The following is a 70,568-nucleotide window of genomic DNA, read 5'->3' as shown; positions in this document are numbered from 1 at the left end:
TTCCACAACAACAGCAAATGCACAAGCACTTAGTTAGAGACACAAGGAAGGGACATCCCAAAAAGTTTATTTTAAAGACCAGATGAAAATGGAAAGTCAGGAGTTCCCTTGATTAAGGAACAGTGGGTTAAGGATCTGGTGTTGTCACTGCTGTGGCTCAGGTTTGATCCCTGGACCGGAACTCCCACATGCCATGGGCATGACCAAAAAAAAAAACAACAAATGGAAAATCACAGTACCATACCCACCTTAGCTCATGTAAATGGATGCAAAACGCCACAGGAATTTTCTTTGTCCAATTTTGATATATTTCAAATACACAGAAAAATACAAGGTGTAACATAACAAAAGCCTTGCGTCTACTCCAAGGAATAGCAAATGTTAACGTTCTGCCACATTCATATCAGATTCGTGGAATAAACTTTACAAATTCGGCAAAGTCCCCTCTGCACCCCTTTTCCTTCCTCCAGCACTGACACGCCCCTCCTGAAATGGATGGATGTTCTTTTCATACATGTGGTCCTACTTTACTTCATATGAATTACTCATAAATTATACCTCACAAGGCTTTGAGTGCCTCTTAATTCACATAAGTATTGTCACACCGAACCTAGCATTCGGGAAATTGCATTTTGTTTTTCCACCTAACATTATGTTTCCAGGATCTACTCATGCTGATGGGGGGAGATCTAGTGCCCTCATTTTAGCTGATGAATAACCTTAAACTGTGCAGATAGACCACAGTTCATTCACTCACCTACTCTTGGGCATTCAAGTTTGTTTCCAATTTTTCACTGTCACAAATGATTCTGCAGTGAACAGATTTGAACTTATTCCTCTAGGGCACATCCCTAGAAATGGTGCTGCCACCTTTGAGAGCGTGCCTTCCCAGTGGTACTCGTGTTGCTGAATTGCTCAGTAGCTTGGCTGAACCTGTTCACACTTCCACAGGTGTGGATGTGATATGCCCTGGAATAGTCTTTATGCGGATGCTCTGGGAGTGAGTTCTTTTCCAAACGTAAGACCAGTTCTAAGGGATTTCCCTAGTTCATTCCTCATCTTTCTTTTCCTAACTCTCGTCTCCATTTAAGACTTTAAGTCTTTTTTTCTAAATTTATTTATTTATTTTTCCTGCTCTACAGCTTGGGGACCAAGTTGCACATACATGCATACATACTTTTTCCTCCCATTGTTGTGTTTCAATGTAAGTATCAAGACATAGTTCCCAAGACTACACAGCAGGATCTCATTGTAAATCCATCTCTTAAAGTCTTAAATTCTCCAGCCATTAAGTCTTCTCCCAATAGGGTGTTCCGGAATCTGAACCTAGTGGCCCAGAAGGAACGCCCAGTATGTGTGTTATAAGGTGGAGTGATGTGTGTGCAGGTTTGTACCAGAGCCAGCAGTAAGGACTGGAAAGGGCAAGACTTTGCACGCCGTCTTTTCAACAATCCAGCGAAACCAGGAGAGGGAGTTCCAGTTGTGGCTCAGTGGTAACGAACCCGACTAGTACCCATGAGGATGCAAGTTTGATCCTTGGCCCCATTCAGTGGGTTAAGGATCTGGTGTTCCCATGAGCCGTGGTGTGGGTCGCAGATGTGGCTCGGATCCCGAGTTGCTGTGGCTCTGGTGTAGGCCGGTGGCTACTGCTCTGATTAGACCCCTAGCCTGGGAACCTCCATATGCCGTGAGTGGGGCCCTAAAAAGCAAAAAATGAAACAAAACAAAACAAAAACCAAACCAAAACAAACGAACAGAACAGGAGGGAAGGGGGTACCTGCTGTGACCCAGAATCCCGCTCATGCTGTGGTCCTCTTCCTCCACCTCTTACGTAGTGTGGGTTAAGGGGAGAATTGTCGCAGGATATCACCTTACTGTCCCATCTTCCCTGTGCTCCTATCCCCACCCAACTCCAAATACTTCTCTAAGCCACTCAAGCCCACAGGAGTAGGAAAGGGGTGCGTTGTTTGGGGGAGGGGCAGTCCCACGTGCCCCATCTGGGGGAAAGGGCTGACTTTTTGGACCTGAGCCTAAGCGCTTTCTGTCCATGCCAAGGGCTGCCTCCTGCATCTGGGCCTGTGGGGTTAGAAGAGCTGCCAAAATCCTCAACTGGGCAATGACAGTGGACAGCCTAGATCTTGGCCACTGACTCTGCCTCAGCCCTAGGGTCATTCGGGACGTCTCTGGAGTTCCTTCCCCCCGCCAGGCCCTGGAGTAGACTTGAGAAAGGCATAAAGAGACCCCACAAGTCCCCTGTTTCAACCTAAAAGCCCTTCCAGGGGCAGGAACCCCAAGTGAGTGAAAAAGTACAATTCACCATTAAGCGGGAGTGTGGAGAACCCGATCCGAGGGCTGTTTCTGGATGGGACTTGCCCCCAACACTTGCAGTGCAGCCAACAGGAGTTGTTTGTTTGCAGGTGGTATTTGTCCTTTCTCAAAAGACGAAGCCTGAAACCCTTCGCCTCCTTGTTCCAGAAATCCATTTGACCCTAAACAGCCAGCCTTCCTTCCAGGATTGCCTGTAGCCCTGAGCAACAGGTGGCTTATTTCAGGCTGAAGGACAAGAGGCCTACTACCCCTGTGCCAAGGACGTCCCGCGGGGTCCTCACCTTTGAGCCCCGCCCACCAACCAATGAGGACTCACAGAGGTGACGTCACTACATCCTGTTTCCCAGCCCAGCCGGGAGCATGGGACCCGGTGGGGAAAAGAGCCAATGTAAATGACGGATGCCACGACCATGTTGGTAAAGACGTGGAAGGCAAATGAGTCAGCAGCAAGTTTAAGCAACGAACAATTGCACCACGGGGTGTTTCTCAAATTCTTGTCTACTTTTAGAAAGTATGCAATGCCATCCGGTTGAGCGTCTTGGTTCTGAAATAGCTACAGAAAATGTTAAAAATGCTGTGGGTGAAGATGTGCCCACGTGTATCGCTCTTCTAAAACAATAGTTAACAATGGCACAGCGTGTCCTCGGCACATCTTTTCATCTTGCTGTACCTTAGTTTCCTCACCCGGAACATGAGCAGAATGTGTGCACATTGTCTTGGGAGATTCCTTTCGGTCTGACGGTCCATGATATGGTATCATGCTCACAGTCTTAATACTTAGACTGGGTCTACACAGTGCCAAGACCACTAGCCAGTTCAGTGAGTGTGGACAAAATGTTCTCTCCAATCAATTCCTTGGCACCGTGTGGCTAAAACAGCCAGGTAATTGACACGATTTTTCATTTCACAAGGTGTTGGTCTGACATCATCTTGACCAGCAGTTCTTCCACGGTGGCATCCCGACACGCTGCATGTCTAGAGCAGGTGTGAGGTGTGTCATTGGCATTTACTATTAATGATGAACTATTGAGGTTCTCAAGTGATTGATGCATTTTTTTTTATTAGAACAGATTCAGTGTATCTCTATGATGAGACCTCTGTCACTTACTTGCATTCAGATATGCCTCCCTGTGTGGAAGAAGGGGTGGAGTTACAGCTGCCAGCCAGGGATTGCCTGTAGCCCTGAGCTACATGGTGGCTGCCCATGGAAGGGTGTCGTGTGTCATGCCTTTGAGTGTCGTCTGTCACCTGCAGCATGGCATTTGAGCTTGACTGGTGGAGACTCTTGATACATAGTCAGATATCAAGTCACTAGAGACCCAAGTCCCAGAACGATCTGATCCAGATGCGGATTGCTGCCAGCCTCCTATGATCCAGCTGCCACCCAATAAAGAAAGTATTGAAGAAAGCCCTAAAGGAAGGGCCTGTTCATCTCTCCAGTCTCTTAATCCAAAAAAGGGCATTATTTCACCATAATCTGTTCGTGGTTGGGGAAGGGGAGGGGGTGCAAAGTAATGGTTGTTGAGCATGCAGGTGCCAAGTCCTGTGCCGGACACTTGCGGCAGGTTTTAATGCGACTTTTAATGAGAACTTTTTGTTCTCTGCTGTCCAGTGGGTCAGCACGTCCTCCCCCTTGTGCTTTGGACTCTTCATGTGATATTCTGGCCAGTAAGTTGTGAATAGAAGGGACACGTGTCGCTTCAACGCCGGGCCATTGAATTGCCGGTTTTGGATCCTGCAGAACGCCTCTCCCTCTACCATGGGAACTGGCATCAGTCCCGTGGCTGTTCTGTCTGCAGCCTGGGTCCTTGGGGATGATGAGGCAGAGCCCCCAGCCAACTGTGATGCGTGTCAATAAGGCATCACATGCGAGGATAAAGTAAAACTTGGTTGGTAGAAGCCATTAAGATGAGAGTTGCTCATGACTGCAGCACAACCTAATTTTGTGCTGGCTGGTGCGGTGTTTTATATAACATGGCACGGCTTTAGAGTCAAAAAGACCCAGGCTGGACTCTTAACACTGACTGACCTTGAGCAAACCCATAACTTTTCTAGCTTCAATAAAATGGTAGTTGTGATTTCTATCTCATGATCTTATCCTGAGGTTTGGAAATAGTTTTGTTTTTGTTTTTTGGTTTTTTTTTTTTTGTCTTTTTGCCTTTTCTAGGGCCACTCTTGTGGCATATGGAGATTCCCAGGCTAGGGGTCTAATCGGAGCCATAGCCACTGGCCTACACCAGAGCCACAGCAATGCAGGATCCGAGCCGTGTCTGCCACCTACACCACAGCTCACGGCAATGCTGGATCCTTAACCCACTGAGCAAGGCCAGGGATCAAACGTGCAAACCTCATGGTTCCTAGTCAGGTTCATTAACCACTGCGCCATGACACGACGGGAACTCCTGGAAATAGTATTTATAAAATATCTAACCCAGGATTTGGCATATGTTCAACAGCAATTAATTTCATTTCTTCCCCCAAATAGGCCTATGCCTGAATAGAGATGGTGGGAGTATAAGAAAAAGGACAACTCATTATTGATGTTTCAGATGCCGTCATGTTATGGATGACACTGGCAGGGACCCCAAGGGTAAGTGGACATGTGACGTCATCTGTCCCTCCCCTCCCCTGAGCTCAGAGAAGCTCTAGAAAGGAGAGGAGGACCCAGGGGTACTGTTTACAATTCAGTCTTTCTATTGCCCCAGGAAAGGTAGGTTCCACTTACAGAAGTGATTATCCATACAGTCAGCATATAAAAGAAAAATAGGGCAGTAGAGGAGTTTCCACTGTGGCTCGGAGGGTTACAAATCTGACGACTATCCATGAGGATGCAGGTTAGGTCCCTGGTCCCGCTCTGTGGGTTAAGGATCCGGCATTGCCACAAGTTCGGTGTAAGTCACAGATGCGGCTTAGATCCCGTGTTACTATGGCTGTGGCTTAGGCCGGTAGCTGCAGCCCTGATTGGACCCCTAGCCTGAGAATGTCCATATGCCTCGGGTATAGCCCTAAAAAGCAAACAGTCTGGAGAGCAGAGTACAGAGGGAGGGAGAGGAGAGACCCTGCCTGGGGCAGGGGGATGGAGAGGCCCTTTGGCTCTTCCTTCTTCCCTCCCCACCAAGCCTGCCCCGACAGAGCCACAGAGGCACAGCCAGGGAAGGAGGTGGGGGGAACCATCCCTTCCTCCCCACTCGGGTTGCTCTGGAAGCTGTTAGATCGCAGGGCCAAAGCTTGCTGCAATTCTCATTATATTTAATTTGGTGGAGTGTGTTACCTCCAAGCCCAGTTGCTCCCAGATCTGTTTTCCTCTGAAATGCCACTTCATGACCATGAACTTGGAATTACAAACATTCAGTGGCTACCACGTGCTGGGGCTGCCCTTACGCCTGCCATCAATCTGGCCCTGAATTGCTCTTGGTGAACTTTTGACTTTTCCCAGGCAGAGCAAGGGCCCATGAGAACTCCCATGGCCAGTGGGGTGACATCTCCAGCAAACGGGTGATTCTTCTAAGTTGGGAAGGTTCAGCAGAAGCATGTATTAGATGGATGTGGGTCTGTGCTCAGGGGTTTACAGCATGATGAGACTGGAAATGATTGTGGAATTGGGTCCTAGAGGGGCCAGGCAACCTCACCTTGACCAAGATTTCAGATGGTACTTCTGATTAAAATCTACAAAACAGCAGCTTCTGGGGCCAGGAACAGAGAAAGCTGTGGTGTGCTGGAGCAGACTCACACTGGCTCCTATTGGCCAAGTGTGAACTACTCAGGAGCTTTGTGAGCTGCTTTTTATTTTTTTAAGTTTTTTTATGAAAACACTCTTTTTTTTTTCAGAGCCACACCCATGGCATATGGAAGTTCTCAGGCTAGGGGTCGAAACAGAGTTATACCTGCCAGCTTACCCCACAGTCATGGCAGTGCCAGATCCAAGCCTCACCTGCGACCTACACCACAGCTTACAGCAACACTGGATCCTTAAGCCACTGAGCGAAGCCAGGGATCAACCCTGCATCCTCATGGATACTAGTCAGATTTGTTTCTGCTGCACCACAACGGGAACTCCCTGAGCTGCTTTTTAAACCACTGATAGCGTGAAACCTGTTAGGGTGGGAATATTTACAGCATGGAAATTGGCACACTCTTCAAATCAGGGCACTTTTTTTTTTTTTTTTTTAAGGAGCCTGTTTACCAAGATATACATGGCTTCTTGCAAAGCCATTCTTTTTGCTGGAAAAACTCTTCCAGGGATAATGTCAGTTTCATATATGGGAAGAACATAGCCCTCTGGAACCCTAGACAGCCATGAGGACTCAAAAAAAAAAAGCAATGTTGATAGAAACGTTGACCAGGTAAGGGACTGGGGCTTCAGTCCCCGGAAATGGTAAAGGTAAACCCTTTAGCTGCAGTGAAAACTGTACATAAATGTTGGATTTTATAGAGCTGCGGGACTCTGTAGCAATATTCTATAAAAAGCCTTTATTGGATTCTCAGTGGGGCAGTGATCTCTCGGGGATGTGGTTTCCAGGGAGCAGTCTCTGGTCCCCAAGTCATGCAAAGAGGGGCTGACACCTGGCCTTCAGCTGACTGTGTCCCACACTGTGGGAGCTGCTGAAGGAGTGACCAAGAGCTTTGAATAATCTATGTTTAGTCTGCATTGCAGCCTCTCAAAATTCATATGTTAAAGCCCCAACCCCTAATGTGACTGTCTTTGGAGACTGGACCTTTAAGTAGGTTATTCAAGTTAAATAAGGTCATAAGAGCGAGGCCCTGAGCCAACAGAATGGGTGTCCTTATAGGAGGGAGAGACACCAGAATACAGGCACACAGAGAAGAGGCCACCTGAGGACACAGCCCGAAGGCGCCTGTCTGTAGTTCTTGCCAGACATCTACCCTGCCAGCACCTTGCTCTTAGACGTCCAGCCTCCAGAACTGTGAGAATATAAATTTCTGTATTTAACCCACCCAGGCCTTGGTACTTCTGTTTTGGCAACTCTCGCTGACTCATAGAATCTACAATGCTTGTCAATTTCTTGTTTTCTGCTTTTGTCCGTTTCTTGATCAATTCTGCAGAACGAGACACCGTCCCACAATTCTTCAGACCCTCTTAGCCCTGCCTGAGATTCTCAGTGGTCTCAGGCACCCAACTGTGAAGCCAGAGGGTAACACCGTGTGGAATGAGTCGGAACCATGGCAGGTGGCTGTATTAGGGAGACCGAGATTGAGTGTGGGGAGCGCTTGCCTCTGTCAGCCTCTAGCTGTGGGATCCTGGGCAAATCCTCATCCCTTCTGTGCCTCTGGGTCCCCATCTGTAAAATGGGAGCAAAAGTACTAACCTCCGCTCATAGGATTAAGATGCAGAGTAAACGGGGTAGAGTGAGGCTGAACACATAGCACGGTGCTCAGCAAGGATTCCTCCTAAAGCACAGGCAGCCAGGACACAGCCTGGGCGAGACATGCACCTGCTTGCCCTGGCACTGGGGGTGGAGGAGCCCAAGAGGGAAGGGTGAGGACGCTGAGAGAGCAAGGGTTTTGGCTCCTCAGGAGACCTGCCCTGTCAGGGAGTTAAGTCACCTCACCAGGACAGCAACTCTTTTTTTTTTTTGTCTTTTTGTCTTTTTGCCTTTTCTAGGGCTGTTCCTGTGGCATATGGAGGTTCCCAGGCTAGGGGTCTAATTGGAGCTGTATCCTCCGGCAACGCAGGAGCCGAGCCACGTCTGCAACCTACACCACAGCTCGTGGCAACGCCAGATCCTTAACCCACTGAGCAAGGCCAGGGATCGAACCTGCAACCTCATGGTCCCTAGTCAGATTCGTTAACCACTGAGCCACGACAGGAACTCCAGGACAGCAACTCTTGACACCAAGTCCAGTTAAATTCTTCTCTCTCCTGATTATTCCCAAACAGGATGAGACCTACCTCCGCTGGAGAACGTTGGGCATCTTAATAGATAAGATAATGAAGCGAAGCCTTCACAGCAAACACTCATTAAACTTTAACGATTTCTATCTACCCTCGTCCCACAAGCAGCTTCCACACATGCCTCTGCGCAGCTGTGGCCTCAGGACTCAGGCGCAGCGTAGACCCTGTTCATCGGAATGGCGCTGGATGACTTTATTGACCAACTCGGCTCAGCTGTTCTAAGGGGAAAAGCTCTGTTCGTACCAAAGGCTTCTCCAGGCCCTTCCCCAACACCTCTGATTAAACAGGCTGAGCTCCCCAGAGAACAATCCGCACCAGGATGCAGCGAAGCCCAGCAGTGGTCTTTCCTGATGCTCTGGTCCTCCTCGCCCTGCCCGCTGATGGATGACTCCGCTCCGTGACTTTACTGAACTCCAGTTCGCCCACCTCCCCACGCGCGTATCCTCGGCTGTGAGCAGGCGCACTTGTGACCTGGGAGAGAACCCAAACCAACACCGACCCTGACCCCTGATGGGAGTGTTAGACTTGCAGCAGAGTCAGATGGGAGCCGCAGGGCAAGACTCCCCTTACATGTGGTCTGAACCCAGGGGAGTTCACCTCGCTGAGTTAAACTCGATGCGCTGTGACTGCCGGGCCATGGTGCTTCGTATCTGACTCCCAAGGGACTCTCCCTCAAGTGACTGCAAGCTCCTTGGGCACTTTTCTATTTTGGCATCCCCTGGGATCATGCAGCACACAGAGGGATGCTCAGGCAGAAAGCACCTTGTGTCTCTGTGTCACCTTTTGGTTAAAAGGACTTTAAAAGTCATGTTCTGGGATGGCCTGCTTTGTACCTACCAGAGAGCAGGGTTTGCAGAGTCAGGCGACTTTAGGGGTCTGCTTACACTCTAACCTGATCAGGGACCTGGTTGCTAAGCGACCTTTCAATGGAGATTAGTGATAACAAACTCAGCAAAGAGCTGAGGCTTGAGAAAGGAATTCAGGTGATGAAAATTCTCCTGCTGATTCAGAAAAAGGCAGTCGCAAGTTTTGAACCTCCTGGAAACCTCACACCGCTGTCTAATTTTCTCTCTCTCTGCAAGGGAGCAGGGATGAGGCAAAGAAACCCAGAAAAAAAGTGAATTCTTCTTTTGAGAAGTTGTAAGGGGTCAGGAGGCGGTCCTTAATTAAATATCAGAGATCAAGCCTGGAGAAAATCAGCTGACCAGGACTCTCGGAAAATCTGACCAGATTTGGCCAACACCTGAGAAGGTTAAAAGATTCAGAGCCAACGAATTGCACTCAAGCTTAGGGAGGACCGAGATTAAGTAAATAAAGGGTGGAGTTCCCGTCGTGGCACAGTGGCTAGTGAATCCGACTAGGGACCATGAGGTTGCGGGTTCGATCCCTGGCCTTGCTCAGCGGGTTAGGGATCCGGCACTGCTGTGAGCTGTGGAGTAGGTTGCAGACACGGCTCGGATCCCGAATTGCTGTGGCTGTGGCGTAGGCCAGCGGCTACAGCTCCAATTCGACCCCTAATCTAGGAATCTTGCTGAGGGAAGTGGCCCTAGAAAAGGCAAAAACACAAGTAAAATAAAATAAATAAATGGTGACAGTACTAGCAATGAAGACACTGGTTTATGCTTAGTATTTGCATTTCTTTGGGTCTAACTCCAACTACAGATCCTTTTTTTTTTTTTTTGCTTTTTGCTTTTTGCTTTTTAGAGCCTCACTCTCAGTTCCCAGGCTAGGGGTTGAATCAGAGCTACAGCTGCCAGCCTGCGCCACAGCCACAGCAACTCTGGATCCTTAACGCACTGAGCAAGGCCAGGGATCAAACCTGCATCCTCACGGATACTAGTCAGATTCATTTCCGCTGTGCCACAGTGGGAACGCCCCAGATCCTATTTGTAATGAATACGCTTTATTCTTTGTTCTTGGTTATTTTAATAAAAAGCTCTGTTTTAATTTATTTCAAGTACACCTATGCCACTCGAAAAGCATGCTGCAGTTACTAATGCCTTTGGGCAACTAAGCAATTCAAACCCAGCTGACTCTTTGGTGTAGTTTGTTCTAAGCATGGGGAAGGAACCTCAAAGGGCAGAAATTCTCTCTAGGGTACTTGTGATGTGAATCTATAAAGTTCTTATAATTGTCATAATGCTTGATCAGTATTTATTCAACCTCCCCCCACCAAGGGACAAAATTTCACACCCTGCGATAGCCAACAGCCGGTGTCCTAAGGATGCGTGAATAACAGGGAATGGGAATCCCTGCATTTCCCTGGGGTGCTGCTCCCGTGCTTCAGGCAACAGTGGTTGTAAAGGTTCAGGCTGTTTGGCCCAAGGGAGGCCCAGAGCTTCGCCAGATCCTGCCTCTCTGACTCCATGTGTTTAGGTGAAAGCGATGAAAAGAACGTTCCCCCAAAAGCTCACACATACCAAATGCACTGGGAGTCCTGCCATAGCGAAGGCACAGGTATCCGTAAAATATAAAGTCAGAACCCTTGGACGTTCCAAGAGCCCGGGGGCGCTCCTTGGGCTTCTGAGATATCTCGGGGCACCTGCTTTGGCTCAGAGACGTAGAAAAGGAAACATGGGGATCCCAACAAAGAGATGGCAGAGTACCTTGTGGCAGAGATGCTTAGTTTCTCACCACAGGTCCAGCTTCCCCTCAGCCCCAGTCCTCTTATCAGTTAGTGATACTGGAAAGACGTTACCAGAATCCAGGTTCTTGTTCACGGAGCCGAAGAATGAATTTGGTGAACACACAGGCGGCAAGCCTGCAAAAGTCTTCATTACGGGAAGGCAGACGGCTCCCAGCACAGACACGGGGAGGGGCAGGAAGAGTCCCCTCCTCTCATCCTCTAAGGTGCTTTTCTCTCTTAAAGACACAGGTACCAACGTGGGATCCTGCTATGGCCTCTTCTCCATGTCGGCCTTGCCCAGCACCTGTATCAGGCCTTGTCCAAGAGGGGCTTAGAGTTAGGATACGCCCCGTGAGCTTCATGGTCCTTCTGCTCTTCTTTCCCTTAGACTTAAAGTCGCCATTCTTTACATTCCTTTTCTTTTTTTTTTCTTTTTTTGGTCTTTTCGTGTTTTTGTCTTTTGAGGGCCACACCCACGGCATACGGAAGTTCCCAGGCTAGGGGTCCAATTGGAACTGCAGCCGCCAGCCTACCCAGAGCCACAGAAATGTAGGATCCGAGCCGTGTCTGCGACCCACACCACAGCTCACGGCAAGGCCGGATCCTTAACCCACTGAGCGAGGCCAGGGATTGAACCCACATCCTCATGGATCCTAGTCAGGTTCGTTAACCACTGAGCCATGAAGGGAACTCCTACAGATGTACTTTTAATAGTTAATCTGCCAACAGGCAAGGCCTCTTTATCTTGATTTGTTTTTACAAATTTTAAACCATGGCCATTAATCAGGGAATATATCAAAGCCCATGTTCCTACACTAACTACCTGAATTATTATTCTGCCTCATTAGAGGCCATGTGGCTGACAGCAGAAGTGACAGGTGTGGCTTCTGGGATGACGTATGGAAGAGCTGGCTTCCAGAGCGCCAACTCTCCTTTGTCAGGGGTCGTGGAGGCCGCAGTTGAGATGTCAGGGCGGGCCGTGGAGGAGGTTCCCTCCCCTAAACCAAGCTGGCCGCATCGTGCGAGCTCAGGTAGCCTTGGAGGCGCAAGCCCTGAGGTTCCGAGTCAATTTGCTCCTCCGTTCAGCCTTGCTGGCTTCAGCATGTTCCTTTGTCAGCCGGGCAATCAGACTAGGAGCCCACAGACTCTCTGCTGACAACTCAGGCGTGACCTTGAGGAAGTGGCTTTTCTTCTCCGGGCATCGTTTTCCTCCTGCAGCTGGATAATGTTGTGGTTTCTGCACGTGGTTGGAAAAAGAATTCTCCGGGTTTAAACCGAGGTGTAGAAAAGACAAGTTGAATGAGGCAAGAGACGCTGTTAACACAGTGGACCCGACTTCCCGATAACCAGGGAGAGCCGACTCTGGGCGCACAGTCCGGTCTGTTTGCAGAGCCCAAGACAAAGGAGGGCTGCGGGGAGTGGGCTTGCCATACACCTGCTGACCTGCTGCTTGGGGTCTTCTGATATGCTTACTGGTTGGTTGCGGCAGGGTGGGGTTTTCGGGATGGGGTTTTCAGATATACTTACTGGTTGGTTGGGGGCATGTGTTGCCCCTATAGGGAAGGGGCAAGGAGTGGGGTACATACCTTTTCTAGTGGGGGGCAGGAAGAAGTAGCCCAAGTTGCTGGGGGGGGGAAAGTCCTTGGGAACATGGTAGCAGTTACTGTAAGACGGGTGGGTTGGCAAGTCGTCCTTCAGCTGGAGGCTTTTTGAGTCTTATCTCCTTGGAGAAGCCTTGAAGTCCCACCGATCCGTTGACCTTTCGGCTCTGTTATTCTCTAGTTTCGTATTTGGGAAGACTTCAGAATACATCCGCTCAAAAGTTACTTGTTATCAATGCTGGCGACTATCTATCCCTATGTACTTCTCCACCTCTCTGCCTCTCTGTCTACTTGTCAATGCATCCTCCCTCCCATGTCACGCATCTGTCATTGTAAAGGGAGTCAGGACAGTTGACATAGTGTTTGGGACTCAGCAGGCAGCCTCTCCTTGCCCCCAGCCTGAAGGGAAACGAGGGATTCTAACAGGGTGTGGAGAGTGCCCTAAAAGGGACACATCCAGGGAGAGACTGGAGCCCAAGAGGGGGACTCCCTCCTCATCCCAGAGGGGTGGGGATGGCGTCCTGCAGGAGGTGACATCCCTGAAGAATGAGCAGGAAGTAGGCGAAGGAAGAGGGCGACGGTGTTCCAGGCAAAGGCTTGGAGGCGTGAGAGAGTTTCCACATTTGGAGCGAGGGTCTGCAGCCACCTGTCGGGCCAGGAGAATGCTGAGCAGAGGAGCAGGTGCAGCCCAGAGCAGGTGGGGAGGCAGGTGGAGCCTGGACCCTGGTTCCATGAGGTCCAGGCTCTGTCCACCCACATCTTCCCATCATCAGCGCCCCTCCCTCTCTGCCGACACTGCCTAGAACCAAGAAACTGCCTGACTTGTCCCCCGGCCACAGCTGGAAAGTCGGGATCCCGTGGAAATGTCTCCCCCTCTGCACCAAGAGCGAGAACATGTACACACATGCGACAGAGAGAGATGCACAGCAAAACTTGCTCAGAGACACAAGAAATCTAAGATCCTGCCCTGAATTTTCTAGCATAAATATAAGAGGCCGCAAACTCACAAACACATCCTAAAGATGCAAAGTCCTGCTCAGAATGTGCCAACCCCAAACAAGCCCTGTCATAGCATCTGCACCTCAGAACGATCTCTCCCCTCACCTGTACCCCCCAACCTGCCCAGGGCCACCCAGTGCCCCCTCAGCCCGTCAGCTCTCCCTGCATCGGCCCCCACAGCTTCCCCACCCCCACCTCCCACTCCGGGATGTTTCTGGGATTATCTGCAATATGAACACTCAGAGCTTGGGAAGCCTGAGCAGCAACTGTGTTGTGCTTTGCAACCTACCCCCGACTCCTCACTTCTCTTTTTCTGGAGAACACTTAGCAGTAAAGGCTACTTTATGAAGTCCCTAAAGATCTGAACTTTCCGCAGAATTGGCTGCAGCTTCTAGTAGGTTAGAGTCCAATTGGACTGAAGAGGAAGCCAGGAGCTGTGCTGGGGAGGAGGAGGGAGGGATGGAGCCACAGCCCGGGATCCATGCCAGGCTGGGGTCCCCTCACCGCCTTCCTGCCTGGCAGGGAGCAGAGAGAAAGCAGAATGTGGTGGGGGTTGGGAAGCAGACACAGCACGCCCCGGACAGGTCAGGGGACCTGAAGTCCCTGTGACACCTCTTATCGCTAACATCCTAGCCGGATCTGAAACGCCCCAAGAGCTGGAGGCCCCAGCTTCCCTTGCTCCCAGGTGGCGAGACCCAATCAACTTCAGTCTACACCACCCCTCAGATTGTCTCACGCCGATGGATGCTGCCCGGGGTGGGGGTGGGGGGCAAACATTCACTTCCCTCCCCCGCAGACCCTACGGGAGGGGCAAAGCCGAGTTCTGTAAGGGAGTGGGGGTTAGTAGATGCAAACTCTTACGTTGGGAATGGACGGACTGCAAGGTCCTGCCCTGCCGCACAGGGAACTGGATCCAATCACCTGCATCAGGACATGATGGAAGCTCACATGAGAAAAAGAAGGTGTATCTACGCATGACTGGGTCACTTTGCTGTACAGCAGAAATTGACAGAACCCTGTAAATCAACCATACTTTAATTTAAAAAAAAAAAAAAAAGATGAGAAACTTAACTCTCCCAGGTGAAAAAAAAAACCAAAAAACAGAAGAGGCTCGCCCAGCCCACCTCAATCCCCTCTCTGAGAGCATTTTCTTCAGAAAACTTGTAATTGGAAGCGATTTCTCTGTCTCCTTGAAATGTATGTAAATCTTTTCAAAAGCCAAATAAGCCTCCTGCCAGCTTTATGACCCTGGCATCTTTTTCAAGGACTCGGAAACCACTTCTATGAAATGTCATCATCAGAGAAGACAGCACCCGGTCTCCAGCTTTTGTTGGGAGAGTAGGATCCCAACTCCTGGTTGCAGTTACAAAACTGGCCCTGGTCAGAGTTCCCGTCACGGCTCAGCAGTTAAGGAACCCGACTAGGAACCATGAGGTTGCGGGTTCGATCCCTGGCCTGGCTCAGTGGATTAAGGAGCTGGCGTTGCCGTGAGCTCTGGTGTAGGTCACAGATGCTGCTTGGATCCTGCGTTGCAGTGGCTCTGGTGTAGGCCAGTAGCTACAGCTCCGATTCCATCCCTAGCCTGGGAACCTCCATACGAACTCTCCCCGGTCTTAAAGAGATGAGTTTATTTTTCTTTTGGCTAAAGACCGTTAGCTAACACAGATGGCCACGCCAATCACCAGGCGAATCTTGGATGAACTGTTTGTGGCCAAGAGTGCTCTCAACTTCTCCTGCCTCCTGGGCAGTAGTGGCTTGTCTCTAGAAAGAGGGGTGGTCTCTTTCCAACTTTGCCCTCTCTGAGCAGATTGCCTGTGACCCACAGGCAATTGTGGTTTAATGCCTATTCACTAATAAAATGGTTTTCTTTCCTCTGTGGAGAGATTTGCTGGGCTGGGAGGAGAGTTTGTTTTAAATTCTATTTCCCCGGCAATTCCCACACTAAAGGGAGTTCGCGGCAGTGTTCTGCCCAGGCCACGAGGTGGGGGTCGGGTGGACACGGCAGGAAGCCCGTGGGCCCCGTCAAGGTCATATCCTGCCTGCGGGAATAACGGAGCCTGGATGTCACCTGTAAGGGGTGGGTGGGAGCTCAAGCCCAGCTGCTAACCTTGATTTCCCAGCCCCCACCCAGCACCCTCCGCCCCCAGGGCTCCTGGCCCTGGGTTCACCTTGCTCTTTCAAGCATTGATCATTCAACTTCTTTTGTTTTCCTCTTTGGCACAGTAATCCTATTCAGCAGTTCTTTTCTGCTTTGCATACAAAGCCGGTGTATAATAGATGCACAGCGGGCGGCTCACAGATTCAGTTTCTGTCTGCTGGGTCCCCTTTGTTCCCCCAGTCAACCTCATTCATCTGGACCCCATTCATGACAAATTTTTTTTTTTTTTATCACTTTTCTGGGCAGAGACCAAAGCGCACTTTGCTTCTTCTGTGGAAAAAAAGATTATGTCAAGTAAATTTGTCAACACTTTTGCTGGGAAGCATTTAATTGACTTGAGAGCAGCAATTCTTTTGGAGCCTTTCCGGGCATCTTTGCATGCTGCACTGCTGCGGCTGATTCTTCTCTTCCTCCTCCCTCCCCACAGCTAGCTGGGAAGCCCACAGAGGACAGGTCCCCTGGTCACCTGGTCTCTGCCCTGGTCAGGCTGGAGCTGGTCGGCTCTGGCCTGGAGAGGCCTTTTTGTTCAAGCTTTTAGGATCCAATTCTCGGCACTGCCTGCACTTTTATCGCCTGGGGAGCTTTAAAAATATAGATGCTGATATGCACATCCCACCGCAGCGTTTCTGCCTTCATTGATCTGTGGTGGCACCAGGGCAGTATCCGTCAGGGCTCCCAGGTGATTCTAAGGTGAATGGAATGGGATCTCTGTCCCTTGGGTCAGGTCCCTCCCTCCCAGTGAATTACATAAGTAAATAAGTGAGTTAAGACGCAGCTCAGCCCGGGTCCCCCCTTGCCTACTCTGGCTACTCATTAAAGCACCTGAGGAGATTTCCAGACGCCTGGCACCAAGCCTAGCGATGCTGATTTTATTGGGCTGGATGGAGCCCAGGGAACCAAGAGCCTCTGGTGTGCACCCAGGTGTGAGAACCACCCAGACAGGGGAAAGAGCCCTGGCTTCTTGGTCAGACTGACCAGAACTAGAATCAGGGCTCTGCTGGGCAGCTCGGAGCAGGTCAATTAACCTCTCTGAGCCTTAACTTTCTCACTCCCAACATGGGAAGTGTCAGTCCCCTTGCAGCGTGGACAAAAGCCTGCACACATAGGGGTTTCCTCCACCCTCCCAACACAACATGAGTTAAATGTCTCAATAACTCTGCCTCGTGCAAATTTACTCTCGGTAACTAATCATGCTACCAATAAAACTTCCGTTTTTATTAATAAAGCCGTGCTGCTTTGGGGGTGAGGAAAAGAGGAGGCCCATTCTTCCAGTCCTTGGTGTCATGACAGCCACTCCTTATCTCGTTAAACTCCATTCAGGGTGCTGGCACTTTTCTATCATATTTTGCGTCCTGCCCCCTCTCTGGAACTCCCTGGGGGAAATCTTTGCCTGTATTTAAAGCCCTACATGCTAGATGTGATTGCAAAGAAATAAATGCTTTTCTGTTACAAATGATCACATTTGTATCACAATATGACTATGACGTGCTCTGACTTAGGACATGAGCTTTGAACTTGAAAGGAGATCAGATGAATTCTAGACCATCCGTGTGCCTTTGGCCAACGCCCCGCCTCTCTCCTGACCTTCATGTGCTCAACCGAATTTTAGAATGAGATGCTGAAAAATGGGGTTGAAAAGAGCGCTCCGACTACAAAGGGTATACGATTCTGTAGTTCGTCCCCGAGGCCAACATCAGCAGGCAGAAGACGGGGTCTCACAGCACTGCGGGCAGTGACTGTGAGGCTTTAAAAGGATCTCCTTTCCTGACGCGCATCCTTCCATCAAACTTTCCGAACCTGCTCTTGGTACCACACTCTGCCAGGGGTAGAGAAGGGTGAAGATTAAATAGCTGTGGATTCTGCCTGCCAGCCCTCAAATAGATGGCTGTTTGGAAGTTCAGATAAATCATGCATGCAACTAACTCTAATGCACCATAGAAAAGATGTCCAGCTGGGGGTGAGGGCGAGCTTGCCAGAGCGGGTAGTATTTTAACTGTACCTTGAGGAGGAGAAGAGTTTAGGCAATAGGGCAGGAAATGCCTTCCTTCTAATGGCAAGGATACTGAGGAGCCTAGGTTGTGAATAAAGAGTGGTGTGAGGGGAAAGGGCATAAAGAGAATCAATGGGAAATAGAGGGGAAAGACAGACAGGCAGTTCCCAGGGTGCTTGGATTACTTTAGGGTATTCCTAGAGGTGAAATCCCTGGTTAAGACGAGTGCGTATTTTGAGGCCTTTGGTACACATTGCTTAAAGCCTCCTGAAAAGATGCCCTGATGTCCACTTCAAAGGCAGTGAGATATCAAGAGCTTTGATATAAAATTGTGGGACATGGAGTCCCTTGTGGCTCAGTGGGTTAAGGATCCAGCCTTGTCACTGCAGTGGTTTGGGTTGCTCCTGTGGCATGGGTTCGATCCCTGGCCTGGGAACTTCCGCATACTGTGGGTGAAGAAAAGAAAGGAAGAAAGGAAGAAAGAAAGAGAAAGAAAAAGAAAGAAAGAAAGAAAGAAAGAAAGAAAGAAAGAAAGAAAGAAAGAAAGAAAGAAGGAAAGAAAGAAAGAAAGAAAGAAAGAAAGAAAGAGGGAGGAAGAAAGAAATGATCCTAAGGAAGTAAGCATGAATATTTGAAAGATTTATCTACATGATTAGGCATGAGAACACTGTTTATGAGAAGAAAAAAAAATCATCAAAAACAATCTAAAGTTTCAACCAAAAGAGATTGGTTAAATAATTTATGGCAGAGTCGTACAATGCCAGCATTATAAATTACATTGTGGACGAATATTTAATACCATGAAAAAAAGTTGAAGACAACTGAAAATACCACATTGCAAAAAATGGTATCCCTCTATGATCCTATTTATGACACAAGGGAGAGAGAAGAGCTATGCATAAAAAACATAAAACAGTGATTTCAGGACAGTCAATTATAAGAAATTGAAAGCAGCTTCTCTGGACATTGTCTACGAGAGTGTTCATTACTTATATAATCAGAATAAAAGATACTCTGTTTCTTAAAGTGCCGTCTCCCCAGGCACAGGGCGATATCGCCCATCTGAGCTATGCCCAGGCAGGAGCTGGGTGCTGGGTGCTGGGTAGCCACACTGCTTGGGGGCAGGCCTAGCCCCAGGAGGGTCCTCCAGAGGTCCTGGTGCCCCAGAGCTCAGCCATGCAGGGTGCCATGCAGCAACCACTTTTGCAACAAGCTGCAGGAAAAATGCCCTTGGCAGCCCGGCCTCAGCCCTGGGCAAACAGATCTTCCCACTCCTTGGCCCCATTACAGGCTCTGATGGGACAAACCAGGACTCGGGCCCGATGGTTGCATAAAAGCGGGATGGATGGATTCTCTGGTGATTGCGTTCCACTCCAGTGAGCAGGCACATTTGCACTCCTTCCCCTCCCTGGTTGCTCAGCCCACAAGGCCAGGTGCCTTCTTCAGGAAGGTAACCCCAGCTTGCAGCATGCTCTGAATGCCCCCGCTCTAATTAATAATCAACATTTGTAGGCTTTCCTGTTGTGGCTCCGCAGTAACGAACCTGACTAGGACCCATGAGGTTGCAGGTTCAATCCATGGCCTCGCTCAGCCGGTTGAGGATCCAGCGTTGCCATTTGCTGTGGTGCAGGTCACAGGCACGGCTCGGATCTGGCATGGCTGTGGCTGTGGCATAGGCCATAGGCCGTAGGCCGGTAGCTATGGCTCTGATTCGACCCCTAGACTGGGAACTTCCACGTGCCTCGGGCGCCACTCTTAAAAAACAGCAACAGCAATAATAATAATCAGCATTTGTAGAGGGGCCACCAAGTGCTTTCCTTGTAACAGCCTGAATTACCATCATAAGAACCCTGGGAGGTGGCACCCTACTGCTGTCACTACAAAGGAGGAAACAGAGGGAGAGAACCATTCGAAAGTCACAAGCTCATTAATGGCAGCACTGGGGTTTAAACTCAGACAGTATGGCCCCAGGGCCAGACCTCAGACACGCCATGTCATACAGCCTCTCTGACAGAGGATCGGTGTCACCGTCATGTTTCCATGGAGATTTAGAGTTGTTCCCAGATGTTCCTGGAAGGCGGAATTCCTCGAGCATCCCTGAGAAGGTGCTATATGCACTCGGTTATGGGAGAAGTGCGGGTAGCCTAGCAGGACTAGCTTCCAGCTGCTAGGGTGTGTCCACAGAGGAGTGACGCAAGGAGTCCAGTAAAAGGGACAGAACTAGCCTGGTGACTCGGGAAGCCTCGGGATGCCTAAATCTCAACCTGCTGTAGGATTGAAGGCTTCTTGCTCCTTCTCCACAGCATCTTCCCAAATGCCTGTTCAGCCCTGGGTACCTGGAGAGGGTCTACCTCTACCCAGGATCAGGGTCCGAGGTCTTCCACTTCTGTGGGGAAGAGACTTTAGGGTGGAGAAGGAGCATGCAGCCCAGAGGGTGAGCCTATTGGAGTCAACCTCCTGGTTCTTAGCTCTTTCTTCAGGGTTTCCGGGCTGGGTTCCAACCCAGGATGTAAGAAGCCGTTTCCAAGTCTGGGCCAATCGGCACAACCATATGAGCAGGTTATCTCGGCGCTATGGGGTTAAGGATGATTTTTTCTTCATGGCTTCAGTTCTTTGCATTTTCTAATTTTCTGCAATGAACGTGATTATTTGGGCAATTAAATAACTAAATGGAGGGGAAGTCACTGTTCCTGCTCTGCTCTTTGCACGGCTCTGTTCCCAACATTTTGTAGACCACAAAGCTTGAGGTGGCCTCTAGTTCCTGTGGGGTCCTCAGAGCTCCTTCTGTCCTTTACACCAGCAAATCTCCATCTCCACCCTCCCTTTTCACACCCTCCACCACACACTAATCTACTCAAAACCTTGCAGATTACACAGAATTTCCCAGGCCTGAGCCTGCTGGCCCCCCAAGCCCCGACTTCATGAGAAGCCATCTTTCCTGTCTGTGAAGATGATGCTGGGACCACATCTCCATCCTCAGCCCCTCACTGGGACTTCAGACCCCATTCACTGCTGGACACCTGAATTCACAGCAAGCATCGCAGTCCCACCCTTCTTACTACCCTCCACATCCAGCCACCTCCCCATCTCCTTTGTCTCTGCCAGAGGCACCATCATTTGAGCTCTTGTCAGGAAAGTTTATGGAACTATGGGTTTTTGTTTTTTTTGTTTTTTTGGTTTTTTTTTTTTCGCTTTTCTCTAGGGCTGCTCCTGCGGCATATCGAGGTTCCCAGCCTAGGGGTCTAATCGGAACTGTACCTGCCAGCCTGCACCAGAGCCACAGCACCGCAGGATCCAAGCCGAGTCTGCAACCTACACCACAGCTCACGGCAACACCAGATCCTTAACCCACTGAGTGAGGCCAGGGATCGAACCCGAAACCTCATGGTTCCTAATCAGATTCATGAACCACTGAGCCACAAAGGGAACTCCCAAGAAAGTTTATGGAACTATGATTGCTTAGTTTCCTCCCAGAAAAAATTCAGTTAAGAGGGCTATTGTTCTTTTATTCCAAATGTCTCTTGGATGTTTCCTTCCTCCACCTCTCACTCATGCTCCTGGACCATGGCTGAGGCCCAGGGCTAAATCTTACACTTTTATATCTCCAGGATCTAGCATAGTGCTCAGCCTATGGTATGAATTCAATGTATACTTTCCTGGTTGAATGAGTGAATGAACAAATGGCTGCAAACATAATCTTTTATACTTTGCCTCTTTGATTTTAGTTTTTTTTCCCTGCAATTCTTCCATTTCTCTGCTGGTTGAATCTCCCCAAATGGTGACTTGAACAGGTGAATTTCCTCTCGTGCTTTCAATGGCTCCCCCTCTCTGCCAAGTCCCTTCGAAATCCAGCCCCTCTTTGCCTTTATAATGGATTTGTTCTCTCACTCCCCGAGGCCCTCTTCCAGCTCTGATCCCACGGAAGCCAGCAGACCTCATGATAGGCTGATCCATCCGTCTGGGGAATTGCTGGGCGGCCTGGCTCCCTGGCCCTGCTCTACTTTGTCAAGCTGTAATCTTCAGCCCAGCCATCAGAGACGTGTGATCATGAAGTCAATGTTATATATGGTCAGGGTTTATTCCACGGACGTTTATTGAGGGCCCATTATGTGCCAGACACTGCTTAAAAAAACGTTTGCTCAGTGGAGTTCCTGTCATGGCTCAGCAGAAACAAATCTGACTAGTATCTATGAGGATGCAGGTTTGATCCCTGGCCTTGCTCACTGGGTTAGGATCCAGCATTGCTGTGAGCTGTGGTGCAGGTCGCAGATATGGCTCAGATCTGGAGTTGCTGTGGCTGTAGGCCCGTGGCTACTGCTCCAATTGGACCTCTAGCCTGGGAACCTCCATATGCTGCAGGTGCAGCCCTAAAAAGACCAAAAAAAAAAAAAAATTGCTCAAAGCTTCATTGAACAGTTTCTAGAGAACTTACTATGTATCAGGACTGGGGCTAGGACTGGGCACACCCAGCCTCGACTCTCATGGAACTTACACTCTCATGATGGAGACAAACATGTTGATAAATCAGTAATTCACGGATTGAGTGATTGTCGGTTTTTGACTGGTGCTATGTGGAAAGAAATACGGTGCTCTGACAGATGATAACAGGCAGGACATCAGTCATTCTCAGAAAGAACTCAGAACTTTCATGAATCTGGTGGGCATCTATGGGCACTGACCACATCAGGCGCTGTGCCAGGGGCAGGGAACAGGAAGGTGAGTAAGACATGGTCTTTGCCCTTGTGGAGCTCACCCCTGAGAGGCCACGTACGTACCAGAAGAATAAATCCCAGTCCCCCACCCACCCTCCTACACACAAATATTTGACTCAATTATCCTGTTGCTTTTCAGTCCAGTCTGCAGGCCCATGTAGATGCTCTTCAGTGTGGGTTGAAAAGCATATTTCAAACAAGAAAAGGTGTTGGGATTGTCTAAAATCAGAACAAAGACCTAACCTCTGTCTGCCTTTCCTCTCCCTCATCAGGGCACCACGAGTGACTCCACAAAGCAGGAGGCTCTGTAAGGCCACCTCCTAACCCCAGTGCACCCGCGTGAGCCTGCAGCTCGTGGCTGCCCTTTGCACAGAACCACAGGAGCCACATCAGCTGAGAACTGGAACCTCTACCGATGCCATGCGTTGGGAACTCCCTTGACGGCTCTGAATCTCAGGCCCTCATCCACAACAGGGAAATAAGCTCCACTCTGTCTCTTTCTTTTATCTCTTTCTGTGAGTTTCCATCAATCAAAAGAGATCATGAAAGTGCTTTGAAAAAGAAAAAGGACTATTCATATTTAAAATGCTAGAATTAGGGAGTTCCCGTCGTGGCGCAGTGGTTAACGAATCTGACTAGGAACCATGAGGTGGCGGGTTCGGTCCCTGCCTTTGCTCAGTGGGTTAATGGTCCGGGTGTTGCCGTGAGCTGTGGTGTAGGTTGCAGACTCGGTTCGGATCCCAAGTTGCTGTGGCTCTGGCATAGGCCGGTGGCTACAGCTCCGATTGGACCCCTAGCCTGGGAACCTCCATATGCCACTGGAGCGGCCCAAGAAAAGGCAAAAAGGCAAAATAAAATAAAATAAAATAAAATAAAATGCTAGAATTGGAGTTCCCATTGTGGCTCAGCAGGTTGAGGACCCAATGTTGACGCTGTGAGGATGCGGGTTCGATACCTGGCCTCACTCCATGGCATAAGGAGCCAGCATTGCCTAAAGCTTCGGGGTGTAGGTAGCAGAGGCAGCTTAGATCTGGTATTTCCCTTGCTGTGGTGCAGGTCCAATTTGACCCCTAGCCTGGGAACTTCCATAGGCCACGGGTGCTGCCCTAAAAAAAAAAAAAAAAAAAAAGACAAATCTATAAAGTGCTAGAATTACCTTTTTTGGGGGGTAGCGGGCATGGTGCACCCATGGCATGTGCAAGTTCCCAGGCCAGAGATCAAACCCCTGCCGCAGTTGAAACCTTCACCACAGCTGCAGCAACACTACATCCTTAACCCACTGCATCCCGAGGGAACTTCCTAGAATTACCTTTCTTCTAATTGTGAAGGTTTTCAAGGTTTGAACCAAAAAGATTTTAAAGGTTTTCTATTTAATATTAAAATCAAGTCTCTCAGAAGTTTGAGAAGGCACCATATTTGAGTATAGTAAGCACTGTTCACTTGGTACCCAAGACCCATTTCTGCTCTCCGTCTTCCAAGTTCACAGAACCCCAGTTCTTTCAGGTAAGAACAGAGCTTTCCAAGCCCCCGGGGGGGACTTCTGATTGGTCTAAGTCAGTCACAGGGCGTTCCTGTTGTGGCTCATTGGGTTAAGAATTTGACCAGTATCCTTGAGGATGCAGGTTCGATCCCTGACCTCGTAAGTGGCTTAAGCACTTAATTCATAAGAATCTAACATTGCCATGAGCTGCTGTGTAGGTCACAGATGTGGTTGGGATCTGGCATGGCTGTGGCTGTGGTGTAGGCCAGTAGCTGAGGCTCTGATTCATCCCTTAGCCTGGGAACTTCTATATGCTGAGGGTACCGCCCTAAAAAGACCAAAAAATAATAAATAAATAAATAAATCAGTCACGGGAATCACATTCCATTTTGCCAGTGATTGGCCTATATCCCAGTTCTAGTCAATGAGAAATAAGGGAAAATGTGACTTCTCTTCCCCAACTTGAAATAGAATTTCAAGAGGCGAAAATATTTTGCCTCTGCCCTGCCCTTCCTACTGAACACTCGTGTGAGGACGTGACGCCTGAAGGAGCAGCATCTGTCTTGCAACAGTGAAGCAATAAGCATAAGGACATGATGGAAGAACAGAAGATCAGAAGCAGCAGGATTCTCGATGGTGCCAAGGGACTTCTGCACCTGCCCTCCTCCAGCCTTCTGGCTTTTTGCTTTTTTTTTCTTCTTCTTCTGTCTTTTCAGGGCCACACCTGCGGCATATGGAGGTTCCCAAGCTAGGGGCTGAATTGGAGCTGTAGCCACTGGCCTACACCACAGCCACAGCAACACCAGATCCGAGTGGTGTCTGTGACCTAGACCACTGCTCACAGCAACGCTGGATCCTTAACCCACTGAGCGAGGCCAGGGATCGAGCCTGCGTCCTCATGGATGCTAGTCAGATTCGTTTCCACTGAGCCACAACGGGAACTCCCCAGCCTTCTGGTTTTAAGAGACAATGAAATGCCGTTAATGCTTGAGTCACTATTACTTGTAGCCAATTGCAGATGTAAGTCAGTCTCTAAGGAATGTGACTTGACAATGTATTTCTATTTTGAATGCACATGCCCTTTGATTCAACAGATCTATTTTCAGAATTTCTCCCACAGATGTACTCACACAGTGCTTAAATAAGTGCATTTGAATTATTAATTATAACATTATGTAGGTAACAATGGTTGATGGATTTGGTTCACCTGTAAAATGAAAAACATGCTGACTTTCAAAAGATTGGCACAGCTCTATGTGTTAGTGAGAAATCGTATTCTAGATATATTAAGTGAAATAAGTGAGATTAATAATGGTTGATGCTGGATGGTTGTACATGGAGATTTGTAATGCCCTTTTTCCTTGGAAATGTATCATGGAGATTTGAAATTTTCCCAAATAAAAAAAATTAAAAGCAAGGGGCAAGGAACAGTAGCTTGAATACTGTGACATTATTGGCATATTTTCTTTTTTCTTTTTCTTTTTTTTTTTTGGCTGCACCCATGGCATGTGGGAGTTCCACAGGCCAGGGATCAAACCTGAGTCACAGCAATGACAACACACCAGGTCCTAAACGACTAGGCAACCAGGGAACTCCATATTTTTGCATGTGTGCCTTTTTAGGGTAGTAGACAGATAAAGGATAGAAAAAGAATATCCATAGAAGGACACACCATGAACTGGGAACAATAGTTACTTCTAGGGGGAAAAGGAGAACTGGGGGGATCCTAAGTTTTCATCTCTGTCTCTTCTGAATTTTTCTAAAAAACACAGTATTTTATAATACAATATTTTATTTTAAAATAAAATAATTTATTAATCAACCAAAAAAAATAAGTAGGTGATGGATAGATAGGTAAACAAAGGCAGTCCATACCCTCGCATCGTGATCTCAAGTGCTGCTTGGTATTCAGGCAATAACTCTGGTCGACCCTAAAAAAGGCACTGCAGAGACAAGTAAGCCAAAGCTGCCAAGGTCCTTGTCTATAAGCTAAGTCTCTACTTAAAACCAAGTTACAAAGATGTTGGGGACAAGGAAAATTTGACTGTAGTGGGTGCCAAACAACATATGTATGAAAAACAACATAAAACATCATTTCCATGGGAGGTAAAAGATTTTCTTTAAAAAGTAATCCCATCATAGACAGTCTTTGTTGTTGTTTGTTTGTTTGTTTTGGCCACACCTGTGACCTGCAGAAGTTCCTGGCCAGGAACTGGTACCACAACAGTGATCTGAGCCACAGCAGTGACAACACCCAGTCCTTAACTTCTAGACTACCAGGGAACTCCCGTAGGCACCTTTTTAAAAGCAGAGATTAAAGAGCATTCCTGATCTCACTCCCAGTAGTGACAGTGTATATTTTGGTGTGCATTTGTGTGTGTGGGCACATGTGTGATCAGACAATACATACTGTTTTTGTAATCTGATTCTTTTCAACTCACCAAATGTAATTAGTCTTCCTACATCATGAAATATTATTTTACAACGTAATTTTTAATGTGTGCATATTGCTCTTGTGTGGCTTTTCAATAATATTATCAATTTCCTGTCTTGGATGTTTAGCTGGTTTCCCACTTTTGGTGGCAGGATAATTATAAATCATGACCAATGCTAACCATTTCTGACTTACACAAATATACGGCTCAATTTCCTTCCTTTCTTCCTTCAATAAAGAGTTACTCAGAGCAAAACAACCAGGCTCAAACAAAACAATTATAAAAGATTTTTTTTAGATCTTTGGAAATATGCGAAGGCAGACTAGCTCACAATGTACCAGACTTGCTGTGGCGTGGCAATGGTCTTGTGACAATGGCCTTGTGGTAAAGGTAGAAACGCTCCCTTATTTTTCAGAGAAACATACTGAAGTATTTAAAGATAAAATGTCATGATGTTTGCAATGGCTTTAAAATATTTTAGTCCCCCCCCCAATTAACTAAGCAAATAGGGGGAAATGACATTTGCTAAACCTAAATTTGCAATTTTCTTTCTTTCTTTTTTGCGATTTTCATTTAAAAATGTATCTTAGGAGTTCCCCCTTGTGGCTCAACAGAAAACGAACCCAACTAATATCCAGGAGGACGTGGGATCGATCCCTGCCTCGCCCCGTGGGTTAAGAATCCTGCGTTGCTGTGACTGTGGGTAGGCGGCAGCTACAGCTCCGGTTCGACCCCTAGCCTGGGAACCTCCATATGTCGCGGGTGCGGCCCCCAAAAGATAAATAGATAAGTAAATAAATAAAATATATCTTGAAAACGAAATACTTTGTGCAGGGCCCTGGACCCTGGGGGTACAGCTGTGAACAAAGCAGACCCTTGCCGTGTGGCGGAGCTCACCGACTTGGGGGAGCGCGTTTCTGTGAGGCAGTCCCCAATGCAATGTGACCGGTGCCTCCAGGACTGTGTGAGCCTGGCTTTCCTTATCCGCTCCACACCATCACCCCTGCAGGTGTATGTTCCCAGGCCAGCCTCACGGCGTGACACGGCGTGTCGCTGTGCTTCCCCGGCGCCCAGGGTCGTCGGATCCTACCGGCCAGAGGAATTGGCTGCGCCGGCCTCGCCATCCGCGCACCACCGGCCAGCGAGGGCGCCGTCTGAGCCCCCAGCAAGCTCTGAGGAACCCCCGGCCGCCACCCTGTCCCCGGCGGCCGTTCCCCGAGGCGCGAGAGGCCGATCCGGGCGTCACCTCGAGGATTTCTCATCCCTGCCAGCCGCCCGCAGCATTTCTGGCGGTTACCCGAGGGTGCGCGCGGAGCTTCTGGCGCAGCGGAGTCCCTCCCTCGAGGCCCCGACCAGCTCTGCCCGGGCCCGACGCTGCCCCGCCAGGCGGGGCGGGAGCTGGCGCTCGGGGTGGGCCAGGGCCTGCCGGGCAGTTGCGCAAGTTGCGCTCGCGCGTCTATAAGAGGGGAGGGCAGGCATGGAGCCCCGGAGGAATCGAGGAATCGCGGTGCCAGCAGCGGCGAGGTAAGGGCTGGGCACTCTTTTCTCCTTCTCTGAGGGTCTTTCTTGGCAGGCCACCCACCTCACCCCATCCCGGACTCCGGGGGAAACTGAGGCGAGGGAAGGGCCCTGCAGAAGGCTTGGTTCTGGATTGCGATAGCTTTGCCCCAGAAAACGGCTGGGGAGCGGGAGAGCTTTGAATTTGGGGCTGGACTGTGCCTGTGCCCTCGGGGCAGGAATCTGCGCTCCAGGAGCCAGCCAGGGCCCCAGGAGACTTCCAGAGCCGCCAGCCCTGCAGTTAAGATGCTTTGGAAATGGCCCTGAGCACACCCGCAAAGATCAGGGTACCCCGCCCCCATGTGCAGGGGCCGTGCGTTGAGTTTCTGATGGGGCGCCTTGCTCTGTGGAGGAGAATTCGGGCCCCATTTAGCAGCGGGGTTCCTGAGTTTTGAATGGGAGGGGCTGTGTAAAGCACAGGTCTAGGGCGGGAAGGTGGACAGAAAGTGTCCAAAGAACCTGAGCTTCCAGGGGTTGGACGCCAGATCTCATTGCCTCTGGCCTCAAAGTTCTGCAAAGTCCCTTCTACACTAGAGGTGAAATGGCGTTTCTCTGAGGCGACAGAAGAGCAGGTTATGGGAAAGGCCTGTTCCTGACACATTTCTCAGTTACCTGTTACCCTCTCTCCAGCCCAAACTGAAAATACACACTATTGACAGGTGGGCCCCAGGTGAGACCTACCAGGCCCTGCCTCGAGCCTGCCTTCTCTCCTGGCTCAGTTTACATTTCATTGTGGGTATGTCTGCCTTTCCACTCCAGTTTCTATAGCTTTAAGACGTGACGCTTTGCGGGGAGTTCCCGTCGTGGCGCCGCAGCCGAAACGAATCTGACTAGGAACCATGAGGTTGCAGGTTCAATCCCTGGCCCCGCTCAGTGTGTTAAGGATCCAGCGCTGCCGTGAGCTGTGGTGTAGGTCGCAGAGGTGGCTCGGATCTGGTGTTGCTGTGGCTCTGGCATAGGCCGGCGGCTACAGCTCCGATTAGACCCCTACCCTGGGAACCTCCCTATGCCGCGGGTGCGGCCCTAAAAAAAGACCAAAAAAAAAGATGTGGCGCTTTAGAAAATGGATCCTTAAATACAGTTCGATCCGAGTGACACAGCGGCCTGGTTGTCCTGTGAGAACAGCAGCTTTGGAGAGGACAGGAAGGTAGTCCGCAGGGGAGGTGGGGCAGAGGGTGGGGACTCGAAGGCGCCACCCAGGAGCATAAGCTGGAGGACTCCAGGGCTGGCCTCTGTCCGCTCACCGGCGTTTGCTCTGCAGAGTCCTGAGGTGGGCAGGGGTCTGCTGGGACTAGGGGCGCGCAGGGTGTCCACTCCCTTTCTCACCAGGAAGGTGCACAGAACCCTAGCGGCTCCCACTCTGTTAGCCTGGGGAACAGGAAGGCCTTGCTGAACCTGGCTCCCATTTAGGCGCAAGGGCAGGGAGAGGCCAGAGCAAAACAGGGGGTGTGTGTGATTCGGTCCTTTCCTTCTCAAGCAGTTGAGGACATCGGGCTGAGGGGAATGTTTCCATGTTGGCCAAAGGAGCGTCCTCCTAATATTTTGTACATCTTATGCCCAAAATAACTCTTCCTGGTATTTGGGGGAAATATTTTCCTCCCCCTCCATTCCAGGAAATGGCTCCAAGCGCCAAGGACAGAGCCAGGGAGATTGCAATGAATTCTTGCCCGTCAGCCCCAGGCGGATGCCTCTCGTGTCTGAGTGGCCCATGCAGGGTGTGGAGCTGGCCACTTGGGAGAGCTCTCTTCGCAGAACCCGGCTCATTGTCCCCGCTCTAGCCCAGATGCCACCCGCCTAGGGGTCCGCGGGGGTCTGCGGGGGGTCAGGGAGAGAGAAGGGCTCCCAGGACATGAAGTCCTGGTGGTGTGTGCATCCTTGAACCACATGCATTTCATTTAAGGGAAAACGGAGCCAAACGCTCTTGCAATCTGTCCATTACTAGGCCCGATCCCCACCAGCAGCGGGATTCCAGTGCTGGCAGCTCCCTGGTGGCCTGCCAGGGAACGCCTTGAAATTCTTCTGTGTCCACACAAGTGCCTCAGAGAAGTAGAAAGAGAGGTTGTTTCTACTGAAAAACACCACACCTGATGCCTGGGCCCATGGAATCCTTGGCACTTACTTCCCGTGTGACAACAGATGTGCCTTGCTTCTCAGCACACTGTGTTTTACGGTCTTTCCTGCTCAACTTGCCAGCTCTCTGGAACTGAATTAATGATCAAGGCCAACATCTCACCCATCCTAGAGAAGATTTCATCTCCATCTGTGCACATGTTGTTTGTACTGTGGGGTGCTCCAGGCTGGGGTATGCCAAGGAAGAGGGGGGGAAAGCCACAGGGAAAACAGAAGGGGGTGAGCAGAGGTCTCTGTGAAGGGCAGGGGCCCAGAACACAGCAGGAGGAGCCAAGCTGATGAATGGGACCAAGAGGGTAGTTAAGATGGAGCAGAACTCAGGAAGCTGACGGGAACGGGGCCCACGTGATGCCAGAGGGCACCTCTAGGGTGCACAAAGCCAACCACGGTCCCTGAAGCATTTGCTGTCTTCCTTAAGAAAATTTCTTAGGGGAGTTCCCGGCATGGCGCAGCAGAAACAAATCTCACTAGGAAACATGAGGTTGCGGGTTCAATCCTTGGCTTTGCTCAGTGGGTTAAGGATCTGGTGTTGCCGTGAGCTGTGGTGTAGGATGCCGACGCGGCTCAGATCTGGTATGGCTGTGGCTGTGGTGTAGGCGACCCTTAAAAAAAAAAAGAAAAGAAAAGAAAAAGAAAGAAAGTTTCTTAGGAATTCGTGCTGGGCAAAAGTGAATTCTAGAATGTGACTTTAAAACGGGAGCATGTAGGTTAGCCTGAGGTAGACAGTGAAGATCAGGGATGGGAAATATTTCATTTATTCATTCAATAAATATGTAATGAGCCCCTGCTCTGTGCCAGGCCCTTGGGAGATGCTGGAACAAGTGGCATATCCACCCCTCTTGCACCCGGCAGACATCACTAATTGATCGCGGCACCCTCTCCCTCTGAGGCTGGTTGGAGTTTCAGATTCCTCTCCACACAGCACTCCAAGGAGCTGCTAAAAATTGATGAGAGCTGACCCAGGACTTGAAACCTATTTGTTATCCCTGATGAGATCAGATCTAAGGGGAATTTCTGATGAATGGGAAGAATACAACCCCCCGTACCCACATTCAGGCTACCAGTTAAGTTTGTTAACATGATTTCTCAAACAGCCTCCTGATTGCAAATAAGAGAAAGCCACTCATGCCAGCTCAGTGTTTTTCAAAAGTATGTTGCAGCCAACATTTAAAAAACAGAATGGAGGAGTTCCCGGCGTGGCGCAGTGGTTAACGAATCCGACTAGGAACCATGAGGTGGCGGGTTCGGTCCCTGCCCTTGCTCAGTGGGTTAACGATCCGGCGTTGCCGTGAGCTGTGGTGTAGGTTGCAGACGCGGCTCGGATCCCGCGTTGCTGTGGCTCTGGCATAGGCCGGTGGCTACAGCTCTGATTCAACCCCTAGCCTGGGAACCTCCATATGCCGCGGGAGCGGCCCAAGAAATAGCAACAACAACAACAACAACAATAACAACAACAAAAGACAAAAAAAAAACAACAAAAACAGAATGGAGGAGATTCTGTTGTGGCTCAGCAGGTTAAGAACCCGACTAGTGGAGTTTCATTGTGGCTCAGCAGTTACAAACCCAACTAGTATCCATGAGGCAGATTAGATCCCTGGCCTGGCTCAGTGGCTTAAGGATCCGGCTGTGGTGTACATCGCAGACATGGCTCGGATCTGACGTTGCTGTGGCTGTGGTGTAGGCCGGTAGCTGAGGCCTTAATTCTCAGGTCCTAGCCTGAGATCTTCCATATGCTGCAGGTGCAGGTGCAGGTGTAAAAAGAAAACAAACAAACAAACAAAACAGAGTGGAGACAAGCGTGCATCACCCATAATAAGGGTGAATTTCATTTCTTGACACTTGTTTCTCTTACATGTGCCTATCGATATGTCTGCTGCATGAAAAGATACTTTCAGAAAGTTGAAAACTACTCACATGAGTAGTATATGTGGAAGAGTATCTCACTCTGGAGGCTAAGGACAGGGAGAGCCCAGAACCAGCAAGATCGGGAATTTCAGAAAGAAGGTCAAGAAAGAGTACAGGCATTGACCCGAATCCACGCTCAGTGGCTGGATGCCCCCTGGTCTCTCTTAGCCACTCCATGCCTAGGATGCCAACCATGGCTACCCTTGAGCTTCCGAGTCCTCAACTTGGAGCCCTACTTGAAATTCCTGGGAGAGATGCTAATTGACCTGGTCAGGAGCTGGAGGAGGAAGAGACAAGGAAAGGAAGGCCGAAAGAGTTCTCTTGCCCACTGTTGCTCATGCAAATATGGCTTCTAGGGTTCGTGCACGTGCGTGCGTGTGTGCACATGTTCGTGCATGCATGCGTGTGTGTGTATGTGTGTGTGTGTGTGTGTGTGTGTGTGTCCTGAGTAGATGAGATCCCCCAAAAGTCCTAACTACACACGGAGTCAAGCCTGGGGTAGTCTAGCTCCCCAGCATCACATGCTCTACCCTCCAAACCTGCTGAATTCTCCCAAACCCACCATTGTTTTCCCCAACTCCACACTATCCCCTTGGCCCTGCTTGCTCTCTTCCCCCCTAGGGAACTCCTTTCCTTTGGGTCTCAGTGCAAAACTGTCCTCACCTCCCCAGAGTCACCCCCGTTCCCTATGCCCATGAGTCCTGTGCTCCCCCCTGATTCTATGTTCTTTTCCTTATAACTTTCACCAGGTTTGTTAAGATGAGTAGTTTAAGCTTCTGTCTGTTCCACTGGATTCCGAGTAACTTGAAGGACAAGGATCCAGCTTCTCTATTCGTCCTCTGAACTTTCCCCATCCCCAAGTCCCTTCCAACTTGGAGAAAGAGAGAAAGGAGGGAAGGAAGGCTGAGAGGGAAGAATGACAGGAGCCCCCAGGAAGAATTTCTACAGGGAGAAAGAGGGCATAGACTATCCAAGCTTTTGCCTTAAAATTAACAGTAATAAATGTAATGTGCATGAGCATACCAAATATTACTGGAGAGAGGCATCTGAGCGTGGATTCGGGTCAATGCCTATACTCTTTCTTGACCTTCTTTCTGAAATTCCCGATCTTGCTGGTTCTGGGCTCTCCCTGCCCTTAGCCTCCAGAGTGAGATACTCTTCCACATATACTACTCATGTGAGTATATCCTGATGGCTGGGGAAGAGAAGGAGGAAGGGAGAAGGATGTTCTGGGCCCCTTGCTATACCTTCTGGTACTTTCCACCAGGAGAAGACAGAGGAGCATGCATAGCTCAAAGCTAGTGGCCTCCACTAGCAAATGCCTCTGTGACCCAGAGCTCTCCCCACCATCCCCCCACTGCTGGGATCAGAAGCCATGGGCAGGCCTGACCTGGGCCCAGCAATCCCTCTAGCTTGAATCTAGAGAAGTGCCCCTCCCCCGGCAACCGTGACACAGAGGCCCCCACTTGGTCTGCTCTCTCCCCCAGGACAAGAGGGAAGGTGAGGGAGCTCGTACCTGGAGACCACCAGCTTCTTGGGGAAGCAGGAGGCAAGCTTATCTGTGAATAAGGGAGGCGGGGGCTGCATAGAGCTGCTGACTGGGGCCAAAGGAGTGTGGGCAGCTAAGGATGAGCGGAGGTGGGGCTGGGTCCAGGCCCCAGGTGAAATCAGAGCGGGGCGCTGTGGAGGGCTGATGGCGAAGTTATATGAGCCTCTTGGATTAGCCTCCAGCCTGCTTTCTGTGGTCACTTTTCATTACCTCGTACTGCCCTGGGGGTGGGGGGGCGCTGGGGGCTCCATTTTCAGGTTTTTCTCTCTTCTTCCCCGCTGCAGCTGTAGCAGCAGATGGCGGTGGAGGTGATGGAGCACGGCAGGGGAGCTGAGGCACAAGTTAGTGAGCAGGTGGCCCAGAGGATGCGGGGGGGGGGTGGTTAGCAGAGAGGCGGAGGGCACTTCAGGGTGGAGGGCAGCGCCAATGGCGAGGGGCATACCATCCAGCGGCCCCCTCCTCCCCAGCAGCGCCCCTCTCCCTCTCCAGGCTCTGCTGGAACAGCAGTCAGAGGAAAATGAGAGACAGGATGTTGTACTGACATTCGGGCAGTTATTCTTTTAACTCTGAGAAAATGACAGCTCCTAAATATTCAAAACCACTTTGGAACCTTCTAGAGAGAAAAGACTTTACCACACAGGCAGAGGGCTGACAGTTGCCTCTTTCTCTCCTGACTCCTCCCACCACCACCCTCTCCCCTAGCTCACCAGTGGCTCCCCTCAGCACTCCTGGGTCCACATCTGCAGCCTTTTTTTTTTTCCCCCTGAACTGAGACTCCCAACTCAAGCTGTTAGCTGGACGGGTCCATCTGAGGTCCCACCAGTACTAGCAAATCAGCACGTTCCAAACCCTCGGTATGGAGTTCCTGCTGTGGCTCAGCAGGTTACGAACCCGACTGGGATCCATGAGTACATGGGTTTGATCCCTGTCCCGGCTCAGTGGGTTAAGGATCCGGCGTTACCGTGAGCTGTGGTGTAGGTCGCAGACAAGTCTCAGATCTGGCCTGGGAACTTCCGTATGTCTCAGGCATGGCCCTAAAAAGCCAAAACAAGCCAAAAAAACCTAAAAACCAATAAGCAAAAAACCCTCGTTCTTAAATCTCTGCTCAGGCCTTTCCCAACTTCCATCTCCATCCTTGCCCCCTGGGGGGAAAGCATTAGCCTGGGAAGAAGCCCAGCCTCCCTGCCTGGCACTCACAGCCCGACCCCTCCCCGCCTATCATAACTGCCGTGCCAACCGAGGGACCGTCTTCTGAGCCGTCAGCTGGGGCTGCCTCTCTGCCCTACCTTCACACACCCAACCCCCCTCCCCGCTTTGCAGGACCCTTATCAAATGCCACCTCCTCCAGGGTGCCTTCTCCATCTCTTAGCTGGAAAGAACAGCGACCACAGCAAATGAGTATTGGGGTTGGCCGTGCGCCAGGCACAGAGCTAGCATGTTCTGTACGTCATCTCATTTCAGCCACAGGGGGGAATGATGTCTTGTTTCATCCCCACTTGACAGCTAAGAAAACGGAGTCTCCAAGGGCCTGTGCTCCAAACGGAAACAGCTCTGCTGCACTTTAGAGCTCCCCACTCCACACACGACTCCCTCCCCTGGGTTATCGCAGGCGTTTTCTTTATACCAGTTCTTATTTGCATTGGCATTAATTGGGTAAAATCTTAAACCGGTGTCTAAGGGTACAGTTTTGTTCTTTACTTTTATTTTTAGCATATAATACATGTAAGTCATTGTCAATGTCAGATACTGTGGCGTACTCCCTGGACTTCTCGGGAAAACCACTAGTCTTCACCCGCCTCCGTCGTGTTTGCATGTCTCTTTTGTCTCTGTCCCCGGCCCAGTAGGTGATCAATACATGCTAGCTGTCAACCATCAAATAAATATTGGGTAACTACTAGGTGGCAAGTTCTGTGCTCAATGAAGTCGTTGCTGTCTCTCGAATTATCCCTCCCTCCCCAGTCCCTAAATTCTGCTCTTACCAGCTGGTGCCCCCATCCCCAAATCCCAGGCCACGACCAGGCCCCACCCAGGTACTGACACTCAGGTGAACCAAGAAAGACTGGATCACGTCTGATGGCTGAGGCCCACGTCCAGGGGTATAAATTCATCGGCACTAAGTTTGGCTGCATTTAGCCGAGGCCCAAAATAACAGTGACTTAACCAAGACAGAGGTTATGCCTCTCGCACACTCCGCACCAATCCAGAGAGAGGGGATCCGCGGCACTGTGTCATCTCGGCTCCAGGAAGTCCTCAGGACCAGGCCTCTTCCAGCTCCCTCCTCCGCTGTTCACACAGTCAGGTCCTCATCCTCCTGATCCAAGGGCACCTGAACGCCAGGTAACCACGTCCCGATTCAGGCAGCAGGATGGAGGGAGCATGGGAAAGGGAGGGGCGGAGGCACCCAGCAAGGGACCTGCCACAGGGCACTTGTGCTGATACTCAGTTGGCCAGGATTTTGTCACATGGCCGCAGCGGCTGGGAAGTATAGTATCTCTTCTGGATGGTCACGGCCCTGTCTCAACTTGCATGTTCTGTTCCTGGGGAAGATGGGAGTAGATACTGGAGACAAGCACTAGCCTCTACGAAAAGGGCTAGATGTGTTGATGAGTGTGTGTGGTGTATGACGTGTGTGAGCGTGCGTTTTGTGTTGTGTGTGTCGGTGGGCCAGGGTCTCCCCATCCGTTTTTTTCTTTTGGCCACACCCGAGGCAGGTGGAAGTTCCCAGGCCAGGGATCCAATCCGAGTCGGAACTGCAACCTACGCCACAGCTGCAGCAACACTGGATCCTTAACCCACTGAGCTGGGCCTGAGATTGAACTGGCGCCTCCACAGAGATAAGTCTGCTCATTAACCCACTGCGGCACAGCGGGAACTCCCTCCCCATAGCTTTGATCTCCCTCCAATGGACCTGTTCTCTCTGCAGCCCTCCAGGGAGCTCCCCTCACCCTGGCCTCTCCTCGTAGCCAGACCAGCTCAGCAGCATGTCCTCAGTTCAAGGAACTTTGATTTTTTCTTTCCGAGCCCACTGAAGCCTATTGTTGGTGGTGATAGATGGGGCTAGGAAAATTGCTTTTCCACCCCGTATTACAGGGTGGCCATTATGTGAGCGCGACTACAACCAGAGTTAATCTGGTGATAAATTCTCCTGGGAAGGAGGATGTCATTTTCGCATGAATCCTAGAAAAGGTTACCACTCCGTCTTGGACCGCAGGGGGAGAGCCCAGAAATACCAGGCACCTTATTGAGAGGGCCCAGGGGAGGCACCAGGCCAAACGCTAGCTTCATTTGGCTACAAGTAGTGTCACCGAGCTTTTCAAGCCCTGGTGAGTAATTATGCCATTGCAAAAGCGCTGATATGTAGTCCCCCACCGCCACCAACACACACACACACACACACACACACACACACACACACCGAGCAGGGGCTTTATAGGTTCATCTCAATTACCCTTTGAGCCAGGTGATGTTATTCCATTTTACTGATGGGAACTGATGCTTTAGAGAATTAAATGTCTAGCCCAGGTGTTCCCACTGTGGCTCAGCAGAAACGAATCTGACTAGGAACCGTGAGGTTGCAGGTTCAATCCCTGGCCTTGCTCTGTGGGTTAAGGATCCGGCGATGCTGTGAGCTGTGGTGTAGGTCGCAGACGGGGCTTGGATCTGGCGTTGCTGTGGCTCTGGTGTAGGCCGGCAGCTACAGCTCCAATTAGACCCCTAGCCTGGGAACCTCCATATGCTTTGGGTGCGGCCCTGAAAAAAGACCAAAAAAAAAAAGAAAATCTAGTCCAGAGACACACAGCTAATAAGGTCAGACCCCAGTGATGAAGCCTTGGGACTTCAATGCTGTGCTTCCACCTTTGCTAGGGGTTTGTGGAATCACTCTGGGGATTAGCACTATTTAACTCCGTTCCTCAGACTTTTGGTGGAAATGTTTACTCAGGTAATAAGTCGTTAATAGAGGCATAAATAACTTTTTAGGAGAGAAAACAAGCAGAAAAACATTTGAGGTGCCCTCTTCTGAATTACTTGGTGTTTTTCATGCATGAAGTTGGCATGGGGATACAATCTCATAGCTTCATCCTAGAGCCAGGTATTTGCTCCCATGTGCCATGGTCCCAGCTGCCCTTGGTTGGGCACTGGGGTGGCTTGTAATTTGGGCTTCCCCTTAAAGGCTGGAGAAACTAGTGGGGAAGAAAGTGGCACAGGCTTTCCAGATGAGGCAGCTGTGGCTGTGAATCCCGGCTTTGCCTCTTACCTATTCACTCTGGACAAGTTAACTACCTTCTTGAGCCTTATTTTCCCCTTCGATAAAATTCAGATTAAAAACTGTACCTTTGGAGTTCCCTGGTGGCTCAGTAGGTTAAAGACCTGGTGGTGTTGCTGCTGCGGCTCAGGTCACTGCTGTGCTGCAGGTTCCATCCCTGCCTGGGAACTTTTGCATGCTGTGGGCATGGCCAAAAACAAATTAAAAAACAAAAAACAAAAAACACCCGTACCTGTGATCAAGCACTATGAACAATATAGAAACTGATTGCTTAGTTGTACTATATTGCCAGAATCTAATACTAATATTGCCACCTATGGACCGAAAATGCATTATCAAGACCTAGTTGAATCAGAACACAAAAGCACAGGTGGAAGTTTGGCCATCTCCAGAAGCTTTGTGCTAATATTTACTTACTCTTGATCATTTTTTCCGGCTCATCCATGCATACTTAGCACGGGTCGTTGATTACGGACCCACGTACATTTAACTGTATGACCTTTTGTCTCACGTATTTCATTAAAACTTTGCTGCTTTATTGACATCTGGCTATTACTAGTGTTAGAATTCATAGTTCCATGACTCTGAATGTTTCAGACATTCTGGGTTATAACGTGGTATAAACTCTGTCCTTCTTTCATGCCTTTGCACCAAATGCTTTCTTGGCCACTAACAGCAACCACGTTATACTCTTACTGGCTCTTCCTTGGCCTTCAATACCCAGCCCAGGGGACACCTCTTCCAGGGAGTCCCGCTTGTACTCCTGAGATGTCATGTCCTTCTTGCAGAGCTCTTCCCCACGGCATCGGGACAGCGGTTCACCCGTTGGCCTCTCCGGATAAACTGTAAGCTACTTGAGAGCAGAGAACATCCATTGTTCACTGTGGCATCCGTGGTACCTAGCACGGCATCTGACATATTATCAGATCTTCCACAAAGGCCAGTTTACGGTTGAATGCCTGTTGAATTCAGGCTCCCAGTGGGAGAGCGAGGAAGTAATAAAGCCGGTGATAAATGCCGCCGTGGAGACACCAGCGGGCTGCCGTGAGACTAATGGAGAGGACAGTAACGTTATCTCTAATGCGAGGGTGGTTATAGAGTACATTTCATAACACCTTTAAAGCTCTTTCACACGCATTATCCAATTTGATCCTCATAAAAGCCTGGAGATGTGTATATTGTGGTGGATGGAGGGGGAGTCTTTAGCGGTTATGGGATATGCCTGAAGTCGTGCAGCTAGTAAATGGCTGGATTCAAACCAGACCTCAAAAGCCTGCCTGTTTGTTCATGCCCCCCCCCCGCCCCCGCTGCCCCGACTGCCCACTCTGTGGCCCACGCACAACTCACTGTCGCTTTCTTGATCCGTTTTCTTGATCTGGCTGTGCCTCTCCCCAAGGGAATGCTTTTCATTAACATATGTCTAGATAATGAATTATCTTTGACTCTGAGGAGGTGATAGCCACAGCAGAACGCGAAGCTCCCTTTGATCCGCATCCGAGGCTTTGGCTGGTAACGGGCGTGGGGAGGGGGCGTTCGCTGAGACCCCAGGGACATGCCATGTGTGGTTCCCTCTGTTTCCAGGCCCCAGAAGCACATCCCGGAAAGGAAAATGCGCTGTGGACCCCTGTGCCGATTCCTGTGGCTTTGGCCCTATCTGTCCTACGTTGAAGCTGTGCCCATCTGGAGAGTCCAGGATGACACCAAAACCCTCATCAAGACGATTGTCACCAGGATCAGTGACATTTCACACATGGTAGGGAAGGCCTGGGAGACAAGGTCGAACTGTGGCCAGCCCCGGGGGGAGGAGGGGTACCGGACCTCAGAGGTTGGCGGAGGCTGGGAAGGGGCCGCGGTGGCCTTGACGCCTCCCCACCCCCTCCAACAGCTGCCTTTGCTCCTCTGCTTCCCTCACCGCTCCCCCCCACGTCCTTATCCTCCTTCTTCCCAGACTGGAATCCTGATGCCCAGGACAAGAGGAGGCCCTAAAGGTCCCTGTGTACCTTTGCCAGGTGGCCAGACCCCCCAGCATCATCCCCTCTGGGCCTCCATCACGTCTCCAGAATGTTCTAATCTGTAGGAATTCTTCCTGGTGACAGCTGAACTCTGACCCTGAGGAGCCCCTTACTGCTAGTCCTGCCCATCGAGCCTTTTTTCCCATACAACCCTCTACATGTTTGCAAACTTCTCTCAATGTCCCCAGGGTGTTTTCTCTGGGGTCCGCAGGCCGAGACCTTCAGCCTCTTCTCAGCTGAGGTCCGTCTTTAGAATTCAGAAGACGAGGTGTGACTCCTCACCCTGCTGTTCTCTCTCTGTAAAATCTCAAGCACGTTGTCCCTCCGTGTCTTAAACCTTAGTTTCCTCATCCAGATAATGGGACTGTTACTGGAAAGATGTTACCGGAATCCAGGGTCTTGCTCATGGAGCTCAAGAATGAACTTGGTGAACCCACAGGGAGCGAGCAAGCAGAAGTCTTTATTACAGGAAGGCAGACAGCTCCCAGCACAGACACGGGGAGGAAAGAGTCCCCCCGCCCATTGTTCTATGGAGGTTTTTATCACTTAAAGACGGGAGTACCAATGTGGGGTCCAGATATCCGTTCTTCTTCCCATTGCCCAGTTTACCTATATGGCGCCTTGTCCAGGAGGGACTCTGCAGAGTTAGGGGTGCTCCGTAAGTTTTATGGTGCGTTGGCTCTTCTCTGCCCTAGACTTAGAGTCGCCACTCTTTCCATTCTTCTGCTCACAGTCAAATGCATAGGTCAGGGGTTAATTCCCACCTTCACGGAAATCAAATGTCCTTTCAATAGTTAATCTTCCAATAAGCAAGGCCTGCTTGTCTTGATTAGTTTTTACAAATCTTAAACCATGGCCATTAATCAGGGAAGAGGTCGAAGCCCATGTTCCCACACTAACTGCCTGAATTATTAGTCTGCCTCGGGACTATCTTAATAGTCTTCGCAAGGTTGTTTTGAGATTAAATTAGATAGGAGTTCCTGTCGCGGCGCGGCGGAAACAGATCCGACTCAGAACCATGAGACAGGTTCGATCCCTGGCTTTGTCAGTGGGTTAGGATCCGGTGTTGCTGTGAGCTGTGGTGTAGGTCGCAGAGGTGGCTCGGATCCCACGTTGCTGTGGCTGTGGTGTAGGCCGGTGGCTACAGCTCCGATTCGACCCCTAGCCTGGGAACCTCCATGTGCCGCAGGTACCGCCCTAAAAAAAGACAAAAGACAGGAAGAAAAAAAAGGTTAAATTAGATAAAGCAAGTGACTCCTCCACCACCACACATATCCCTGCAGAACCAGGACAGAGCATGCCTTCTTGAAAGGTTTTCGGTTGTGGCTTTGAGAGTGCCCAGGCTTAAAAGCCAACTTTTCAATCTGCCCAGAGCAGTCTGGAGACTTCCACATCTCCTGGCCACTCTGGGTTTCTAACAGTGGCCTTGGGCAGCCTGGGGGCAGTCCGGTGGCCAGAAGCAGGGACAGCTGAGAACCAGATAGAGTCTTGGGCACTTTCTAGAGAAAACCCCTCAGTCTCCTTGCTTTCCAGCCATGCAACAAGCTGCGCATGACAGATCCAGTGTGTCCCAGCCTGTGCGGTGCAGGGAGTGAGCACTGCAGGCAGGGGGCAGGGGAGCGGAGGAGCGAGGCGAGGCATCTCGGGGGCTGCAGCCTCCATCCCTAAGTGGGGAGACTTCATGAAGAGCCTGACCAGGAGGGAGGGGCATGTGTGGAGGACCTCAGGGTCTGGGAAAGGGACCCAACTATGTGAGAAACAGAGAGTCGTGGCTGGTTCTACAGAAGAGGCATCTGGAGGCCATTCGGAATGGCCCGCGAAGGCTGGTCTGGGGGTAGAGGGCAGGGGGCTTTGGCAAGGGCAGGAAGACAGAAGGCCGTGAGACCAGCTTGGAGGCTTGGCAGCCACGCCAGCACAAGGAGTTCGGGCCTAGATAGGATGGTGTGGAAGGGGAAAAGAGGCAGCCAGAGGTGGGGGGTGGGGGTGGGGGTGGACGTGGACCAGTCTCCACGCCCGCAGGAAGGGCCAGGGGCTTGGCAGAGCCAACATCTCTCTCGCTGAGCTCTTGCTCTCCCCTTCTTCCTGCACAGCAGTCTGTCTCCTCCAAACAGAGGGTCACCGGTTTGGACTTCATCCCTGGGCTCCATCCTGTCCTGAGTTTGTCCAAGATGGACCAGACCCTGGCAATCTACCAACAGATCCTCACCAGTCTGCCTTCCAGAAATGTGATCCAAATATCGAATGACCTGGAGAACCTCCGGGACCTTCTCCACCTGCTGGCCTCCTCCAAGAGCTGCCCCTTGCCCCAGGCCAGGGCCCTGGAGACCTTGGAGAGCCTGGGCGGCGTCCTGGAAGCCTCCCTCTACTCCACGGAGGTGGTGGCCTTGAGCAGGCTGCAGGGGGCTCTGCAGGACATGCTGCGGCAGCTGGACCTCAGCCCTGGCTGCTGAAGCCTTGAAGGCCTCTCTCCCCACAGTCGGGGGAAGAAACCTGAGCTTCCAGGAGTCTGCTGGAGAAGAGAGCCTGTGCGGACCTCCTCTCTGCAGGTCTGTGGGCCATTTCTCTCTCGCTCCACTAAGCTGCTCTTCCAAAGGCGGAAAACTCCAAGGCACGACACCAAAGACAGAAAGGCCTGGCTCCGCGCCCACCGGGAAAGGGGGGCCCATCCAGCCAACGGTGGACTAGATCTGGGATTTTCCACCAACGTCTTCCTTCCCGTTCCATCTCCAGCTCACCGCATGCTTCAGCTTGACCGGGGGGATTTCAGAGCCTTTCGACCATCAAGCAGGGTTCCATCTGAGAATTCCGGGGAGCACGGTGAAGGCTACAGGCACACACAGCTGGATGCTCCCACGCAACACAAGTTGGAAGCATTTCTTTATTTATTATGTGTTGTATTCTGGTTGGATTTGAAGCAAAACACCAGCTTTTCCAGGCTCTCTGGGGTCAGCCGGGGCTAGGGGGAGGCTCCCGAGGTGCTGTTTCCAGTACCATCCATGGGCCTGGCTGAGGCCAACCCATTTTGAGTGACTTGAGGGCTCTCAAGGTCGTTCTCTAGAGACTGGCTTTGTTTCTACTGTGACTGACTTTAAAACTGCAGCGTGTGCACTGGCATCGCCCTGCGCGGATCTCGAAGGGCCAGGTTCTCTTAGAAAGAAGAAGATGAACTTTGTCAGGGGTGTGTACGCGGAGACAGGAAGTGTGTTGGTGGGCGGGGCATGGATCCAGAATGTGTATTTCTTGTGTGATGGACATTTGTGTGAGGGGTGAGGTCACTGTCTCGTCTTCGTGGTTTTCATGAGAAGATGATTCCTTCAGGGGGGTCGTGGGGTTTTGCCAGCCGCCCATGCAGGGAGTGGGGAAGGGGCTGAAGCCGAAGACCGTTGGGGGCCGTGGTGAGCTCTGCCTTCTCCAACTGCTAGAGGCTGGTCTTTCTCATCAGGGAGTGAGGGTCTCGCATTGGAGACAGTGATCCCCAGGGCAGGGATCCTTGCCGTGGCCCTCTGAATGGTCTGGGTTGATCCCACACTGACGTCATAACAGGGAAGTGCCCTGGTTTGGGATTTGCATGCTCACCCAAAGCAAGGGCCTGCTTCCCATCCATTTGGGAAGGATTTTTTCCTCCAGGGGGAGGGTGAAAGCTCTGGGAGGTCTGTGGGCTTTAGCAGATGGTCCCAAGTCCTGGGTCAGTGAGTCCCGGGACTCCGTGACCGGCCTCCAGGAACCCCCTTCTCCCTACAGGTCATGTTCAATAGGTCAGACAAGGAGGCATGGGTTTCCCACCATCCCGCCGCTGTGATGCAGCCATCGCACTACAGGAGGTAGATCTGTCCAAGGAAATTTGAATCTAAGCAATCACTTTCAAGACTGAGCATCTATTGTGCTCAGCCCCAACTGGTGCTATGGGCTCAGAGAAGCTCATCAAATAAATATTAAAATCCAGTCCTGCCTTCAGGGACCTTGCATTCCAGATGATAACACCTCCCCCACACCCCGCCTGCAGAGGCTGTCATTTCACCATGGCAACCGAGCAGCTGAAACACAGCGCGGTCCTCAGCAGGTGGAAAGGCTGAGCTGAGGAGGGCAGTGCCCGGGGGCCCACAGGCTAACCCTGCTTGCACTTGGTAGCATTTTTACTGTTCGGGGCGCATCAGCATCTATTACTGAGAAGCCGCATCCCTTTGAAGCAGGATAGCTGAGACTATAAAAATAAGAAAATACCAGAGTTCCCTTGTGGCACAGAGGGTTAAGGATCCAGTGTTGTCGCTGCAGCTGCTTGGGTCACGGCTGTGGCAAGGGTTCGATCCCTGGCCTGGGAACTTCCACATGTTGCAGGCAAGGCCAAAAAAAAAACCAAATAAACAAAAAATCAAGACCATAACAGCAGACTGGTGGCAAACCAGGACTAGAACCTGGGTCCTCTGACCCCTAGAGTCAGTGTCCCCTGAGCCAGCTAGCGTTCTCTGGGGTCGGGAACAGGGTTGGGCAGGGAGTTCAGGAAGTGTTTGCTGGAAGAGCGGAGTTTCCAGGCTGATTTTGCAGGAGGTGAGGGAAGTGGATTGCCTGGAGGGAGGAGGCTGTTTTGTTTGAAGCTTCGGTGCTGAGACACCAAGGGGACAGGATGAGCAGCCAGGTGCAGAGAAAGGCAGAGGAAGGAAGGAAGAAGGAGAGAGTCACGTCGAAGAGGCTGTCAGAGGCAAAGACATTTGCTGTTGAAAGAGTTAAGAGTCAAGTTCTAGAGCAAGACTCGTGTGGCGGACAGTCAGACCCACTCTGGAAAATGTCCTGATAAATCACGGCCAGCCAGTCAGGCTGGGGTGTTTGAAGCCTTTTGCTCACAAAACCTGGCACTATGGCTCATTCCCAGAATGTGACATTTCCAAAATGTAAACGATTGTCTTTTTCCATAATTCAGAGCCATTTTTTTTTGTTCCCTCAAATCCAAATAAATTACCTTTGCCCCCTGGCCTTTGTTTCTCGTCGCCCGTGGTGGAGGGGCTTCAGCAGGGCTGCTTGTGTGTGACAGGGCACGGCCTGGCTGGCCTCCGTCCATCCCTGGGGTCAGCTCTGCCCGGGCTTGGCCACAGCCGGCCACCAGTTATTCAGGCTAAAGGATGCCCCCGGAGCTCAGAGTACACTCTGCACAGAGTCCGTGTGCGCCGGCAAAGCAGCCTCGAGAAGCACCAAGCACCCAATGACTTAAAAACAAAAATTTAAAAAGAACAGCACACACACAGATACATGCAGCCCGATAACAGACCAGGTGAGGGGCACAGACTCAAAAAGCAGCAAGAAGGAGGGCTTTTCTTGTCACGGCGGCCACGGAGGAGGCACGGACACTCACCCCTGCAGTGTCATTAAGACCCAAGAGTTTCAGCCCAAGCCCTGGGGAGGCCTTGAGGGGGGTGGGGCTGGCCCATCAAAGGCAGTCACTTCCATGGGTGATTTCAAGGGCCCCCTCCCTCCCCAAAGTTGCTGCTGGCTCTTTAATGAGCTAATGACCTAGCACCGGGTCTGGCCTACCGTAGATTTAAGTGACTTGTCTCTTCACAATTAGCAGCAGGCTTTACATGTCAGTGATGCAGGGCCAGGGAGCCCACGGGTGCAATCTCATCTCGGGGAGAGATGACAGCGGCTCATCCTTTCCTGTGGACTGGCTCCGGCAGGGGAGGGGAGGGGGGAGGGGAGGGAGGAGCAAAGTCCTGAGAAGGGGAGACCAAAGAAGAGGGGGGCAGGATGTGCCTGGAGCAGCCTAAGTGGGTCACTTGGCAGCTGGGAGATGGGTCTGGCCTCTGTCCCCATCAAGACTCCTTTAGTTGCGAGTGACAGAAAACCAAGGCAAACGGACTTAAATAAACACAAATTTTTGGGGCCCATGTTGCTGAGACGTTCAGGCCACGGTCCATCTCTTACAACACTTTGCTCTCAGTCGTTCCCCAGGGACCTGAAAGGTGCTGGTGCCATGATCCGCCCCAGTCCCCGCCCACCTAAGGTGGGTACAGGGCCTTGGGGACAATGCGTTTGACTTCAGTGGCTGTCTGGAGCTGTCTGAACCAGTTCATTTCTGAGCAGACACAGCCTGAGAAGCCCCCTGCCCACCTCTGCCCAGCGGCTGGGGCAGCCCGTCCACAGCAGTGGAGGGGTCTCGGGGCAGAGGCCTGGAAATGACACCCCCTTCTCTGGGGGGTGACTCCTCGGGTCCGAGTGGAAGGGTCTGTCCTCAAGCTGCCCTTCCCGACCCTTCCTGTCACACTCCCCTGAGGCAGCAGCTCACATCTGCCCAACAGCTGGCAGAGTCTGGGGGCAGAGACTGGCCATGTTTCAACCTCCCAAGGCAAGACTTTGGCCGAGTCTAGAAAGAAAAACCTCAAATCAACCCCGGGGGACCTTTCTGAAGACCCCGCCCCAGAAGCCTTCTACACAACAGCAAAAAAGTTACACCCTGTTTTTCCAAAAGGAATTTAGAGCAATTTATTCCAGGCTCTTACAGCAGGACCTGAGTCTCTCGATGTCTGACCATACCTCCACCTGGGTTAAGCTCACAGGGCGGGTGCTTTACCCTCAGGCAATTTACTTAACCTCACTTAGCTTCAGCTGATTATCTGTACAATGGGAGCATAAGAGCAAGTCCTCTTAGCTCTTTAGAAGATTAGACGATAAAATGCTTGGGAAGCTATTAGCCCAATGACGGATAGCCAAAAAGCAGCGAATTATGTTGCTGTTATTAGTATTAATGAGTCAGGGAAGCAAAAGGAATGAGGGTTGCGGTAGCAGGTGTTCGATGCCCTGGGCCCATCTCCCAGTTTAGTGCAGCCGTGCCCTGCACAGCCCTTCCCCGCGTTGTTCCGCTTTGAAGCCTTAGGGAGCCGTCTCGATTCACACGGGTCAGCCAAAAAGGGGGGGACAGTGAAGGCCCCAGAGAAGCAAGTCCCAACCAGGGGGGTGCGGACCAGCCTCCTTGCCGCCTAGGGCCAATTGCGAGGTGCCTCGAGCCCTGGGCGGCCGCACCAGTCCCCACATCCGCAAGACGCTCTCGCTGGCTTTTCCTCCTTCCCCATCTCGCCCTCCAGCTCCTCATTCTCATCTCCTCTAGTCACCTCCCCAGGACACCTCCTGCACCAGAAGTCGGGCTCAGGCGCCGCCCTAGGAGGAACCCAAGGTAAGGCCGTGGCAGAGCCAATGGAGATGGACTTGGGTGCTGGGAGACTGTGAAGCAAGGTTTCAGACGGATGCGGAAACTACCCTCTGAACTCAGAGAACCTTGGGCCTTCCGAGGCTAAGAGACCGGTCCTCAGGAAGAAGGGAATCCTCTTCGGGAAAGCTGCACTTGGGAAAGAGAGCAAAGGCAGGAAGGCGTGTCGGCTAAGACGGAAGAATGGCAAGGTGAGGCAGGAAGGAGGGAGAGAGAAGGAGAGGAATGAAAGGAGGAGAAATGTACATAAAGTTAACACCACTTGGCCTAGTGCATCCAGGATGCTATAACTGAATACCACGGTCTGGGCGGCTTAGAAATTACAGAAGCTTATTTCTCACAGTTCTGGAGGTTGGAAGTCCAAGATCAAGATCCACAATCTTTTGGGGTGTGCTCATGCGGCGGAAGGGGCTGGGGGGCTCTCTGGGCTCTCTTTTGTAAGGGCACTAACCCCATTGATGAGGGCTCCACCCTCGTGACCTTATCACCTCCTGAGAGCCCCAGTTTTAATACCATCACACTGGATGTTAGGGTTTAACATATGGATTTGGGGGCATCACCTTAGGACTGGAGGAAAGATCAGGCCAAATCAAAGGAGTCTCCATTATTGAATATTTTCTGCATAAAATATCTTTTTACAAACTGGGACCTGATGTTGGTGTTTTTTTCCTTCCGCTGAGCTCCCGCAGCCCCTGTTCACCCCATGCATGAGTTCACAGGGAATCCTTTCTGTGCGGGTTTCACTGTCACATCCCTCCCACTCTGGACTGTGAGCCTCTACAGACAGGGCCACCTCACCCAAGGCCTGGCGACAGGGTCTGGCACAAGGCAGGCCCTCCGTTCTTCCTTGGTGGCCAAAGGAATCGAGACGCGCATGATGAGTCCACTATTTACACGTAAGCCAATTCTGCAAACAGCCTGAGAGCAGTCCTGCACGTTACTTACCAGAATTCTGTTCAACTTATCAGAATTCTGTTCACATTTAATCTGCTCAGCAAACTTTTTTGAGTTCAAAGGTATAGATCCAAACCAACTATAAAAGACAGCTTTGGGGCAATGACAGAAACTCTGTTTTAGATTATGAAAAGGGGAGTTCCTGTCCTGGCTCAGCAGTTAACGAACCTGACTAGTATCCACAAAGAGATGGGTCCGATCCCTGGCCTTGCTCAGTGGGTTAAGTAAGGATCTGGCGTTGCTGTGGCTGTGGCTCAGGCTGGAGGCTGTAGCTCCGACTCGACCCCTAGCCTGGGAACCTACATGTGCTGTGGGTGTGGCCCTAAAAAGACCAAAAAAAAAAAAAAAGGACATAAAAAGTAGATTATGATTATTTCTTAGATGTGTCACGGTGATTATTTGTACATTCATTAGAGGTTTACACTGAAGTAGTTTAGGATTTAAATTGTAGTAGTTTAATGATATCTGGAATTTATTTTAAAATATATCAAGAAGAAATATATATATTTATATAATATAAATATATACTATATGTACATAATATATTATTATATACACATAATATATTACAGATGAGGCCAGCAAAATGTTCATCATTGTCAAAGCTGGGTGATAAATACACACGCGTTCATTATACCAGGTCCTCTACTTTGGGGTGACTTTTCCAGAATAAATATTTTGAGGGAGAGTCACTCGCCCCAGCCCCTCCTCTGCATTCTTGGAAGGAAGGAGGTGACGGCGGCAGGAGGGCGAGCGAGGATGCGACGAGGAGCCGAGGTACATTCAACTTCACATTTGATGTCACTGTCTGGCACCTGTCCCAGGGCCTCGGGGCTGGGGGCGGGGTGGGAAGGCGGACTGCAGAGCCCGTATGAAACACCGAACTTAAAACAGACATTTACCAAAGCGAACCAGGAGAAAGTGGTAAGAGCCAGCTGAAGATGTTGGGAAGACAAGTCCTGTTAAGAAAAAGCCAGAAAAGCAGAAATCAGAGCCCAGGGCCGTGCCCCATCCCTGCTGGGACCTTCCCTTCCCCTCCCCAAGGAAATCGGGGTGCTCCTTCTGCGCAGTTACCTCCAAATTAAACATACCGTCTAGGGAGAGAAGCCCTCAGGCTGTTTGTGAAGGAAAATGGGATTCTTGTCTCTTTTTTTCCCCCTGAAGTTATCATGAAGTGGGGGGGCACTTCACCCCCATCTTCAAAACCTGGTCCCAGGGGCTGTGGACCTGGCCACAGCGGGGGACCGGCTCACTTCCTCTCCTTCAGAGCCCTCCCAGTGCAGGGCACTGTCCACTCTGCACACCTTCTATAAGCTCCTGGAGATTCAGAGAGTGCAGAACAGGGCAGCCCAGAGGCCTGTTTGGATGGTACATCGGGCTTCCCCGCTGGGCCTAAGCCAGGCCCCTGGGCACTGGGCGCCACTGCACCTCGGACAGGGTCTTCCTGCCACACACCAGAGCTTCATCTCAGGCAGAAGTCCCGAGAAATATCAGAAATCAGAAAACCAACCCTGGGAGGTTCCTGGTCGCCTAACCATTAAGAATTCAGCATTGTTACTGCTGTGACATGGGTTCGATCCCTGGCCTGGGAACTTCCACATGCCATGGGCGTGGCAAAGAAAAAAAAAAAAAAGATAATTAACCCCGAAGTTGCCTTCACTATCCCACCTTTTGTTTTTGTTTTGGTCTTTTTTGTCCTACACTTTATTTATTATTTTTTAATTTTATTTTTTGCCTTTTCTAGGGCCGCTCCCACAGCATATGGAGGTTCCCAGGCTAGGGGTCTAATTGGATCTGTAGCCACCAGCCTATGCCAGAGCCATAGCAACATGGGATCCGAGCTGCGTCTGTGACCTGCACCACAGCTCACGGCAACGCCAGATCCTTAACCCACTGAGCAAGGCCAGGGACCGAACCCGCAACCTCATGATTCCTGGTCGGATTCGTTAACCACTGAGCTACGATGGGAATTCCAAGCATGTTTTTAATTTTCTGCATTATCTGATAATCAGTTTTGGCATCTTAGGGCCTCATTGACCCTGGAGATACTGCCCGGCCAAGGTTAGGCAATTCCTAGAGACAGCAAACAGCGCAACAGGGAGCATGTCTTTCAAAGGCAGACCAGCCACCCACCTCCTTTATTGGGCTCTCACACTCAGGACCACTATTATCCTGCCTTAATCACACACACACACACACACACACACACACACACACACACACCCGCCCTCAACACACACAATTCCTGTGGCCCAGAGCTGAAATTCTTCAAATGAGCCAGTTCTGAATCTGCTTACTCTGCCCTGCCTTTCCTGTGCGATTAACCCGTACTCAGGCCATGTCGACGGGAACCATTCCGTCTCTCAGCTATGTCTCCTTCGACATTGGCGTCATTCTTAGGTGGTAGCAAAGGTGACCACAAAAAACTTCTTCAGGGAGTTCCCATCTTGGCTTAGCAGAAACGAATCTGATTAGTATCCATGAGGACGCAGGTTCGATCCCCGGCCTCCCTCAGTGGGTTAAGGATCCGGTGTTTCTGCGAGCTGTGGTGTAGGTCACAGATGTGGCTTTGTTTCAGGTGCAGCCCTAAAACAAAACAAAACAAACTTCTTAAGGCTTCCAGCTTAGCAACTCCCCAGGAAAGTCAGCATCTCTTTCATAGCTGTTCTAACGGAAGTCCCAGGGCTGACTCTCATGGGCCTGGCTTGTAAAACATGTCTCTTGCTGAATCCATCACTGTGGCCAGGAGGATGCAGTTCTGGTTGGTCAGAGTTGAGTCATCCCAGAAACTGGGGAAGGGGTCCGTCTCATTTGGAATGAGGATGGGGAAGAAAGAGTTTCCCAAAGGAAAAGAGGGTTCTATACCCAAAAGAGAGAGGAAGGACTCTGGGAAACTACAGATGATCCCCTCCAGGAATGCTCTGAGCGTCTCTGTCCTGGCTTCTCTGATTCCTGACAGCCTTTCAGTTCAGATTTCTTTCTGAGAGAGGGAAGAGAGGAGACCCACTTTGACCCCTTATTCTTTTGCACAAAGATCTAAAACCAACTCCGGCTGGCTCTTACCTTCAACCACACAGCATCAAATAAAAAGTAGCCTTTGACCTTGCGCTTCGAAGAGGGTGGAGCCTTTGTCCTGGGCGCTGAGAACTTCTCGGTTCGAATAAGGAACATTTTGTCATTGGTTATACTGGATGGAGCCTTGCTATGAAGTCATCCAAACTGTCATTGCTCTTGTTGGGGTTACTTTATTGGTCTCTCTCCTTTGTCTGGGGTCACTCTTTTCCACTGGGAAATTGGTTCCCTTTTTTCTCCCTTATAATGGGACTCCTGCTGCTGACACTTTATATTGTAAGGCATGGCTGTTCTGGTCACATCGCAGTAAGGATGATCATCTTCATGATCTTGCAGGGGACTAGCAAAGACTTTCACACCCACAATTATATTTGAGCCTCACAATAACCAGGATGAAAGAGTACAGTATTAGACCCTCTTTAGATACAGAAATAGACTCAGAGAGGTTAAGTGACTGGCTGAAGGTCACAGAGCTATATTGCCTTGGGTAGGAGGAAAATATTGGCAAGGAATAAGCAGACACGTATTCAAGGCTTCATGTACTTAACAAGATTAGACGTTGCGGCTGCACTCTACTTCCCGGGAGAGTTAGCTTGCGGGCGGGGGTGGGGGGTGTGTGTGCAAACTACAGCAGCTCAGAAGGACCAAAGCACCAACACAGGGCCACAGGGCCCCCGGCAGCCTTGACGAGAGCCCAGCCCAGCACGTCGGCACTTGGGGGTCCCCCACGAACAGGTCCGGCCCTGCTGTGGGAAGCCTCGGCTCCTACCCAGCTCCTTCTCTCCTCAAAGGGCGGGCTGGCTGGACCAGGGATGGGACTGGGGCTTTGGTCCCAGTGAAGGAGGGGACAAGTCTAGCAGGGCCTGGAGAGTCGGGGGAGTCGCAAGGTGAGTTGAAACCCCAGCTGGGTGTGCTGGGATCTTCCTGCCCAAGCCCTCTCTTCTCCCCCTTTCTCTTCCCCAGCGCTCGTCCCCCTCGCTGACAAGTCCCATCAGCTGGCAGCCCCCCTTGGCCTTCTCCCAACTTGCAGATTCTTCTCGATACCAAAGAAAGGAAGCAGGTGTTCCTGTTGTGGATCTACCACAACCTGGCTAGTATTCATGAGGATGCAGGTTCGATCCCTGGCCCTGCTCAGTAGGTCGAAGATCTGGGGCTGCTGTGAGCTGTGGTGTAGGTTGCAGATGAGGCTTGGATCTGGCGTGGCTGTGGCTGTGGTGCAGGCTGGCAGCTGCAGCTCCAATTCAACCCCTAGCCTGGGAACTTCCATATGCCGCAGGTGGGGCCCTAAAAAAAAAAAAAAAAGGCAAAGAAAGGAAGGGGTCAGGGCTGCCAGAGGAGACAGTGCCTCTTGTCATGGAAGGAAGAGCCTCTGGGGAACTAGGGACCCCCCCCCCACCTCATTCCTTGTCCTGCCCCTGGAAACCTCCAAGGATCCTCTCATCCTGACCTTCTGCCTGTGCCCTAAGCAAAGCATGGGGTGACGAGCCAAATGGCACCCCCTGCAAAAGGGGCCCCTGACCCCACTCTTCCTGTCCCTGGGACTCACTGTTGAAGACATGCGACAACCGGCAGGAGGGGAAGAGACTCAACCTCAGAAGCATACAGGAATCCCGCTCTGTGTTGGCCCCAGACTCCACAAAAGTCAGAGAGCTTTCCCAGCATTGTCTGAGGTGAATGGGACAGGGCTTTTTTTTTTTTTTTTTTGTCTTTTTAGGGCCACACCCACGACATATGGAAGTTCTTTCCAGGGCCGTGTGTTGAATTGGAGCTGCAGCTGCCATGGACACAGCAACGCGGGATCGGAGCCATATACACGACCTACAACTGAGACTTGTGGCAACACCAGATCATTTAAGCCACTGAGCAAGGCCAGAGGTCAAACCTGCATCCTCATGGATCCTAGTCAGGTTCTTAACCTGCTGAGCCTCAATGGGAACTCCCAGGCAGGGCTTCTCAAAGCCCGCATGGGTCAGAAGAGAAAGGACCTCTTCAGCTCACCATACCCTCCCCAGCTTGGACGAAGACTTCTCTGGACCATCAGGCTGTGTGCTGCTGGAAGGCTTCTATTCTAGAAGATTCTACCAAGCAGCAGAGAAAAACAGCAGATGCCAGAAACTCATCCAGATGAAAGGATTTGTTCTTCCCCCATAGGAGACGAACCCAATCACACCTTCTCCCAGTTGGAATATCTGCAATTACCCCCCTTTCCATAAGTGGGAAAAGAATGTCAGGACTAATCAAATGACATCTCTCTGGGAACGCAATGTGTCCCAGCACCAATCTTTTTGAAAAGCCCCATATGGGAAGACAAATTCAATTTGTCTTGTCTAGGGGAAAAATGAGTTTTAAATATGTTGAATCAAAAGTGATGTCTTATGTACCAGACATTAGTGATCCGGAACAAACGCCCTGGGAGAAAAATTACCCTGAAAATTGTAAGGAGTCAGGCTGCCAAAGATCTGGGACTTTATGCTGCACTCCAAACACGGAGAGTCTGCAGAGAACACCTCATGTCCTGGGTGGGGCCCTGGAGGCGAGGGTGCCTCCGACAGAGCCCTGGCTCCCAAGGCAGAGTGGGCGGCTCCCCTGAGGGACGTCGCCCGCCCGCCTCCCAGGGACCTGCCGCTGCAACCTCTTCCAGCTGCACCGAGTTGCTGCAGCCTAAAGAACCCGGGCCTGCCCAGAGCAAGATGAGATGGGGTCCAGCTGGGGAGAGAGAAGAGGTCCAGTTTCCACTGTTTTCCCTCGGGGACACTGAGGATATTAAAAAGCCAGTTTGCAAACCCTGGCAGCCACTGGTTGTTCTCTGCCAGGACAAGCTGGTTGAATAGAAAGCGCCAGGACCGGACGTCAGGAGACCCGGGTTCGAATCCTAGCTCTGCCAATTGCCGGCTAGGGCAGGTCTCTTCCCCCTTCTAATTAATTGATAAAACAGAGCGTGATTTAAATGATGTCTGGGATCTCTTTTAACTCCATGGCTAAGATTTTTTCATTCTTTTTCTTCTCTTTTTCTTTCAAGAGTGTGGAGCGTGATGAGTAAAGAGCAGTCTTTTAAATCTGTCTGCATGGTACTGAATGCCAACTCTGCTGCGTTCTAACTGTGTGATCTTTCGCAAGTAACTAAACCTCTCTGTGCTTCCATCTTCTCTTTTGCAAAATGAAGATAACTGTATCTATCTCATAACCTTGTGAACAGATAAGATGAATTTACACGTGCAAAGGGCTTTGCGTAGCTGCTAGTACATAGCTATTATTTATTGAATAGCTACTGTATGTCAGGCTCTGTACTAGGCATGGTAGATACAGAAGTGAGCAGAGACACGTGGTCCCTGCCCTCCAGGAAGTCCCTCTCTCATCGTCACCTGTGTGTGTCCCTAGGGTGGCGCGACTCCTGATATTCTGCCTTGGGCTTGGGGTTGGACATGGAACAAGCCCCCCTGCTGGTCCCCAAAGCACACACCAGCTACCTGACATCTTGACTTTTTCCTTCTCTGTTTGTTGCTTTTGCACTCTTGATTCCACTTGAAGTCTAACTGAAAAGATAATAGAGGAGTCCCCGTCATGGCTCAGTGGAAATGAATCTGACTAGCATCCATGAAGATGCAGTTCGATCCCTGGCCTTGCTCAGTGGCTTAAGGATCCAGCATTGCTGTGGCTCTGGCATAGGCCAGCAGTTACAGCTCTGATTTGACTCCTAGCCTGGGAACCTCCATATGCCATGGGTGCGGCCCTAAAAAAAACAAAAAAGAAACAAACAAACAAGCAAGCAAGCAAAAAAAGATAATAGAAATAGGAGTTCTCTTGTGGCGCCATGGGTTAAGGACCTGGCGTTGTCACTGCAGGGGCTCTGATCGATACTCTGGGTTGGGTTGGATTCCTGGCCTGGGAACTTCCACATACCCTGGGCATGCGCCCCCCCCTCAAAGATAATAGAAATAAATCTGTGAAAGAGACTTTCCTCTTCCTCCTCCACTTCTTTCTTCCTCGCCCCCCCCCTCTAATTTTTACCCCTGTCTCCTCTTGTTCCTGTTGCATCATTTGGTCTCATAGCCTCACTCCACTTGCCCCATTTGGGGAGCTTCACGATCCCTTGGTGCCGTCCAGCCCTCTCAAGAACACACGCTGGCCTCGCTCTTCCTAGAACCCGATATGGCCAATCGCCTTGTTTAGTGAGGACATCGGCTGCAGGAACATCCGGCTTGTCCCCCCAGAGGACGAGGGGGTGGGGGCTGGAGAAAATGCTGTGCTCCTGCACAGTCAGCAGGGAGGGTGATAGGGATGGACCTAAGCGCTGCTAAATGCAGATGTGTCCCCAGCCCAGGAAGGAGGACGAGCAGCTGCTGTCTCAGGGCCAGCTGTGGCCTGGGGGTGGGCCCAGAGAGAAGGCGATGGCGCTGGCCCAGAACGGGCAGCCCCAAGGGGTTCTGTGCAGCATCCGGGAGGTCTGGAGCTACCCTGCCAGGGGGGCTGCTTGATGGATGCCTTTAATAGCCGTGTTGGGGAGCTGGCAGGCCAAGCGTTTCTGCCCAAATGCACACTGGCTGTTTAAGGAATACCCAAATCCCTTGCTGGAGGCTAGCTTATGAAAAACATTTCTAGAGGAATCCTGTGGCCTTTCTGGCCCCTATGCTCATGCTTGGGCAGAGGTGGGGTGGGAGGGTTGGGAGAGGAGTATAAATGGCCGCCCTTTGGCCAATCCTGGTAGGTTCTGGGTCAAGCCGATTATGTCACATGAGGATCTGGGTAAAGAGGTTGTTTGGCAGACATTTCTGGAGTGCCTACTATGTGCCAGGCACAGTGCCAAGCTAGGGAGAGGAGTGCACAGTCCAGCCGGGCAGACGCTTGCACAGAGGAGAGAAGGGGCTCTCAGCGCTGTGGGAAACACATAGAGGTGATCTCTGGGGTCCTGGGGTCCCTGCCATACTACCCCTGCCCCCTCACTTCTGCAGGTGCCAGATCCTCTTACAAGTCATAGTGACCAAGGAAAGAGTCCCTCTAGCAAGATTCCTTTAAAGAGAAAATTCTTGAAACCCTCAAACCCTCCCGCCATAAACGGGCTCGGAGGCCTCTGACTGCAAAGTTTTAGGAATCTGGACAGATCTGGGGAGGGGGAGGGAGGGGAGGGATGGCCCTCAATAAATCACACGCTGGCCTGAGTCGGGGTGTCTGGGATCAAATTCCTGCCCTGTCACTTTAGCTGGCTGAGATGCGACAAGTCACAGAGGCTCTCCAGCCAACCTCTCTGGTTTCCTGTGTTCTTTAGATGACATGATGCCTGCCAAAGACAGAGGGAAGCAGAAAACCTGAGGCACCATCAGCAGGTTCCACTTGTGGGAGCCTTCCTGCCCTCCCCCCACAGCGGACATGCACCCCCTCCTCATATACCTAGGGGGTGCCTGCTGCTGAGTTTTTTGGTTTGGTTTTGTTTGGCTGCACCCATGGCATATGGAAGTTCCTGGGCCAGGGCTCGAATCCCAGCCACAGCTTTGACCTACACTACAGCTGCAGCAACGCTGGATCCTTAACCCACCGCCCTGGCCGGAGATTGAACCAGGACCTCCATAGAGACAAGCTGCATCATTAACCCACTGCACCAGAGCAGCTTTATATGCTGTGAGTCTTAAATGGATTATTCATATGCTGCTGAGCTTTATATGGATCACTGTTCACACTTCTTTTTTTGTTTGTTTTTGTTTTGTTTTTTAGGGCCGCACCCGTAACATATGGAGGTTCCCAGGTGAGGGGTCAAATCAGAGCTACAGCTGCCCGCCCTCACCACAGCCACAGCAACGCGGGCTCCTTAACCCAATGAGTGAGGCCAGGGATCCAACCCGGCAACCTCCTAGGTCCCAGTCAGATTCGTTTCTGCTGTGGCACGATGGGAACGCCCACATTTCTTAATATGTTCTTAATAGTGGTTAAAATATACACTATTTAATGAGGGTAAACAGCAGAGAAAAGGCCTTTATGCAGAAGTGTGTGTGGAGGGGATGTCTTTGTGACCGCCACAATTTGTAATCCTGAGTCAAGCGTCTGAAAAGGCAGCATCAGAGCCCTTTAGCACTGGCTAGAAGGGACCTGAGTGAGGAGGCTGTGGGACCCAGATGCCTCCTTGTCAATCCTGTAAACTGATTTTTTTTTTAATTTTATTTTTGAATAATTGATCCTTTAAACTGATTTTTTTTTTTTTAATCTTTTAGGGCTGTGCCCACAGCATATAGAAGTTCCCAGGCTAGGGGTCCAATTGGAGATGCAGCTGCAGGCCTATGCCACAGCTCAGGGCAATGCAGGATCCTTAATCCACTGAGAAAGACCAGGGATCGAACCCAGTCCTCTTGGATACTAGTTGGGTTCCTTATGATGAGCCATAGTAAAAGATCTCTTTAAACTGATTTAACTCGGGTTTGTGCCCAGCATGTACTGGCTGCTCAGCCAGCGCTGGCCTACCCTCTTCTCCCAAACAAATCCATGATGTTGTGTCCAGGGAGAGGCCTAAAGCTCTCCCTTAGCTTCCACTGCCAGGCGGCGTTTGGCTGGGGAGGCCCAGCCTGGCCCTCCAAGCCCCGCACACCACCACTGCTGCCTTCCTGTGCCCTGCACTGTCACAGGGCTGAGTTCGTAGGTCCCAGCGCAGCCTCTGCACTCTCCGGCCTGGCTGAAAGGGGCAGGCGGGAGCCAAGACCTGTGCTCCCAGAGAATAGCGCGGCCATCCAGGAGGGTTAACGAGGGCCCCCAGCTGGGATGCCAGAACCAGGTTCAAATCCTGGTGCTGGGTGGCCCTAGCCAAGCATGTTCACTCATCTGGGCCTCAGCTTCCTCATCTGAGAAGTCAACCTGCTGGACTCCTCTTTTTAGTCTATTCTAGATTCTACGATCCCATAGGTTAACATGTCAGGTGGGAGGACGCCCAGTCAGATCATCCAGCAGCCAAAAGAACTCAACACACCAATATAATATGTTTGAAAAACAGGGTTTTTTAAAAAATTTCTTCTTTATTTATTTTGTTGTTGTTGTTGCTATTTCTTGGGCCGCTCCCGCGGCATATGGAGGTTCCCAGGCTAGGGGTTGAATCGGAGCTGTAGCCACCGGCCTACGCCAGAGCCACAGCAACGTGGGATCCGAGCCGCGTCTGCAACCTACACCACAGCTCACGGCAACGCCGGATCGTTAACCCACTGAGCAAGGGCAGGGACCGAACCTGCAACCTCATGGTTCCTAGTCGGATTCGTTAACCACTGCACCACGACGGGAACTCCTTATTTATTTTTTTATTATTTTTATTTCTTGTGCCAACATAGGTCTGTGGACAGTGCCCACCAGAAGGCTGGGTTGAGAAGGGATCTGAAGCCTGAGTCCAACAGGGGACAGGATGGTTTAGGGTTAAAAGCTGGGCTCAGAGGCAGATGACTTTACCAGCTGTGTGACTGGGGCAAATTTAATCTCTCCTAGCCTGGGGGATGGTAAGGTGCCTGCTCCTGGGGTTGGCTGTGATGATGGATGAGATAATGCAGGTAAAACTACTCTCGGAGCTGGTGCGTAATAATGCTCTGCTAGGAAGAGCCAGGGCTGCCTGGGGTGGGCTTGGAAGGGCGGGGAGCTGGGGGGAGGATGACTGCAGGAGGGCTTTACCGGCCACCTCATCTTCTCCCTCTCTTCCAGGGGTCATTCCTGGCTGATCAGGGTGCTTTTTTCTTGCAGAGGGACATAGAAATCTCACAGGGTGAAAGAGTGGGGTCGGAGGAGACAGCCCACCCCCAAATCCTCATGAAAACTTTGAGTTGTTCGGTTTCTCTTCCTTTTGTCCTGCACGGGATTTCTTTCCAGAAATACTTTTGCAACCCCAGTCCCCTGATCTTCAGGGAGCCCACCTTATGCCCTTTCTCCGGCCAAAGGGCAGGCAGGAGCCGGGTCGCAGTCGCCCCTCCTCTGACCCGGTCCCTGAGGGTCTCAGGCGTCTCCCCGGTAAAGGTCTTCCTCCTGGATTCCTGGCCCCCGACTGGGTTTACCGCGCGCCCCGGGCAGGGCAATGTGCCGCCGCCGCCGCCGCCGGCCCCGCTGGCGCCCAGCCGCATGTGCAACGCAACTCGCTGGGTCTCAGGAGAGAGAATTCCACCCACTCAGCAAATTCCCTTTTATTGTTGCTTTTATCTGCTGGCTTTTCCCCACTTTCTCTTTTTTCTTCTGCCCTTGAGTCAGCAATGCCGAACCCAACGAAGCAGATGGGGCCAAAAGGAAGAGACGGGCCCCGGGGGCGTCCCCCAAGTCCCTTTGCCACGTCTTCCCCACGCTGGCACCGCGCTGCGACGACCCTCTCTACTGGCGCTTTTTTCCGCCGGGGAACTGAACGTTGGGGCTGGTGCAAGGGCCCTGTGGTCTCTTGGGCACCCCCGCCTGCCTGCCCCCGCTGCGGCTCCTGTTCCTGAAGCTTCTTCCCAGCTCTTTGGACTTGGATGGCTCCGGACCCTTTAACACAGTGCTTTTACGAGCTTTGCTCTCACTAAACCTCTGAGTCCGCGCTATTCTCCCACATTGTGACTGTGGGCAGCCAAGCCAAGCAATAGTAATAAGATAACAATCAGAGCATAGCAAACCAGTCATTTTTCATCTGAGTTATCAAGATTTGAAGGGACATTTGGAAGGCTCCTGCCCACAAAAATATTACCCTACGCTCAGGTCTAAAAGTCTATCAGTACATGGATTTAGTATAAGTATGGCCCATGCAATATTTGGGATATACTTATATTAAAAATTCATTGTTGGAGTTCCCGTTGTGGCGCAGTGGAAACGAATCCAACTGGGAACCATGAGGTTGTGGGTTTGATTCCTGCCCTTGCTCAGTAGGTTAAGGATCTGGCATTGTTGTGAGCAGTGGTGTAGGTCGCAGACGCAGCTTGGATCTGGTGTTGCTGTGGCTCTGGCGTCGGCAGGCAGCTACAGCTCCAATTCGACCCCTAGCCTGGGAACCTCCATATGCCATGGGCGCAGCCCTAAAAGTATAAAAGACATAATATATATATATGTATATATACACACACACATATACATATTGTTTATCTCGGATATATTTATGCTAAAAAAAGATCCACTGTTTATCAGAAATTCCAATTTAACTGGGCACACTGGGATTTTATTTGCTATATTTGGTATATAATCCTAGCCCTGTGAGCCCTGAACTGGGGCTATTAGAAGGGCCTCGCCTACCAAGAAATGCCCACTCCTGGCACGACCACAGAACCCCCAACCATGGGGCTCCCCTCAGGTGGCCTTTCTGAGTATGCTCACCTGGATCTCTTCTTCCTCCTCCTCCAAAGCTGCAGCCTCTTCCCAGGTTCACAAAACCCCAGCCCACACCTGCCTAGGTGAGCAACTTGCCCCCAGCCAGCTCACGAGGATGCTGCAAGGGGACGGGGGATGCTGAGTAAGCCAGTTCCCCCAGCTGTGACTTATGCAGCTTGGGCTTCTTCCCAAGGCTCTCTTTCTTGCCTCACTGGGAGGCAGGGGGTCCCCCACTCTCAAAGCAACATTGGGAGGGAGTGCTAAGAGCAGTGAAAAGGACTTGGAGTCTAGGGACTTTGATTCTGTCCCAGCTGAATGCTGCTCCCAGCATTCTCAGACAACTCCAGACTCTGGGAGCCTCCACTTCCTCATCTGCAATAGGGCTAATAACACCCAGCTCACCCCACTGGAGTGAAAGGATGTAGAAGCCTCAAGGATAAATAATGGGCCAAACAGACATACCTTCAATGTTCCTGCTCCATCACCCCCACCCCCAATTCAGGGACTGCTTGGGCAGCATTTAACCTTTTTTTTTTTTTTTTAGAAATATCCCCCAGTGATCATTTGACAAAGCCCTAAATAACAATGATCAAAGTCCAGATGGGCTACGAACTGAAACCTCTGGAAACAAGGCCCCCAGCTTTGCTTTCTGACCCACTGCTGACTTGGAGGGCAGATGGCCCAGGCTGTAGGAAAGCTCTTGGGTGGCAGACCTCCTGCAAACATCCCCAGGGTGGCAGCTGCCTTTTGGGCAGAGAGCCCGAGGAGTCCTTACCCAGACTCTAGGAGTCCATCCTTTCCTCCTGGGGCCTCGACACAGCTCTCTCGGAGTACAGTTCCCTTGGGGAGCACAGCCGGGAGCCCCGCAATGCCAGTGTGGACAGGAAGGGCAGAAAATGCACAGTATGGGAGTTACCGTCGTGGTGCAGTGGTTAACGAATCCGACTAGGAACCATGAGGTTGCGGGTTCGGTCCCTGCCCTTGCTCAGTGGGTTAATGATCCGGCGTTGCCGTGAGCTGCGGTGTAGGTTGCAGATGTGGCTCAGATCCTGCGTTGCTGTGGCTCTGGCGTAGGCTGGCGGCCACAGCTCCGATTAGACCCCTAGCCTGGGAACCTCCATATGCCGCAGGAGCGGCCCAAGAAATAGCAAAAAGACAAAAAAAAAAAAAAGAAAAAAAGAAAATCCACAGTATGCCAGGCTCTGAGTAGAGCCTCATCCTGGCTCTGCAGAAACACAGGGGGACTCAAGCTGCTCTGAGCTGCAAATCCCAACGCCGAATCCTGTCTGTCTCCACTAATCCATTCACCACACGCATATTGGGCACTTCCTTCTCCCCCAGCACTGCAGATGGGGAGGCAAAGACAAACGCAGGAGCTCAGAGCCTGGTCCCTCATGCTTTGTCTTCCCTGAATGTCCCTCCCCAACTCCCCTCCCTCCCTACAACTCTGGGCTGGCAGCTTCCCCCCTCACTGGCCCAGATTCTCTGAGATACAAGGTCTTGTTCAAAGATCTTCCCTGCACCCTCCTCATCCCATCCGGATGCCAGAGAGGAAAAAGATAAGAACAGGAGTTCCGGGAGTTCCCTTCATGGCTCAGAGGTTAACGAACCTGACTAGGAACCATGAGGTGGCAGGTTCCATCCCTGGCCTCGCCCATTGGGTTAAGGATCCAGGGTTGCCGTGAGCTGTGGTGTAGGTCGCAGACGCGGCTCGGATCCTGCGTTGCTGTGGCTCTGGCATGGGCCAGCGGCTATAGCTCTGGTTGGACCTCTAGCCTGGGAACCTCCATATGCCGCGGGTGCAGCCCTAAGAAGGGAAAGAAAGAAAGCAAGGAAGGGAGGTAGTAACAATCCAATAACAAATTAGATAGTAATAAAATATAGAACATAACAATCAGATAAATAAGAAGTTCTCAGTGGCTTAAGGATCTGGCATTGTCACTGCTGTGGCTCATGTGTCACTGCTGTGACACATGCTCAATCCCTGGCCCAGGAACTTCCATAAGCCAAGGGCATGGCAAAAAAAATAAAAACCAATCAGATAAATAATAACAGTGATAAGTGTTATTCTGGGAAAAGTGAAACTGCTGTGAAATAAGCAGGGGTCTCAGCCAAAGACGTCAGAGGCCTGGGTCAGAAGAAGTCCCCCCACCCCCAAAAGCAGAGGCTGAGCGGGAACTCTCCAGGGAAAGGGTCTTGGTGGGTAGCAGAGAGACAGAGTAACAGTGTTTTTGAAGTTTCCAGGGCAAGAGAGAGGCTCTGGAACCTTGAAAATAGTATGCTTGTATGATTTAATTTATATAAAATGTTCAGAATCGGAAAATTCATGGAGAAAGAAGGTATATTAGCATTTGGGCTTGGGGGGTGATTAAGTGTGACTCCTCATAGGTTCCGGTTTCTTTCTGGAGCAATAAAAATGTTGTAGAATTAAGTAGCGAGGATGGTTGTACTCCTTTGTAGATGCAGGCTCCCCCCGCTATTGAAAGTAGAGCGTTCCACTGAAAGCTTTTGTTAGGCCATCTGGCATAAAGCGAAGAAGCGGTTACCTTAGGACACACTGAGTTAACAGTTGAAGAAAATAAATCAAGATGAAGCACAAACGGGAGCTCCCATCATGGCTCAGTATGCCGCAGGTGCGGCCCTAAAAAGACACACACGCACACAAAATGAAGCACAGATGCTCACAGATGTGGTGTAAAGCTACAGCGACTGGATGCTGGGCTGCTGAGTGCAGTTCCCAGGGAAGGAGCTCGGCAGGACCACTCTCGCTGCCCAAGGTGTTCGCTGCCTCTATGATCAGTAGCCACAAAACAAACACCAACCCTATTTTTGTTTTTCAACTCTTTTTGTCCACATGGGATTTCTTTCATTAGTGAGAACAGGTTCTAAGGTAGGTCTTTCATGAAAGTAAAGTGACTTAAAGCAAACTTTCAGAAAGAGGGAGCTACTTGTATACTAAAGACTACTGAGTTTCACACTTTAAAATGGTATATGAATTACATCTCAATTTTTCTAAAGGAGGAGGGGGCACAGCCTGAAGCCCACTGAACAAGTGAATGAAGCTCAGCTCACATGGGACTAAAGGGAGTATTGAGCCAGACCAGATCCTGCAGGAGCACCTTCAGATGGACCGGACCGGAAACCAGTGGAAGGTTTGAAGCTGGAGAGCGGCACACACGGTCAGGTTGGTACTTAGGAGGGTGACTTGGGCTGCAGTGTGGAAGATGCACTGGGTGGGAGCCAGAAAGACCCACTAGGGGGCTGCTGCCATGGTCCAGAGGAAGGACCTGGATTAGGGGCAACAGGGAAGCAGGATTCGAGGGAAAGACTGGAGGATTGCAGGATGTAAAGGGGAAGGTGAGGGAGATCCTGCCGTGGCTTCAAAGTAACAAACCCGCCTAGAATCCATGAGGATGCGGGTTCGGTCCCTGGCTTCACTCAGTGGGTTAAGGATCCAGCGTTGCCATGAGCTGTGGTGTAGGTTGCAGATGCAGCTTGGATCCGGCGTTGCTGTGGCTGTGGTGTAGGCCGGTGGCTACAGCTCCGATTTGACCCCTAGCCTGGGAACCTCCATGTGACTCAGGTGCGGCCCTAGAAAGACAAAAAAAAAAAAAAAAAGAGAGAGAGAGAGAAGCTTTTGCTTTGTGAAAGACCTCTCTGAGACAATGAAAAGAGAAGATATAGATTGGGAGAAAATACTTGCAAACTACATATCTGTCAAAGGACTCGTTCCTAGAATATACCAAGAACTCTCAAAACTCAGCAATGAAAAATAAACAATTCTATTAGAAAATGTGCAAAAGGCGTGAATAGACATTTCACTGACGAGGACACACAGACGCCGACTAGCACATGAAATATGTCCGACATTATTAGATATTAGGGAAGCGCACAGTAGCACTGCCCCAGTAGATACTGCCCCAGGGTATCACTGCCCCCCAGAATGGCTGATAAAAAGTAACGCCAAGACTTCCCGCTGTGGCTCAGCGGAAACGAATCTGACTAGCATCCATGAGGTTGCTGGTTCGATCCCTGGCCTCACTCGGGTGGGTTAAGGATCTGGCGTTGCCGTGAGCTGTGGTGTAGGTCGAAGACACACCTCAGATCCCGAGTTGCTATGGCTGTGGTGTAGGCCGGCAACTACAATTCCAATTCGACCCCTAGCCTGGGAACTTCCATATGCCTCTGGTGCAACCCTAAAAGAAGACCAGAAAATGAAAACAAAACAAAACAAACCTGGTGAAATCCGAGCAAGACCAATGGATTGTATGAATGTCAGTTTTCTGGTTGTGATCTGGTGCCATAAGATGCTATCACTGGTTGAAGAGTATAAGGGATCTATCTGTACTATTTTGTATACTGTATGTGAATGTACAATTATCACAAAATAAAATATTTTTCTTTTAAATTATATAAATTACCATCAAACTATATTTTAAAAGATAAACACTAAAACCTCATCATTTCCTAATTATTTCGCTCCATGTCACTACTACTCTGCTCTTAAGGATATGACATCTGTCATATCTAGGTGGTAGCTAACTGGTGTCATGTGGGTAGCTTGAAATGGGCCACAGTGGGAGGACTTACGCCATAAATATCAGCAAACACTACGCATCGGGGCTCTCCCCACCCCTTCCAGAGCCTGTTATTAAACATCTGCTAGCACCACTGGGCTTGTGAGAGCCTGAGCCGGTGGGGTGGTCTTTGTGGAGGAAGGAAGGGAGAGCCAACTAGAGATATGGGGCAGTGAGACTGCTGGGCGCCCTCGTGGGCCCAGTTGAAGGTGGAGAGTGGGACTTCATGGGGCCCCAGCCTGCCAGCATCACAAAAAGCCATTGGCTGAGTTTGTTGAGGGTTGGGGCTTTGCCAGGTGCTTTCAAGGGAAGGACAGGGGCTAAAGGTATAGACAATTAGTGCTTGGAGCTAGAGCATGGAATCTGAGCTGAGGAGGGAGGCACATGGAGGCGGTAGGGACTGGGCAGTGGGGCCAGTGTGGAGGCATCTTGGGCTGGAGATCCAAAGGACCGGAGGAGCAAGGTGTTATGGGTAACCAAACAGGTGACCTGAAAGGGTAGGGGCTGCAGTCAGGGGGCACAGGCCTGGGGACAACCAGAGTCCATAGCATGAGGGGGAGCAGGCTTGGAGGAGGAGGAGCCAAGGGCGTGAGAGGCTAGGAGTTGGATAGCTTGTTTCCGTGGAAGCTGGTGTCTCCTGGGGTTGTGGCAGGACTTGGAGCAGAGGAACCCCCAAGAGAAGGAGAGGAGGAAATGGAAAGGGATGGAGGGAGAAGAGGACCCAAGGGAGAAAAATATTCTTCCCGGAGGCCAGAAAGGGAGACTAATGTGTGAAGCTGCAAGGTGTTTGGGGGCAGCCTTTAATGACATTAAATGTCTCTATTTCAAACAAAAAGGCTAAAAGGAAAAAAAAAAAAAGGCTAAAAGGCTTGATTAAGCATCTATATTACCCCAGGGATGAGGCTATATTCCTGCCTTTGCAATTTTTAAATTATCATTAGAGTCTAAAATTATCAGATGCTCCAGAGTGCATCCCAAGTCACAGGACAAAAGGTAAGCAAGAAAATGAAGAGAAGCCTTGACAGCAGCTGGCCACAGCTCCCAGGCATGAGTGGCTGCTCCCTGGGTTCGTCTGAGGGAGGGGGCTTCAAGAGGGTCTTCAACCAGAAAGCGGGAGCCAGGACCAGATCTCAACTAGACAAGTCTGATTCCTCCAAGGACAGATGGGGACCCAGGAAAACCCCTGCTCAAGCCCTAGGAGTGAAAGGATAGTGGGACATTCTCTCAAGTTGCCAAAACCATATCTTTCTCACGCAAATCTGTGGTGCCTGGTCCATTGTCTTGCATATAGTAGCTCAGTGTTTGTAGAATTAACTAAAATTTACTGAGAGAGAGAGAGAGAGAGAGAGAGAGAGAGAGAGAGAGTTCCAGTCAATGGGTTAGGAACCTGATATGTCTCCCTTCCAGCCAGAAGGGAAAGGCAAGGAGACAGGAGCACAATGCATTCTCCACGAGTGGACCTCCAGCTCTCAGCGCAAGTGTTTCTTTTAGGTAGAGAAAAGGTAGGAAGAGCCTTCCCTACGCTCCCCAAGGGGCACGGGTATTCTAGCAGTCAGTACAGCAAGCCCCCCCCCCTTTTTTATGGTTGATTTACAATGTTCTGTCAATGTCTGCTATACAGCAAAGTGACCCAGTTATACATAGATTCTTTTTCTCACATTATCCTCTACCGTGCTCCATCACAAGTCATTAGATATAGTTCCCTGTGCTATACAGCAGGGTCTCATTGCTTATCCACTGCAAATGCCATAGTTTGCATCTTCTAACCCCAAACTCCCAGTCTGTCCCACTCCCTCCCCCTACCCCCTCGGCAACCGAAAATCTGTCCTCCAGGTCCATGAGTTTTTTTCTTTTCCATAGATAGGTTCATGTGTGCTGTATATGAGATTCCACATATAAGTGACATCATAGGGTATTTGTCTTTCTCTTTCTGACTGACTTCACTTAGTATGAGAGTCTCTAGTTCCATCCATGTTGCTGTAAATGGCATTATTTTGTCCTTTTTTATAGCTGAGTAGTATTGCATTGTATATACATACCACATCTTCTTAATCTATTCATCTCTTACCTCCCAGTTAACCCCAAAACTAGGAGGACAGGGCACTGAATGAACACTTTCCAAGGGCCTTAGGAGCTCTGCTCCAGGAACAGGGACAAAGACCAAATATATAATCTTACCATAAATCACACGAGCACTTTCCAAGGAGCTACCTCTGTTTCAGCCTCACCACAGCCCTTGGAGGGAGGATGCTGTTACGTCCAGGGTATCGATCAGGACCTTGGGGTTCATAGAGGCCTCTGATGACCCCACTGGCCCAATGGTGGGCCTGGGCCACCAACCCTCCTTCTGCACTCAGAGCCTGAGCCCCGCCCCCACACCTGCCCCTTGGGACTAAAGTCCCAGCAAGTGGCCCTCTTCTCACCGGCTCAGAGCTCACGCCCCGTGATCCCTTTGGACAAACACGTGCCCCGTCCTGTCCCAAGACTTGTGCCAAATCATGTCCTTGTTCTGTAGGTAAAGGCAGGGGATGGAAAAATCCAGATTCCACGGTAAAGGGAACTTCAACCTGAAGACAAGGGAGGGGTGGAAGGAGGAGAGGAGTAGAGGAAACAATTCAAAAAGAGCTGAACTTTGAAAAACGGCAGAAAACTCTCTCGGGTGCTGCAGAGAAGTACATTTTTTAATGAAGCTGTGCCAAGGGACTGAAAAATTGCTTATGAGCAGAGGACATGGGCCCAGGGAACAGTTGAACCGACAGGGCAGACAGGACTGCGGGGAGGGCGGTTTGTTCCGAGGCAGCCAAGGAAACTCAGAGCACATTCTTCATCACTGGATTCCAGGAGGTCACAAGTTCTACAGCCACTCAATAGCATGGCCCCTAAATATGATGGATACCAAAGATGACAGCCACTAAGTACTGTCGCCACCAAATACTACAGGTACGAATATGGTAGTAACAGAATCCCACATCGCAGACTAGACAACGCTAATATTATTACTCCAAGAAACTGGGCCTGAGAAGATCAATAATGTTTAAGAGAATAGCCTTGGGGCTCCCGAAGTCACCTATTGGCCCCATTATCTGGTAGCCAGGGCAGAGTGACAACAGCCCGATGGCTGAGGGAGGGAAAAGGGGGGAGAAGTTCCTTTATTCATCTGTACGTGAGGCCGGAGGCCTCCCTTTCCTTCTAGGGTGGAAGTGTAATTTCCCATTTGCAAAAAAAAGAAACAAATAACTAATGGAAATTATTTAAGGAAGGAGTTCCCATTGGGGCTCAGGAGTAATGAACCTGACCAGTATCTATGAGTTTGCAGGTTCGATCCTTGGCCTCGCTCAGTGGGTTATGGATCCGGCATTGCTGTGAGCTGTGGTGTAGGTCATAGACTCGACTCGGATCCTGCATTGCTCTGGCTGTAGTGTAGGCCAGCGGCTACAGCTCTGATTCGACCCCTAGCCTGGGAACCTCCATATGCTGCAGGGGTAGCCCCAAAAACAAACAAGAAAAAAGAAATTTCCCATTTGGCTGCCCCTTTGGGACACAAAACCATCTCTACTCTTGCTCATGTGAGACTGGGGACCTAGTGACACTAACATTGCCCAGCATCATTTTGTCAAGGTGGATGTTTGTTGCCCAGGCGTGTTTGGTTTTTAACTGTGCTTGGGGGTTTAGAAAGGAGGGGGCATGAGGTTGTATTTTATGTAGATTTTTTTTTCTTTTTGCCTTTTCTAGGGCTGCTCCCAAGGCACATGGAGGTTCCCAGGCTAGGGGTCAAATTGGAGCTGTAGCCACCAGCCTACGCCAGAGCCACAGCAACGTGGGATCTGAGCCGCATCTGCAACCTACACCACAGCTCACGGCAACGCCGGATCCTTAACCCACTGAGCAAGGGCAGGGATCGAACCCGCAACCTCATGGTTCCTAGTTGGATTCATTAACCACTGTGCCACGACGGGAACTCCTTACGTAGATTTTATCTGTAGTTTTCTCCTAGGCAGCCAGGGAGTCCTGTGGAGCTCACCTTGGTTATCCAGAAAGACTCCCGGAGGCAGAGGAAGTGGCCAGAACTCACCACAGGCAAGGACCTCTCTGGCTGCACGGGGTCCCTGAGGTCAGGATCCCCCCTGCACTCCAGCTTCCCTGCCTCTCTGCCCTCCCCCAGCCTGCCCAGCAGGACAGGGCAAAGCTGTGTCCCCAGGCTCTTTCACAGAGGGGACCTGGCAGCTCCTGGCACCCCCTCGGCTGTGCGAAGAGAAGGGCCCAGAGGTGTCGCAGAGGGAGCCGAGTCCTCGGGTGTCTGCCCTTTCTCCAGCCTCTCCTTTTTTGCTGTGTCCAGCGATCCATGGTGGGTGGGAGCCTATAGGAGCCCCCAGCACCCTGGTCTGGCCCCACAGCCGCTTGAGTCTCCCATTTGAAGGATCTGTTCTCCACTGGGGAGGGAGTTGAGGTCACTAGCCAGCTAAGAGTCAGCCAGGTGACCCTCGGAGGCTGGAGGCTCCCAGGCGCCCCCTGCACTGGCTTTTCTGGGGGGCAAAGAAATTCCAGTGCTGTTCAAGCCCTCAGACTTTGCTCTCAAGTCTTTTCCTTATTACAATGATACAGGCTCCCTGTATAAAATATGAAAAATACAGAAAAATATAAAGAATCAAAAACAATTACTGAGGATCCATTACCTAGAAGCAACCACGAGTAAAACTTTGCCATATTGTCTTCCAGTCTTCTCTGCGGTTTCATTTCTTGTACATGGTTGAGTTCATACTGTACTGGGTTTTTTTTGGGGGGGGGGGTGCGGGCACACCTGTAGCATGCAGAAGTTCCCAGGCCAGGGATTGAACCTGTTCCACAGCAGTAACCAGAACCACAGAAGTGACAACGCCCAATCCTTAACCCACTGAGCCAGCAGGGAACTCCTCATACTGTGTTCCTGGTTTTGTGCCATGCTTGCTTCTCTTAACAGTAAGTGATAAGCCATTCTGTGTGATATTAAACACTTCGGAATGTTTTAAAGACCAGATGTGATGATGAATTTTCACCTATGTGTCAACTTGAACGGCCGTGGCTGCCCGGGTTAAACAGTATTTGTGGGTGGGTCTGGAAGGTGTTTCTGGATGTGATGAGCCCTGGAATCGGTGAACTCAGTAAAGGAGCGGCTTCCCGTGTGGGCGGGTTTCATCCATCCACTGAGGGCTTGACTAGAACAAAAGATGGGAGAAAGGGAAATTGACCCTTTTCTGCCTTACTACTCCAGCTAGGCCATCTTATTACATCCTCTCCTACCCTCAGCCTGGGATTTACACCACTCCCCTAGTTCTCAACCTTTGGACTGAATTCCCACCAGCTTTCATGGGCCTCTACCTTGCAGACTATAGGTTGTGGGATGTCTCCGCCTCCATGATTGCGTGAGTCAATTCTCCATAGTAAATCTCAATGATAGATGGGTAGGTCCATCCATCCATCCCCTGGAGAACCCGGACTAATACGAAAGCTGTCACTGAGCCATCTGCTATACAGCAAAGGAGACATACGTCCCACCTCTTAGTGGATAGAGTAGCAAAGAATTTGCAGCCGTCTTGAACCCACCACGGCAGGTCCAGTGCAGCCTGTGGTGCACCACTGGGTTTCCAGAGAGCCAGAACCAAGAGAAGATGCAGTTACAGACATAGATACAAATACAGTTACAGTTGCTATCTCATTTATACTCACTGTAAGGAATGGGCTGGTGCCATTATGGAGGCTGAGAAGTCCACGACCTGAAGCTAGCCAGCTGGAGAGAGCCCGTGACGTTCCAGTCCGAAGGCAGGAGAAGACTGATGCTCCAGCTCAAAGACAGCCAGGCA

At 50.7% G+C, this 70,568-nt stretch overlaps 1 protein-coding gene and 1 long non-coding RNA gene across 3 annotated transcripts; one reads left to right on the top strand and one right to left on the bottom strand.

Moving 5' to 3' along the window:
- The first annotated feature begins 27,744 nt into the window (after nt 1-27,744).
- Nucleotides 27,745-44,626, top strand: LEP (leptin). Of its 2 annotated transcripts, XM_047763298.1 has the most exons (3): nt 27,745-27,767; nt 39,230-39,401; nt 41,751-44,626. In XM_047763298.1, exons 2-3 carry the CDS (start codon nt 39,258-39,260, stop codon nt 42,108-42,110), a joined length of 504 nt encoding a protein of 167 aa, XP_047619254.1. In that variant the 5' UTR covers nt 27,745-27,767; nt 39,230-39,257; the 3' UTR covers nt 42,111-44,626. The 2 variants fall into 2 exon arrangements, with proteins under 2 accessions (XP_047619254.1, XP_047619255.1); XM_047763299.1 differs by lacking the exon at nt 27,745-27,767 and having other exon boundaries at nt 38,420-39,401.
- Nucleotides 44,627-67,394: 22,768 nt separating this feature from the next.
- On the bottom strand, nt 67,395-69,544 carry LOC125117703 (uncharacterized). Its single transcript, XR_007132694.1, has 2 exons — nt 69,405-69,544; nt 67,395-67,610 (listed from the first exon to the last, which is right to left on the bottom strand). It is a non-coding gene; the product is annotated as an uncharacterized LOC125117703 (long non-coding RNA).
- Nucleotides 69,545-70,568: the final 1,024 nt, after the last annotated feature.

The sequence above is a fragment of the Phacochoerus africanus genome, chromosome 16 (assembly GCF_016906955.1).
Source record: "Phacochoerus africanus isolate WHEZ1 chromosome 16, ROS_Pafr_v1, whole genome shotgun sequence".
NCBI classification, from domain to species: domain Eukaryota; kingdom Metazoa; phylum Chordata; class Mammalia; order Artiodactyla; family Suidae; genus Phacochoerus; species Phacochoerus africanus.
The sequence above is the reverse complement of the archived record's forward strand: the minus strand, read 5'-3'. Positions and strand labels throughout refer to the sequence as shown.

Coding starts and splice junctions, on each gene's coding strand:
- LEP (XM_047763299.1), top strand. CDS start 39,201: ATGCCATGTGTGGTTCCCTCTGTTTCCAGGCCCCAGAAGCACATCCCG. Junction 39,402..41,750: donor TCAGTGACATTTCACACATG/GTAGGGAAGGCC, acceptor CTTCCTGCACAG/CAGTCTGTCTCCTCCAAACA.